Consider the following 72,089-nt stretch of genomic DNA (forward strand, 5'->3'; position numbering starts at 1 on the left):
TTATAGTTATGATCCACTAATTAGAAACAATAACATGATTTAAAAGATATGGTAATTTTATATAAGAGTTGTTGTGAGATCAATTTACTTTGATGGATAATTGTCATAGCAAATAAGGGTTATAAACTGTGTTACATAATGTGGGACACTTTAAGTCACTATGATTAAGACAGAACAAAGCAGACAATAGATACTAGATAATGACTTAATGAATATGCCGAATATTGCAAATCAACTAAAACAGTATTATTTATGCTCTGTCCTAAATAAAATAATGTACATTTTATTAATGTCATAAAGTTTATTAAGTTTAAGAAGCTGCTTTAGTCTTTCATAACGTCTAAAAATATTAAGTAAACCGTAAAAGAAATGTACTTTAGGTGCTTTTTGGGCCAATCTGGCTTGATAAATAATTGAACTTTATCCTATCTAAAAGAGAATGTGGATTTATTTAAAGTTATTATTATTTGAACCTAGTTTATTATAACTTATTATCATTTTAACTATTCAAACATAACCTTGTAGGAAAAAATCAAAATCACAATATAGTTTCACATAAAAAAATCATATCATAGGAACCACACTCGTGCCATTTTCATTGTGTTGTTGAGATAATAAAATGAGATAATGTTTTTCCTAGTATCTGACACATCTTATTCATAATGTGGGTACTAATATAAACCAATATTTGGCTGCCTGGACATTTCCTTGGTATTTTTCACCAATATTGGGCAGTGTCAATCAGAAAAATTGGATTAAATATTTTTAACACACATGAATGAAAATTCTTTTTCAAATGAGTGAGAGAATGAGAAGCAAAACTCTGAGAACATCTTGTAAAGGTGGAGTTACAGGAGGTAAGACTGATGTTTGTTTTCCAGGTTATGATTTTATCCATAGGAAATATAGCTTTTTAAATTTACAGTTGTAATTACATGTTATACAATATTAAAGAATATAGAATCTTTGTCACTGACATATCAGTTTTTTTCCTGATGGGCCTGAGAAAGGCAAGTTTTATTAGACATCTGAAATGTTATAATTTACATTCACTTTCCCCTCTACCAAGAGTACTATTGGTGACATTTCCCTTAAGTATGTTTTTCTCATAAACATTTCATCCTTCACCTATGATCTTAACAACCCATACCCATATAAATCATCCATCTTTATCTACTAGTTATCTACTAGTGCAAAAATGTCTAGGGCAAATCATTTCACTTAGGGGCCTCAGATTAAGAAATACATACAATGTTCATTAGTGTTTTTTAAATTACAGGTCATGACCACACTAGTGTGTCACCCTAGTATTTTTAGAAAGTAAAACAGAATTGACTCTATTTGAATAAAAATATAAAGGACAAGACACATAATAAGGCTAGTTTGTAAATTTTCAGTTTTTAATATGTTTGCATACTGTGTGATGATGTAAAATGTTGTCCTTAGTATGAACTGCACGCAAAAAAGAGCATGAAAAATATGGTTCTAAAGAATCATAAGTCCGTTTTAACTCTAAAAGAAAATTACTCTATTTTCCAGCTTAAAAATTCTGAAAATGACTATTTTAATCTAGTATCATATGGCTTATTGCCTAAAACAATAGTAGCTAGTTACGAGGACATTTAATTAAAGTGATTAGAAAATATTTACTCCATAAAATAGTCGTAAGATCCATTGAAGGTCTTTAAAAGACACCTCCTTGATCTTTTCTAGGTGTTTTAGCCTCCTCAAAAAAACCAACAAAATGTTAAATACTAAAAATTTAGTGCAAATATCAAGTATTTCCTACATGTAACATACTGTGGTAAGGGACTGGGAGATGTAAAAATGAACTGTCATGGTCCCTGCATTCATTCAATTTATAATTTTTAGGAAAGCATCGGCTATAAAAAGAAAATATCCTTAACCAAATAATTGAGTTCATATGTGTATTACTATAAAATGTCATCCTTAATAATCTCTAATCCCGAAGCTGTCATTTTTTAAATCTACTTCATTCATTCATTCATTCATTCATTCAACAAACATTTACTGTGTGCCAGGTATTTTTCTAGGCTGGATGTTCCAAGGTTAAAATGACAAAGTCTGTACTCTCAAGAAGCTTATATAGTAGTGGAAAGTACAGAAAGCAAATAAACAAAGAAAAAAGAAAAAATATCAAATAGTGATAACTGTCATGATGATGTGATAGACATTAACTAGAGGCTATTTTTTATTGGATTGTCAAGAAAGGCCTCTCTATGAGTAGATACATTTAAAACTGAGATATGAAAGAAAAAAGGGGAAGACAGTCAAAGATTTGGAGAGAGGTATTCTTGAAAAAGGGAACAACTGGGCAAATGCCAGGCCCAAGGCAGACAGAAGCTTGGCATGTCTGAAGAATAGAAAGTAGGTGAGAATGATCGTGGTCTAGTGAAGAGAGATGAATAGCAGGAGGTAAGGTAAGAGAGAGAGATGGAAGCTAGATTGAACACAGTCCTGTAAACCATGGCTAAGTATGAGGAATATATTTTTATTGCCATAGGAAGCCAATTGAGGGCTTTAAGCGAGGGACTTCTGTGGTCTGAATTTTTTAAAGAGCAGTAGGGCTGTTGTATATAAAACAGATTTTACACAGCATGAATGAAACAAAGGCGGTTAAGAGACTATCAGTCATTCAGGCAAGGGATGGTTGTGGCTTAGATTAAGGCAGCAACAGTGGAGATAAAAAGTAGGTAGATTTTAGGAATGTTGTGGAAGTGCAATATAAAATTTGCTGATAGATGGGGGGTTGGCAAAGAAGGTAATCAAGGATACTTCATATAATTTTAGCTTGTGCAAGCAGGTGGATAGTTTCATCAACTAAGATGAAGAAAAGCAAGGTGAGAGTGGGGGAGGTGGTGGCAGGAATCCAGAGCTCTGTTCCGGATTTGTTAAATTTGAGATGCATATTAGCTAGCAATCTAAGTGAATACATCAAGCAAGTAGAACTGGGTTTTGTAAATATTTACCATTTTGAGAGTCATCAGCATGTAAATAATAATATTTATAGACACAAGACTGGTACCTCCATGAGAGTGCCATGTAGGCACTTTAGCTTCCGTATCTCTTTCAATCTTGATAATCTTTTTATATAGACATTATTAGCTTTTTATATATGAGCATCTCTGATGCTCAGAGAGATACACATGCTGAAAGTCACCCAGTTACTAAGTGGTGGAATCTGGATTCAAATCTGAGAGTTCTTGTTCTTCCCGTTACACCACGTTGTTTTACTGGGGCATTCGGAAAATTTCCGAGTGCAGCATTTTTTTTTTTTCTTTTTTTCTTCTTCAATGAAGGACTTTTAAAAAGTCTGTTTAGGCTGGAGAGAATAAAGGTCACTTAGAATCTAATCCTAGTCTATAAATCCACTGGCTTTTTCTGTCCCTTACATGACTTCTCTGTGGCAGACGGCATTGATGATTATTTTTGTAAACAAAAAAAAAAAAAAAAAAAAATTATCAATGTGGTTGCCAGGGGCTGTGATGTGGGGAACAGGGAGATGTTGGTTAAAGAGTTCAAACTTTCTGTTTTAAGATGAATTTGTTCTGAGGATCTAATGTACAGCACGTCGACTATATTGTACACTTGAAATTTGCTAAGAGTACATCTTAAGTGTTCTCACCATACGCACATGCACACACACACACAAATGTTAATTATGTGAGGTGATAGATGTGTTAATTAGTTTGGCTGTGGTAATCACTTCACAATGTATAGTTACATCAAATCATCAATCTGTACACTTAAAATATACACAATTTTTATTTGTCAATTATACGCACAATAACATTGAAAAAACAAACAAACTCTACTTTCTTGGCTTGTGTAATATGACTTTTTTCTCCTTTCTCAAATCTTTACTGCGTCTTCTTTACTGAACCTTAGCTATGGCTGTTTTGCAGAAATTTTTAGCCTTCTTTCCTCACACTACATATCCTCCCTCTACAATTTCACATTCTCATTGCTTCAAATACTAAATTTATGCTCATGACCCTCAAATTTTTGCTTGCATTCCAGATATCTCTCCTTCGCTCTAGGAGAGGTCCAAAGGTTCCTGAAAGGAATTAGTCTGGTGGGAAAGGAGCGCCTCCCGCCCCACCCCACGCCACAGGAAGACAGAAGTTTAGGGGCTGTGAAAGTCTCATATACATCGGCTGCTCTTCCGCAGTTTCAAATCGACATTGGCAGACAGACGGAGATAAAGTAATTACACGCACGATGAGCATGTAACTAAGTGTACAGTTTGGCACCAAAGCACTCGTGTTATCATTAAGAAGTCCTCGGCCACGGGAACGGAAAGCGCAAGGGCAGAATCCTACTTAGACCCTCAAAGAGATTTAATACAAATTTTGGAGTTTATCAGTTTATCCGAACATTACGACGTAAACCGAAAGCGAATCTCATTAGAAGAGGAAGTTGGGGATAAATAAGAGATTCGGGCAGAACACTGTGTTGTGGCAGGCCGTTAGGAGAAAAAGGTAATGACTCGGGAGTGTGAAGAGAAAGAAGGACCTATGTAGCGAAAAATAAAAAATCGGGATGGGCAGCGATTAAAAACTCAGCATTTGTTAAACCTTCACAGTAAACCTCACCCCAAGCCGGCTCCGCCGCTCCACGGGCTGCCAGCGCATCCTCGGACTGCAGGAACGCCGCGAACCGCCCACTTCGCTCAGCCCCTTCCGCGACAGCCCCTCGGGAGAGCCGCGCCCATGTGCGCGGCAGACACCGCCCCCTCCGCCCTCTCGACCAATGAGAAATGGCTTCGTAATCCGCCACCGCCCGGTCGCCGGTCACGTGACCACACCTCCCCGCCCTCTCACCCCGCTGCCTCTAGGTTCTGGGAAGATGGCGAAGGTCTCAGAGCTTTATGATGTCACTTGGGAAGGTAACTTCGGGTGGGGCGCGTGCGGAAAGACCAAAAGCCCTGGGAAGCAGTTTGGGAGAAACGGCTGCCCACGGAGAGCTGGGTTCTCCGGTCTCTCTTCGGTACCGGAGCTCCAACTGGACGGGCCAAGTTGAAGTGAAGGTTGACGCTGACCCCTTCCTTGGCCCAACCACGGACTCGCGGCGTCTCCTCTTCGATAGATTGACTGACTTACCTCTGCGCCAATCCAACCGCTGAGAGCAGCTTTCCGTTGTGAGGTGGGAGGGACCTGGGTCTGGGGCTGTCAACACTTTCTGTGGTTGCTGGGCGGTGCGGAGGACGCGGGATAGATGGTTGCTGAAGCTTCTTTGGAGCCAAGAAATACAAGGCCTCTAAGGCCTTGTAGTAAGTGCTGTGTAAGGGTTACAGCTCTGTGCAGAAACGGTGTGTAGAAGATACGTGAACAGATCTGATTCTCCTACGTGCCACTTTACGTTTCCTTCTCTCGTCAAAACCGGGTTTCTAATTTCTCCCCATTTTGTCTATTCTCTTTGTTAGTAATCCTTTTTCTGAAAGGGAATATAACTGGTTAACTCTGGGGCACCTGTCCATGTATGACGGATTTCATTTCCCATCCTTGGTTGATCTAGATTGGAGTGTGTTCCAAATCTTGGACCAATTCTGTAAGAGTTTTCCCTTCTCCAAAACTTAAGTGAGAGGCGTGCTTAAGAGAAGAAACTTGATTCATTAAGGCAAATAATTTGTCTAATCGAAATTCATATTCCCAGCATTTATCGAAGTACACTAGACTCCAGTAGCTAATTTGTTCAATAAGTGCCTTCGTGGGATGTTTAAATAATGACTTGATAACATGTGGACTGAAAATTATTTTTATTGTTTGTGAATAAATCTCTCAAGCAGTATAAAGCTGCAGACATGTAAGGGAGGACGCTAAGTCCTTTATACTTGAATTGAGTTTAATGATTTAGTGGCTTTGTATCCTCTAGCACACTGTGAACCTACCTCTATTGGGGGAATCCACTATATTAAACAGAAGTGTTAAGTACTTAGTGCTGGATCTTGCATATATCAAGTTAAGTGACACACAGCCCTACCCTCAAGGAGTTCACAGTCTAGTGGAGAAGACAAACCTTAAATACATAGTTTTAAAAGGCTTGTGTCCGTATATTTCTTAAGCTGGACTGTAGATAATGTGGCTGCTATTTTTAATGCTTTTAAAAAATGTTTTAAAGTTTTGTTATTTTTAGAAAGTGCTATTATGAGGGTATGTTCAGTATAGCTTTCTTAGATGATAGTATTGAATATAGAATCAGTTGGTGTGTAACTACCAGCAGACAGGGTGATTTAACTGCACAATTTGGACCTTACTCTGTGGGCGTTTTAAAGAGGAGTGATGTAATTGGATTTGGAATAATAAATAATAACTACTTCCCCACTTTGTTGAGGAACGAAGTATGTTAAAGTGCATTGTAAACTAAGTACTGTAAAAAGGATGTGCCATTATTAGTTAATATGATTATGTCCCTCCCCTCATAACCTGGCTCTTGCTCATGTCTCCAGCTTTATTGTGAGCCATTCTGCCCGTCATTCAATGAACTGACAATGCGTTTGTTTAATTTCCTAAATTGCCATGCTCTTTCTTGTGCTAGGGCTGGACACATGTTATTCTTTACGTTAGGAGTGTTCTTCCCTCCTTGCCTCACTCTTGCCCGCGTTAAACTTTATCATTTCTCAGAATTCACATCAAAGGTCACATACTACAGAGAGCCTTCTTTGACCATTTTACTCACCCACCTTCCTTTCCCCATCCCTCCACCAAAATTAAAAAAAAAAAAAGAAAAAGTAAAACCCCAACAGCAAAATCAGACAAGCAGCAAAACTTATTACCCCTGATCCTTCAATTATGTGTTCTCATACTTTTGAAGCATTTACTCAATTGTGTTATGTTTTAAAATTTTGTCTCTCCTAGAATGAAAGGGCCCAGGCCTATTCTGTTCTCTGTCACATCACTTCACATGGGAGGAACTCAGTAATTATTTGTTGACTGAATGAATTGTTAATGGAATTAATAATAAACACTAACAAATTGTCAGAAAAGATTAACTATAAATCATTTTTCTAGTATTGGAATAATTTCTTTAGTGTCTTAAATGAACTTAGGCAACTCACTTAACTAATAGGATACAGTTTGCTCATTTGTAAAATGAAGATTTATAGTTTTCCAGAATTAAAATTCTGTTTTAAGGTATTTCTAAGGAAAGAGTATTCTAGATTTTTATTTTAGATGTTAGATTTTTAGGATGTAGAAGGTGATGGGACCACTCTCAGAGACAGTGTTTTGTGTAGATTTTGGCGGGGGGGATATCAGAGCTGTGTCCTTAGGAATTCCATTGAATAACGTCATGAATTGGGTTTAAAGAGTACTGTACTTCTTGTGATAGGAAAATTTATTGCTTGTTTGTAAAAGACCTATGTAGTAAGTTTAGCACTGTCCAAGTGTCTCTTAAGCTCTATGAAAAAATAGAATATATGATTTATTTATTCAGCTGGTTGATGTTTATTGCATAGAAGAATTACTACTTAGGCATGCGGAGGTGGGAAAGAGAATTTAGAGTTGCAAGGACAGTAGTCAAGTTTCTTGAGAATATGGTGTTTGGGCAGTACATGAATAGGATGCCTAACAACACCTGGCCTATAATAGGCACTAAGTAAGTATTTGTTGAAAAAAATTTATTGGAAATGTTTTTGTTCATTTCTCACTGTTCCTACTATTTCTCTTTGTTCAGTCCTTCAAGCAACCACAATTTGGTTTCCATGCACAACCATTCCACTAAGGTCTGTAGGGGCACCTAATGACACTTTTGATGTATGTGTTTTATACATCTGCACCACATTAGCAATTGTAGATCACTTCCTCTATGAAAAGTTCTTTCCATGATTTCTTGATAACGTTCTTCCAGATTCTCTTCTTAATTTTTAGACCTTTGCTGAGTTTTCTATATTCATTTAGTCCTTTTTGGGGGTGGGGAGGGTGTCCCCAATGGTTCATTCCTATACCCTCTTCTTTACTTAATCCGTTATCAGTGGTATTAAACTCGAGATCAATAGACTCCTGACAGATGCAGACATAAGTGTTATGTGGTCTGTGAACTCCATGAAATGTGCAAAATTGAGTGTTTATATAAACGTGCATATTTCTGGGAAAAAATAGTTCGAAGATCTCATCAGTTTCTAAGAGATCTGAAAAAGGTTATCTCATCCACACCCAGCTTTAACTATCAGGCTGTGTGCTAAACAACATGTTAATTAAACATGTATTTGAGAACTTTGCACCAGGCACTGTTCTAGTTCTTGAGGATACAATGCTGAACAAGACAGTCAAGGTCCCAAATTTCATGGAACATACTCAGAGATTTCACTTCTAAACTGAAGGTCTATATTTCCAGTTATCTACAGGGCACATCTACTGAATGTTCTGCAATTAATAAACTCGAGACTAAACTCATCATCTTTCTTCTGCCTACTGTCTCCAACACTACCACTGTCACCTCTTATGCTTTTCTGCATAAGACAACTCCTGCTCATCCTTTAAGATATAGGTCTTTGAGACTTTGAAGTCTGCAAGGTACTGATACAGATATGTATGGGAAATAATAATCAGGTTTCAGTGAGGTATGTATTTTATGAAGGTCGTTTTCGAAAAGTAAGAGCTAGAAAGATAGGTTGTTGCATTGAATGTTAGACTAAGGAGTTTGGGACTTCATTTCGTGGATAGTTGGGAACCATTCTCTTAATTAAAAAAAAGAAGTTGATGGCTTCTTTCATTAAGCTTAAAATTTATAAATGTACATGTTGATACAAGACAGGGCCTTTTCTTGGATAGGGATCCCTTTATCTTCCTCATAATATTTTCAATTCAGTCACCATGTCTAACGTGACAGCAAGTTTCGAAGCTATTTACCTTTATGTAGTCTTTTCAAAGCATCTAGCTTTGTTTTGTAGAAATAAGTCTATCTTTTTGCACTCAAGTTTTCTTTGGCTTATAATATTTAACTATGGTATAGTTAATTGTGTAGTATACAATTACATTAAGTTTAACTGGCACGAACTGATTTGGATATAAATATAGCTGACTTTTTAAAATAACAGCTGGTGGAAATATTAAACCAAGAGCTAACTGATGAGGCCTATTAGTGAAGAGCTTCTAAAATGTTGTGGGCATGATTAGTATGTTTTGCAGAAAGAAATTCTTTGAGTTGATTCTAACCAGAGAAGGGTTAAGAGAATTTTTAGTGAACCTTATTAATCTTGCCCATCATATTTTAATTACTTGTTTACATTCCTTATACACACAGATCTTCTCAACCCTTCCATTGACCAGAATAGCATTGAGTCAGAAAACAAACTCTCAGTGAATGCTTGTTTGTTTAATGAGTGAATGCTAGAATATGAAGTTTGTTTTTGAAGTTCGATCGAGTAGTATCTGTAGTAATTATAATAATGATGAAAATAGTTTACTGAAAATTTGTGTACATCATCTCATTTAATCCTAATGTGTATCCTATGAGATAGGTTTTACTTGCGTTTTATAGTTGCAGAAGCAGACTAGAAAGTTGAAGTGGCTCATCCAATATCCAACAGCTAGTAAAAGGGAGTGCCATAATTTGAGCTACTCTTATACTGCTCTCCCCAACTCAGTTATTAACTAGTCAAGTTCATCCATGTAGGCTATCATTCTGTTATTCTTGAAACATGCCAAGTTAGTTTCTGTGTTAAGGACTTGGATTTATAGGGCTGGCAAGTTAGTTCACTTGGAAAGTGTGGTGCTGTTAACTCACCATCAAAGTTGGGATCCTTATACCAGCCAGCTGCAAAAAAAATAAAAAATAAAAACAAGTTAGATTTGCCGTTTTATGGCTGGCTCCTTCTCATTCTTCCCTCAGCTTAAAAACTCCTTTTCACATAAGCCTTCTCTGATTACCCTTTCTAAAGATTCCTCCTTCCCCCCCAATCTCCTGACTATCACATGGTCCTTTAATTTCCTTCATAGAAATTATAAATATATATATATTTTTTTTATTAAGTTTTATTTTGTCGATATACATTGTGGCTGATTATTGCTCCCCATCACCAAAACCTCCCTCCCTTCTCCCTCCCCCCCTCCCCCCCAACAATGTCCTTTCTGTTTGCTTGTCTTATCAACTTCAAGTAGTTGTGGTTGTTATATCTTCTTCCCCGCCCCCCCCCCCCCCAGTTTGTGTGTGTGTGAATTTATATATTAATTTTTAGCTCCCACCAATAAGTGAGAACATGTGGTATTTCTCTTTCTGTGCCTGACTTGTTTCACTTAATATAATTCTCTCAAGGTCCATCCATGTTGTTGCAAATGGCAGTATTTCATTCGTTTTTATAGCTGAGTAGTATTCCATTGTGTAGATGTACCACATTTTCCGTATCCACTCATCTGATGATGGACATTTGGGCTGGTTCCAACTCTTGGCTATTGTAAAGAGTGCTGCGATGAACATTGGGGAACAGGTATACCTTCGACTTGATGATTTCCATTCCTCTGGGTATATTCCCAACAGTGGGATAGCTGGGTCGTATGGTAGATCTATCTGCAATTGTTTGAGGAACCTCCATACCATTTTCCATAGAGGCTGCACCATTTTGCAGTCCCACCAACAATGTATGAGAGTTCCTTTTTCTCCGCAACCTCGCCAGCATTTATCGTTCAGAGTCTTTTGGATTTTAGCCATTCTAACTGGGGTTAGATGGTATCTCAGTGTGGTTTTGATTTGCATTTCCCGGATGCTGAGTGATGTTGAGCATTTTTTCATATGTCTGTTGGCCATTTGTATATCTTCCTTAGAGAAATGCCTACTTAGCTCTTTTGCCCATTTTTTAATTGGGTTGCTTGTTTTCTTCTTGTAAAGTTGTTTGAGTTCCTTATATATTCTGGATATTAATCCTTTGTCAGATGTATATTTTGCAAATATTTTCTCCCACTCTGTTGGTTGTCTTTTAACTCTGTTAATTGTTTCTTTTGCTGTGCAGAAGATTTTTAGTTTGATATAATCCCATTTGTTTATTTTTCCTTTGGTTGCCCATGCTTTTGGGGTCGTATTCATGAAGTCTGTGCCCAGTCCTATTTCCTGAAGTGTTTCTCCTATGTTTTCCTTAAGAAGCTTTATTGTTTCAGGGTGTATATTTAAATCCTTAATCCATTTTGAGTTGATTTTAGTATACGGTGAGAGGTATGGATCTAGTTTCATTCTCCTGCATATGGATATCCAGTTATCCCAGCACCATTTGCTGAAGAGGCAGTCCCTTCCCCAGTGAATAGGCTTGGTGCCTTTGTCAAAGATCAGATGGCAGTAAGTGTGTGGGTTGATTTCTGGATTCTCTATTCTATTCCATTGGTCAGTGTGTCTGTTTTTATGCCAGTACCATACTGTTTTGGTTATTATAGCTTTGTAGTATAGCTTAAAGTCAGGTAGTGTTATGCCTCTAGCTTTATTTTTTTTGCTCAGCATTGCTTTGGCTATGCATGGTCTTTTATTGTTCCATATAAATGTCTGGATAGTTTTTTCCATTTCTGAGAAAAATGTCTTTGGAATTTTGATGGGGATTGCATTGAATTTGTATATCACTTTGGGTAGTATGGACATTTTCACTATGTTGATTCTTCCAATCCAAGAGCATGGGATATCTTTCCATCTTCTTGTATCCTCTTTAATTTTTCTCAGCAGTGGTTTGTAGTTCTCATTATAGAGATTTTTCACCTCCTTGGTTAACTCAATTCCTAAGTATTTTATTTTTTTGGTGGCTATTGTAAATGGGCAGGCTTTCTTGATTTCTCATTCTGCATGTTCACTATTGGAGAAAAGAAATGCTACTGATTTTTGTGTGTTGATTTTGTATCCTGCTACTGTGCTGAAATCATTTATCAATTCCAAGAGTTTTTTTGTAGAGGTTTTAGGCTGTTCGATATATAGGATCATGTCATCTGCAAACAGGGACAGTTTGACTTCCTCTTTTCCAATCTGGATGCCCTTTATTTCCTTCTCTTCTCTGATTGCTCTGGCTAGTACTTCCAACACTATGTTGAATAGGAGTGGTGAGAGTGGGCATCCTTGTCTAGTTCCTGTTCTTAAAGGAAAAGCTTTCAGCCTTTGCCCATTCAGGATGATATTGGCAGTGGGTTTGGCATATATGGCTTTAATTATGTTGAGATACTTTCCCTCTATACCTAACTTATAGAGGGTCTTTGTCATGAATGAGTGCTGAACTTTATCAAAGGCTTTTTCAGCATCTATAGAGATGATCATATGGTCCTTGTGTTTGAGTTTATTAATATGGTGTATCACATTTATTGATTTGCGTATGTTGAACCAACCTTGCATCCCTGGGATGAATCCCACTTGATCGTGATGAATAATTTTTCGTATGTGTTGCTGTGTTCTGTTTGCTAGTATTTTAGTGAGGATTTTTGCATCTATATTCATCAAGGATATCGGCCTGTAGTTTTCTTTTTTGGTTATATCTTTACCTGGTTTTGGTATCAGGATGATGTTTGCTTCATAGAATGAGTTTGGGAGATTTGCGTCCGTTTCAATCTTTTGGAATAGTTTGTAAAGAATGGGTGTCAATTCCTCTTTGAATGTTTGGTAAAATTCTGCTGTGAATCCATCTGGTCCTGGGCTTTTCTTTGTTGGGAGCCTTCTGATAACAGCTTCAATCTCCTTTATTGTTATTGGTCTGTTCAAATTTTCTACGTCTTCATGGTTCAGTTTTGGGAGCTTGTGTGTGTCCAGAAATTTATCCATTTCCTCCAGATTTTCAAATTTGTTGGCGTATAGTTGTTTATAGTAGTCTCGAATGATTCCTTGTATTTCAGATGAATCAGTTGTAATATCGCCTTTTTCATTTCTAATTTTGGTTATTTGAGTCTTTCTTCTTTTTTTTGTTAGCCATGCTAATGGTTTGTCAATTTTATTTATCTTTTCAAAAAACCAACTTTTTGATTCGTTGATCTTTTGAATTGTTTTTTGGTTTTCAATTTCATTCAGTTCTGCTCTGATCTTAATGATTTCTTTCCGTCTGCTAACTTTAGGTTTGGATTGTTCTTGTTTTTCTAGTTCTTTAAGGTGAAGTGTTAGGTTGTTCACTTGCCATCTTTCCATTCTTCTGAAGTGAGCGTTTAATGCAATAAATTTTCCCCTCAATACTGCTTTTGCAGTATCCCACAGGTTTTGGTATGATGTATCATTGTTTCCATCAGTTTCAATAAATTTTTTGATTTCCTGCTTGATTTCTTCTTGGACCCATGTGTCATTAAGTAGAATGCTGTTTAATTTCCATGTGTTTGTATAGTTTCCAGAGTTTCATTTGTTATTAATTTCCAGTTTTAATCCATTGTGGTCTGAGAAGATATGTGGGATAATTCCAATTTTTTTGAATTTATTAAGACTTGATTTGTGACCTAATATGTGATCTATACTGGAGAATGATCCATGTGCTGCTGAGAAGAATGAATATTCTGAGGTTGTTGGGTGGAATGTTCTGTAGATATCTGCCAATTCCAATTGGTCTAGAGTCTTGTTTAGATCTTGTGTTTCTCTACTGATTCTTTGCCTAGATGATCTGTCTAATATTGACAGTGGGGTGTTCAGGTCCCCTGCTATTATGGTATTAGTGTCTATTTCCTTCTTTAGGTCTAATAGAATTTGTTTTATAAATCTGGCTGCTCCAACATTGGGTGCGTACATATTTATGATTGTTATGTCTTCTTGATGGATCAGTCCTTTTATCATTAAGTAGTGTCCCTCATTGTCTCTTTTTATGGTTTTTAGTTTAAAGTCTATTTTGTCAGATATAAGAATAGCTACTCCAGCTTGTTTTTCTTTTCTGTTTGCATGGTAAATCTTTTTCCATCCTTTCACTCTTAGTCTGTGTGAATCTTTATGGGTGAGGTGGGTCTCTTGTAGGCCGCATATAGTCGGGTCCTGCTTTTTGATCCAGTCAGCCAGTCTGTGTCTTTTGATTGGGGAATTTAAGCCTTTAACATTAAGAGTTGTTATTGAAAGGTGTTGATTTATTCCTAGCATTTTATTGGTTGTTTGGTTGTCTTAGGTGTCTTTTGTTCCTTGCTTTCTGATTTACTGTTTGGTTTCTGTGTTTGTTGGTCCCTTAGGTTGTAGATAGTGTTTTTGTTTGCTTGTTTTCTCTTCATGGATGCCATTTTTATTATACTAGTGGGTATTGATTTTTCTTAGGTTTTTATGGCAGTGGTAGTTATTTTTGAGGAACCAAACCCAGTACTCCCTTGAGGATTTCTTGTAAGGGTGGTCGTGTGGTAGTGAACTCCTGCAGTTTTTGTTTGTCTGAGAAATATACTGTTTGCCCTTCATTTCAGAAGGATAGCCTTGCAGGGTAGAGTATTCTTGGCTGACAATCTGTCTTTTAGTATTTTGAATATATCATCCCATTCCTTTCTAGCTTTTAGGGTTTGTGATGAGAAGTCTGATGTTAGCCTGATTGGGGCTCCCTTATAGGTGATTTGACGCTTCTGTCTTGCAGCTTTTAAGATTCTCTCTTTGTCTCTGAGTTTTGCCAATTTGACTATGACATGTGCTGGAGAAGGTCTTTTTGGGTTGAATACGTTTGGAGATCGTTGAGCTTCCTGGATCTGAAGATCTGTGATTTTTCCTATACCTGGGAAGTTTTCTGCCACTATTTTGTTGAATATGTTTTCAATGGAATCTCCATTTTCCTCCCCTTCTGGAATACCCATGACTCGGATATTTGAGCGCTTGAGGTTGTCTGATATCTCTCTCAGATTTTCTTCAATGTCCTTGATTCTTTTTTCTTTCTTTTTTTCTGCTTGTGTTATTTCAAACAGCCCATCTTCAAGTTCAGAGGTTCTCTCTTCAACTTCGACAAGCCTGCTGGTTAAACTCTCCGTTGTGTTTTTTATTTCACTGAATAACTTCTTTAGTTCAGCAAGTTCTGCTACAGTTTTTTTCAGGACATTGATTTTCTTGTACATTTCCTCTTTCAGATCCTGTATACTTTTCCTCATTTCATCATGATGTCTAGCTGAGTTTTCTTGTATCTCATTCAGTTTCCTTAGAATTATCACTCGAAATTCCTTGTCAGTTATTTCAGTGGCTTCTTGTTCTATAGGATCTAGAGTTTGAAATTTATTAACTTTTCGTGGTGTACTTTCTTGATTTTTTGTATTTCTGGTATCTTTTTTTGGTGTTTATTCATTGTGGCAGGGGGTTTCACAGACCACCGGTTTGAGACTAATGACTAACTAGGATGTTGCTGTGGTTGCCAATTTCGTATGGCTCCCGCCGTGACTGCTCAGTTGGCCTCTAGTGCCTTGTGTGTGTGGTTGCCTCTGGTTTTGGGCTTCTCCAGGGAGCCACCTTTCTGGTCAGCTTGGACTCTGCTGGGGTGGAGGATCACGTACCACAGGGTGTGTGATCTCTGTTGAGCTTTCACTTCCTGTGCAGGACTTCTCCCTGTTCCGTGTGCTCTGGCCCAGGCTGTTGGATCGTGCAGTGGCGACCCCACTGGGTGTGTGGTTTCTGTCGAGTCTCTGCCTCCCAGGTCGCACGTCTCCCCACTCTGTGCACACTGTGCTGGGCTGGGGCGTGTCTTCTGCGCCCCTCTTCTCTCAGCTGGGCCTTCAAGACCCTGCTCGGCACCGCCTCGCCCAGGAAGTCTACCAGGTTTCTGCTAGGCACAGACGACCGGTCTCTCTGGGTGCCTTTGTAGCACTGTGTAGATCTTTCTCGGGTCTTGTTCACCTTTGTATCCCCCCGGCATAGACCGAATCTAGCACCCACCTGCAGCCTGCTCTCCGGCAGGTTCAAGCAGACCTGGGAACTCTCCTACCACACTATTCCCAACCAGAAATTGGTTAGGCTTTTTTCCGAACTGGTGGCTGCAGAGATGGTATCTGCCTCCCAGTAACAGGAAGTTTACTGGGGGCCGGAGTCCAGGGTGTGGTGGAGTGACAGTCAGCCCGCCCGTACTTCCTTGCCCTCCCGACACTGGCCGGGGACGCCCCCCGCCACCAGCCCCGCCAGAGAACCGCGGAGGGAGTGGGAGGGGAGGCCGGCCCGCAGGCTCCGGATAGCCCCGCGCCAGGCCAAGCAAGTGGGAAGGCTCAGTGACGGCCGAGCCGGGTGGAGCTGCCCGCACCTGGGAAAATGGAGGCAGCCTCGGGGTGGTGAGTGGCCTGGTGATGCAGTCGGGAGCCGGGTGGGCGTAATCCTCCCAAACAGACCTGGGCCAGGGGTCACTCACAGGGTTTTGCCACGTCGGGTGTTCACTCTCTGTCTCTGGTTTGTCGCCTTCCCCGTTCTCGACTACTGCCGCCTCAGGCTGTTCAGTTGCGGCGCAGCTCGGGCACTCCAGGAATCTTCTTTAATGCCGGCCTGAAACCTCAAATCCTGAATAGGGCAGCTGGCCGCCTTCAGCGTGGCCCCTGCCTCCGGGATCCTGGCTGCATCCACAGCCGCCCTGGCGCCATGTTCCCTGTTTCCTGACTCGCTTTTGCAGCTAAGAAACAGTTCTTTTCCTGCTCCACACTTCAAAGCTGTTGCCTGTAAATGAGGCAGCCTCTCCTGCCGGGGACAAAGTGGCGGTCACCCCCCACGACCGGCCACCAGCAGCGGTCCTCCCTTAAGAGATGGCAAGAGGAAGGTCCACAAGTTTCCCGGCTGCCTGAGGCCCAGTGGCCGCCTTTTCCACCTCAGCTACTCCGCGCCAACCGCTGCAGCCACCGCCATCTTGAAACCCTAGAAATTATAAATATTTGAAGTTACGTTTTTTGTCATCTTTCTAACTTACTTGAATGTAAGCACCATGAGTATAGAGACTTTTTATCTCGTTTCTTGCTTCATTCCCAATGCCCAGATCAAGTCTGGCACGAAGTAGGCATTCAGTAAATATTAGCTGAATGATGAATAACTCCAAAGGCTATGGTTTCAGTCATTACACTGTACTAACTAAAAGGTAATAGGAATCATTGGATATCTTAAGAATTTAAATTGTCTAATGAAGCAAAATTTTTTTAGAAATATCTGGTAGTGGTTTGCAGGTTGAATTTGGGTAGAGCAACCATTTTGCAAGCTATCCTAGCAATTTTAGCATGGGGTGATGAGATCCTGGGCTTGGATAAAATCAATGGAAATAGCGTGGAAGGTATAAATCTTAGAAATATTTCAAAAGAGTCCTTAGGACTTATATACCAAAGGAGGACTCAGAACAAACAGTTGAAATTGGAATCTAAGATAATGTGAACAGAAGGTGGATTTAATGGAAATGTGAACATTGGAAAGGGAAGCCACCTTTGTAGGAAAAGAAGATGACTTTGGTTTCACATCTTGTGAGTCTGGGTAATGTGCTGTCAAAGGTGAAATCATGTTCTTTTCAAGAGATAATTTTATTTTTATTAAAAAAAAATTTTAATGCATATGTTTAGGACATTTTTGAAAATGTGACAAGTAATTTTACGTTGTATTCATTATAACAGCATCCAGAGTGGGGCAGGGTCAGCTGTGTAAGTATAGCTTTAGGGTGTTTACAGTTAAATGTTGCTTATTTTACAAGCTACATTTTCATGCATAAGCAATGTACCTTGTTTTGTGTTTAGTTATTATATTTTTGTATAATAATGTTTGTGACTGTGTGTTAGACTGTTATTCTTAGAAGTTATGTTTTTAAAAAGTGAGTCCTCTGTTCTACAATGGTGTTTTTCCTTAATCCACAAGAAGAAATACCTTTTACAAATTAACTCTTACTCAATTGGATATACTTATACATATATATGAATGTTTCTTGAATGTGTGTGTAAACTAAAACCAAAGTTTCATTTAAAAAGTATTCTTAGTGTGAGCAGTGCATTCTGTTCCATTCATATTGTTCCATTTTTTCCCCTCAAATGATGGAAGAAATCCACTAAATTGGTTTCACACCCCACTGATAGATTGCTATACTGTTTGAAAAACACTTCTGCTGGAATTCTCTTAAAATAAATTAAGTATTTTTTCAAATTAAGTTGCCTTCTCTTTTAGAATGGCTGCTTTCAACATCCTGCAATCCATATGACTAGACAAATTTGTGGGATTATGAATAATTTAAAATTTATTGTCCCACAGGTATCAACCTTTTAAAGGAGTATGTTGATTCATGTAAATGAATCTTTAAATGGTATTTCAGGATATATAATAAAGTGAAGTGGAGAAAATATAGCATGGGAGGAAGAAGCTTTGGGTAAAGGAATCAGCAGAATAATTACCAGGCATGTTTTTCCACCTTTCAGAGGTCAGCTGTCTCACCATAGGGATATGTCGTCTTCATGAAAGGAATAAGACTAATCATAGCCACTGACTTAACCTTTGACCTTTAGCTGATCCTATAGGGCTTGCACAGTAGTTAATACAATGTATAAGCAAGCAGTGAGCAACTCACTTACACAGTATACCATAAAATAACCTTGGCTTTGAGGAACATACCTCTTCCGGGGGATTTAGGGTAAAATGAAAAGTTTTAGGCCACTTTTGAGAAAGGAGTGAGGGAAGAACCTTTATGTCTTGCCAGAGACTGAAACAGTTATCTGTTATTTTCCTTAAAATAAAAGTAATTAAAATATTTGTAGTGCTTTACATCTCACAAGTGCTTTACATAAACTATCTAATATTAGGTGTCCTATACTTGGGCCAAGTAGATGAGGAAAATGTGTAAAGTTTGGGGAAAGACAGTAGTGGTGTGTATGAAGAACTGGTGAGTGTATGTGCTACTTAATGGTAATCAAAATCAGCTTAAAAACTAAGAGCCCGTAACTGTTATACCGTCCAAGCAACATCTGAGGGGTCCAGATTTTGCTTTATATAATTTTCAGCAGAGATCTGTAAAACAGGCTTGTGACCTTCTATATTTTATAGCTGAGGTTAGAAATGTTAAGTGACAGGTCCAAGATCACCATGCTGATTAGTGGCAGTGTTGGACTTTAAACTCTAGTCCTGTAACTCTAGATCCTATGCCCTTTCTGCTACTTTATGCTCTAAGTCAGGGGTTGGCATATTTTTTTTTTATAAAGGACCGGTAGTAAGTAAATATTGTGTGCCATATGGATTGTCTCAAGTGTTCCTTTGTCAGTGTTGCTCAAAAGCAGCCATAGACATTACCTTAATGAAAAGGGGTGGATGTGTTCTGATAAAACTTTATCAAAACAGGGGGCTGTAGAATTTGGCCCTGGGGCTATAATTTAGTGACTCTACTTTCAATCTCTTTTAAATGGAATGTGAAGAGCAAAGCCAGAGAAGGAGGGATTAGAAAAAGGCGAATAGCCTTTGCTTTTATAGTATGTACCATTGACTTGGGAAGAAGCTTCAAAACCTCTTGGTTCAGAAACCAAGAGAATTAATTGCCTATGAAAACTGAGAAGAAAATAGAGGGTAGAATGTTAATAATAGCTAACATTTTATGAGTACGTGTTGTGCCAGGTACTATTCTAAACACATAAATTAACTAGTAATGCTTACCACAACACTGTGATACAGGGTTTATTATTTTCATCTTCATCTTTTAGATGAGAACATTAATGTTCAACATGATTAACTCAGCCAACATCACACAGCTAGAAAGTGGCAGAGCTGGAATTTGAACTCAGGCAGTTTGAGTTTGGCACCTCCACTCTTAATCACTGCACACTACTACTGCCTCTACGTGGGTAGAAGAGAAAACTGAAGAAAGTAAAAATGTAAAACATGGAAATTCTGAAACAGGAAAAATCTTTGGATAATGATAAGAGTTGTGGGGAAAATTTGAAGAATATGTAACACTTAAAAAATATCTTTGATTTTTGTTTTGTTTGGTGGCTTGCTGGTAAGGGGATCTGAAACTGACCTTGGTGTTACCGTCACCACTGTCTCCCAAGTGAACTAACCAGTCAGCCCCTAAAATACCTTTGAAAGAGGCATAAGAATATATAGATAATATTTTTACTTTTATTTTATACCTTATTAAAAATACCTTAAAGTACATATTATACTAAATTTTATTTTCTTTTAAAATTTAAAGCAGGGATAAATAGGGTAATATTTGTGTGAAAGAGCTCTTTGCTTCCCCAATTTGGTCTTTACAAAAAGTGCTTTCTTCTCATTTTCCCTCTTCTGGTGGGTAATCCTTCAGGCTTTTATTTTGGATTTCTGGGACTATTCTTTGATATGTGTTTCTCACCTCTTTTTTGGGTTGCAATCAATGACGTATTAACCTGTGTTCCATTGTGCAGTGGCCTATGGAACTGCTTTGCCTTCTTTTCCTCCCATATGTTATAGAAATAATGTATTAGTATATGAATATTTTTGATTGAGTAAAAATCATAGGGTTGTATCAATAGATTAAAGAGGAATGTCTTAAACATGAGATTGTCTAATAATATATTTTGACTATGAGTAAGTAGGAGAGGACTGATGGAAAATCCAAGACTGTTGGTGAGATATTTCACAAAAAAGGAGATGGGAACCAGTTTTTCTCTTTTGCTTTCTATCTTTAGTTTATGGGCAGAGATTCTACTGCTTTTTAAAGGACATTGCAGAAAATTCCCATTCTTAAGCTTAAGTTAAGAATTTATAATAGATTAAATGATTATTCTTGATAATTCAAGTAGCATTAATTTGTTTGGTCTAGCACTTGTTAATTTGGGTGTCAGGATATGGGCAAGGGATGCAATATAGTGGAACAGGTCTGTAAAACACTCAACAATTCATATTCTCAAGGCTGTTTTTCCTCTTTTAAAATAATTTCCAAGGGCTGGCCCTGTGGCTCATTCGGGAGAGTGCGGCGCTGGGAGCGCCGAGGCCGCGGGTTCAGATCCTATATGGGGATGGCCGGTGTGCTCGATGGCTGAGCATGGTGCAGACCACACCGTGCTGAGGGTTGCGATCCCCTTACCGGTCAAAAAAAAAAAAAAAAATAATAATAATTTGTGAGATTGAAAGAGAATGTGGACTTCAGATAGGGCAAGTGAACTGTGTTATAGGGTGTGAATGAATCTGAGAATCAAAGTTGTCTATCTGAACATATACATTTCTTGTAAAAATTTATTTGCTGAACTTTGGATAAAAATCTGAATTACATATAAAGCCACTAGGCTTTACACGGTAAGCCCAACAGTTTTACAGGTAGATAGTATACTGCTACATTGTTTTAATCCTATTTAGCCAACCTCAGTTTTAAGAGAATATTATTTTAGTCAGATATTTATCACTGAATTTGAATACAATAGCACTATTTTTTTTTTCCAATTTTTGTTTTCTATCTAAACGAATAGAATTTTTTTTTCAACATTGGTCTTGTATCAGTGATTAAATGAGTGACAGTGTTATTATTGTTTTAATAGTTAAAACTGTGCAAGCTGTAAAATTTTATGAGTTGATGGGATAAACATTGGAGTTCTTTGGTTTATTTTGTATTTTTAAGCTGTCTTAGTCTGAAAAGTAATAATGTTTTTGCAGTGTAACTTTATTTTGGGGGATCTTCATGTCAGGAACCATGTGTTTTCAGCTAGTCATAGGAAATATATCCCCATAGTGGTTTTGGTTGACTTTCAGATTTTTCATAATATTGCACGGTAACAATTTTATGATAGATTTGAGATCATTTCCAGCAAATATAAGCTCTGTATTTTAAAATTGTTTAGTTATTGAACTTCTGTGTCAGAATTTCAAGGAAATATATTGTTATTTAACCTAAATATTTTTCGAACCTCCCGGTATTTTACTTTGTAAATGACAGCATTTTTTTTTTACCATCTATACTTTAAAGGATTTTCCCCCCTTGTTTCTTTCCTTTTTTTTTTAAGTATCTTTTTATTATAAAATAAAATGGAAAGAGAAAACCACACGAAACAAATTTACAGCTTAATTATTTACTACAAAGTGAACATGCTTGAAACTACCACCCACGTCAAGAAATAGACTTTGCCATCCTTCTCAGAAGTCCCTTCCAGGTAGGTACCCCACCCCAGTCATAACTCCCTCTCTTCCCGCATCAATAAACATTATCCTGCCTTTTCTAATAATCACCTCCTTGCAGTTTTTAAAATAGTTACATTATCTAAGTGTGTATCCTTAGACACTATACTTTATTTTTGCCAATTTTTAAAATGTTTGATACATCTTTTAAGTCTCTTGATCTATGGATTCTCATTCCATTCCTTATTTTTTCCTTTATACTTTATTGTTATGCATTGCTGTGGAAAAGTTCAATAATCATCTAATTTTCTTTCCCTTGTAAATTAAATTCTCCTTTTTCCTATAATGCTCAAAAGGGTTTTTTCTCCTTATGTTTTGCTAGCTTATGCCTTGGTTTTGGTCTTTCAGAGTTAATATTCTTAGGCACATGGAATGTTCTTTTAATATGTAGATTTATATCTTTCCCTAATCAGTGAAGTTTTTTTGAATTATAGTTTTTAGTATTTATTCTGTGTCTTTGCTTGCATTTTCTTCTTCAGAAACTCCTTTTAACTGTATAGTGGATATTCTTTGCTTATCTTCAATATTTATCATATTTTTTCAAATCCTTATTTATCTTTTCATTTCTTCTACATTAAAAAAATTTTTTTCACACTGTTTATTTGTGCTTATGTTCCTTCTAGATTAGTTTTAATTTCTGAAATTATTTTTCCTTTATTTCCAGTTCTGTAAAGAGTTTTTCCAGCTCATTTCTGAGTTCTTCTAGTTCAGATTCATGTTGTTATTTTAAGTCCTGTATAATTTTTTTTTAATGTCTTTTAGCTCGTCTTGAAATAGTGTGTTACAGTTTTAATCTGTTTTATGGGCTTCTACATGCTCTCAGTGTATGTAGCAATAAATTCTGTTTTTTATTCTATTTTTTCTTTTGATAACATGACCTTGATACTTTTTTGTTGCTCATTTTCATGTGAAATTAGTTTTTCTGAAATTTTAAAATTAGATGTGGCGTTCAGTAAAGTTTTTAACTTTAGAGAGCTCCCTCTTTTGTTGTTTTTATATAGCATTCTTGCTTCCTGGTATGTCTTGGCTATATTATACTCCTTCCTGTTGTCTTCAGGCTTGTAAATTTTAATTTCACTCTACTCAGTTTGGAGTCTTGTCCTAAAATGAGCCTTGGCTGGTCAACTTTGAGACTTCAGAGACTCAGCTGCTTCAGCTCATTTAGTCCTTCTTACCACTGGCTGCTTGTACTTACCTGGAATTCTAGGGAGCAGAGCCCTTCCTTGTTTCAGATGCTCTTCACATACTGGCTCATGGTGCTTTCCAATAAATACTTACTGGCTCTTTGGGGTTCTCCTGTTGCGGATTCATCAGATACCACTTGTTGCTTCCTTTAGCTTTCTTCTGAGTAGCTGGTGGTATCATGTAGGTCCTGTAGCTGTAGATTATGCTATTGCAGCTCTCACCATCCTTCCAGAGTCTCTCCCATCTGTTTTTTTAAAAAATAAAATAGCTCATACATATTTTTTTTTACCTAACTATCTCTTTCATTCTCAATATCTATTCCTATTGCTTGATTCATGTATTTCACTTAGACTGTTTCATCAGTATGGGGGGAAGTAATGTGTACTGAATCCCCATTGTGTGCTAGACATTCTGCTGAGAACTTTATATCTATTTTAGTTAATTATTTCTAACTACACATCCCTGAGCATTAGATATCCCCATTCATAGGTGTGGAAAATTAAGCACCGATTTGGTAAGTTGTTTGAGGTTATGCAAAAGATAGAGTTAGATTCAAACCAATTCTATAAGATTCGTGTTCTTTCCACTAGTTCTTTTCTTTTAACTTCTTACTCCTTTCCAGTTTGTCTTCTGGGGTTTTGCTTTTTTGCTTTTTGTGGGTTTTTTTGGTGGTGGTTGTTTGTTTTGCACCAGAATGATTTTTCTAGCATACTATCTGATGATGTTGCTGGTTTTTTTTGTTTGTTTAATGTTTTTTAGTTTTCTCCTTTACCTTTAAAAACAAACTTCAAGTTTTTTAGTATTAAAAAAAAAAAAAAACTTCTAAGAAACACACTCTTCTTACTTCCTACCCACTCAATTCCTGATTCCCACTGTATTTCTTTATTCCGAACTACCAGGACTTCCTTCTGTGTGGAATAACTTAAATTTTTGTTTGTGTGCTGAACTCATCTTGAAGGAGTTAGACTTAGTTCAAAGTTACTTAGTTCAAGGTTACTTTCTGTGCAAAGTGAGAGGCAAGTTGATTTCTAGGTTTCAGTAAAATGAAAGCTATGTTAATTTATAATGATTTCCTAGGACCATTTTTTAGATTAAATTTAATTAGGCTCCATTTTCATTCTATGACTTTTGTTTTATTTTGTAGACTTCACATTGTAGGGACTCAGATAGTGCTTATAAAAGTAGTGAAAATCCTATGTGCTTCTCTTATATTTATTCCCTAGGGGTCTAGTATATTGTTCATTTAACTCATCTGTTTAACTAACATTTAATTCAGCTGTTTAAATCTAGTCAACACTTATGTCTATACCAGGAAGAAGATGCTACTTTTATACGAATATGAATGCAAGATTTTCAGACAGATTAGAGTAAGAAAGCATGTATACGACTGGTGAATTGTATAGTTTATTCTACCTTTACCTATCTTAGTCATTTTAGGCTGTTGTAACAAATACACCATAGATTGGGTGTCTTAAACAACAAATATTGATTCCACACAGTTCTGGAGGTTAGGAAATCCTAGAACCAGGTGCTGGCAGATCTGGTGTCTGGTGAAGGTAACTCTTCCAGGTTGCCCACAGCTACTACTTCTCACATGGTGGAGAGCAGAGATAAAAAGCAAGCTCTCTTGTGTTTTTTTATAAGAGCACCAATTCTATTTATGAGGATTCCATTCTCATGACCTAATTATCTCCCAAAGGCCCCACTTCCTAATACCATCACATTGGGGGTTAGGATTTCAACATGAATTTGGGGTGGGAGCACAAACAAGTCTGTAATACTATGTGAAAAAGGGACTGGATTAGATATTTTTCCCCCAGTTATTATTTCTGTTATTGTCAATGCTGTTCTTTAAAACTTCTAGAATTTCCTCTTCTGTTATAATATGTAAACTTGTTCTTTTCACTTTTATTTTTTATCAGTGCTTTTAACTCTTTTTTACATTATTCATATTATTCTTTATTTTAATATAATCAAAAGTTTTCCTTTGTTCTAATTATTTTTGCTGTTTATTTCCTTGCATAGTGGTGTATCTTTATTCATTATATATGCCTTTGTAGTAATGTTGTTATTAAGGAAGTTTTGTGATGAATATTTTTTGGTGCTGATGGCCTAATATGATACTCTGATTATGAAAATATATTTTTGGGTCAATCAGTGAACTTCAGGAGCACGTTAAATATGTTGAGATTTCTATATGTAACTTTATGCATTTTTCTGGGAAAATAATTCCTAGCTTTTATCAAACTCTAAAAGTAGTCTATGACCGCCCCAAAGTTAAGACCCACTCCTCCATAGTAGCTTAAAGGTATAGAGGATCTTTGTGGCAGACCCATGCCATTCATTACTTTTAAAGATAGTTGTAATATTGGTTATAATGCTGTTTTGGTCTTCTAAAGAATCTGTTGCTTTTGTTCATGTTCTGTACTTTATCAACTTTGAGATACCATAGACTCCTACATTAGTATGCGTTTATTTTCTTAAATATTGATTTCATCATGTCATTTAAAAAAAATCTATCGGATATATGTATGTGTATGTATATATGTATGTACACATATGTATATAAAATAATATACTTTCTTTTTAGAAATGAGAGATAAAATGAGAAAATGGAGAGAAGAAAACTCACGAAATAGTGAGCAAATTGTGGAAGTTGGAGAAGAACTAATTAATGAATATGCTTCTAAACTTGGAGACGATAGTAAGTTCTTCCATTAATTTATTACATTCAGGTGCTCAGCACATGTCTCATTTATAGTTCTACATAATTTTTTTTTTAAGCTGTGTTTTATGTTTTTTCTACTGGTCACATCAGTTTCATCTGTGACTTTTTGTCTCAAGAAGTTTGATACTTTATTTTGAGAAGAATTTTTAATTTCTGGTAGTAGTGAAGCTATCAAATAAGCATTTTTGTTTTAAAGATCACTGGGCAGCCAAATGTCTGGCCAAAATGTATATCATAAAGAAATTCTGGTCTGGCCAAAATATATTTCATAAGGAATCTTTTAGAACAGTAAAGATATTAAATAATTGGAGATTTTTACCTTATAAGATATTAAAATATTTTCCAAAGAAAGCGTATAAAGGATGCTTTCTTTCCTTAATTCCAGAAATAATACATTAAATCAATTTTCAGTTATAAGTAATGTTCTTTAAAATATCAAACTAGAAGAGTTCATTACTCTAATTTCCATGGGGGGGGATTTTTATATCAAATTCAATTTTTTTTCCCTCTTTATATATCTAGTTTGGATCATATATGAACAGGTGATGATTGCGGCCCTAGACTATGGTCGGGATGACTTGGCATTGGTAGGTATTTAAACTAATTATATTTCATCTTGTATTTAATTTGCACCATGAATTATATATAAGTAGTTAAGAGAGTGTATGACTTGTATTAAATGCTTTCTATAGCTGGTTTTGAATGCTACTCTTAATGTTAAGTGTAACTACATACTTTGGGACACAGTGTCTTCTTAAATCTTTTTAATAATTCTGAGAAGTAGATAGTATTCCAGTTTTACTGAAGAGGATATCCACTTAATAGGTGAATTATGCTATATTATAGAGTTTAAATAAGAAACATATAGTTTAAAAGAAGTTTGTCTTTTGAATTGTTGAATGACTTTCATAGTATATAGTGTTAAATACTGTTATGCAATATTATAAATGTATATTTGAAATTGTTGGAAAATCATAACATGTACAACACATGACTTAAAATACTAATACTGATTTAAAAATAAACAATAGCTATGTTTTTGGACTCTTATGTACTTGGCACTATGCTAAATGCTTTACATCATGCTTTTATTTAGTCTTCATAGTTATTTCTTAATTTGAAAGGAAATACACAAAAACTAAATATAGAACTGCCAGGAAAACATACATGTTTGACTTAGCATTGTCCTTTTCAAGGCAATTACCTTGGATTGGCTATATACATAATTTCAGTGGAGCTGCCAGTGGTAAAAACATTCCACAAAAGCTTTTTGGATTATCATCAGAACCTCTGAGACATAATCTTTTGTGTATATCCACAGAGTTGGCAGTTTTTTATCTTAAGAGAAATTTTGAATTTTTTCTGAAATAGCCCAACGCCATTTGATAAAGTAGGAGGTCAAATTAGATAATATTGATAAAGGTGGAGATCAAATTGGACTTTCTTTTTTTGTAGCATAGTGTTTTTTTTTTTTAAATGGTTCGGAATTTTTACATAGCTTGCTTGACCAAGTAATACGAATTTTGCATGATGTCAAAGAAATAAATGAACAATCTTCACTTTTGATGATCTTGAGTATTTTTCTTAGTGTGGCATTTTTTCAGCCACAGACTTTGAAGCTATTATTTCTAGGTCATATTAAAATTTATTTTATTTCTGGTTAATAGTTTCATTGCTAGTTTAAGTCAATTTTTTTGGCTGCTCATGAATAGACACTTGAATAGACTATTTGTATAATGTTTGACATTTTTAGTACTTTCCAAAAACTCTTATAATTCCTCATATGTTGCTGAGAACATAGGTACGCAATAAATATTTGATTATTTATTTAGTTGAGTTAATGAGTGAATTATGGATGCCTGTCCAAAGGAAATTGATACTCTTTTGAGTTTGTGTCTATATTTCCTGACCACAAATCAGGATATATGGACTGAAAGGATGATTGATTAATATATGATTTCAACAGAACAAATTAAACAGTTTTAATATTACTTGCTTGAAATTTAGGATGACTATCAAGAAGTTAATTCTTACAAGGAGAATGTTTATGCTATTATTAGGAAGAAAAGGCCAGGAAACTTGTTGGCGTTTAACTAGGGGCCTGACACATTATGGAAGCAATTTTTATAAGGAGGAGTAATATGATTATAGTATTTGAAGAGTTATTAGTGGCTCTCCTGATCCCAGTTAAGAGCACGATTGTTGCTTTTACTGTAATTTCATAGTTCTTCCATCACACCATTATTTGTTAACTGATAATATCACTTTATTTTATTAGATGGCACTAACGAAATTATTCAAGAAGATAAATTGAAGACTGTTTAGGCCATATAGCTCATTTAGTATATTTAATGTAATTACTGCTCTTCAAGTCTTTTTTATTTTTTCAGTTTTGTCTTCAGGAGTTGAGAAGACAATTCCCTGGCAGTCACAGAGTCAAGCGATTAACGGGCATGAGATTTGAAGCCATGGAAAGGTAATCAAATCTTGTGAACAGTGCCATCCCATTTAAAAATGGCAGTCATGAAGTCTGTGTTTAGGTCCTTCTACACACATGACACATCATCAATTATGCAAGATCTTTTGCTGCTGAGATCTAGAATAGTGTCACAATGCTTCTTAGCATATATCCTCCCAGTTACTTCCAGTAAATAGGATTTGACATAAGAGTGTAATGTGTTTACCATCTCTGGCCTAGTGAAATGGGATCATATTTTGGAGTGAGAACTAGCTTCAAATCCTGGTTCTAGCATTGACTAGCTTTTGACCTGACAAATTATTTAACTTTTTAAAAAGCCTTCTTAACTTTATTCTTCTATAAAATATATGGATATTGCCAACCTCTCAGGATTGTTTTGCATATATATGTGTGTATATGAATGTGTATGTATATGTATATATTCAAAACAAAGCAAATGGAAGCCATCTTAATCATAAAGCCCCAACAGTTTTCAACTGGACCCCTTTTCAAGTTTACTATTAACCCAGAAATTGAAAAGAGAGAAAAGATGGTCTGCTCTAATTGAAGCATGGGTAAGGACCTACTTGGCCTGTTCCTCATTCTTCCATGATAACTTCTGAAGCACATCTGTGGGGAGTTCAGGAGTTCATTATGGCTGGCTAGAATGTAAGGTTTTTTAGAGTTTTGGGTTAGGGTTGAAGCTGGATATACAGGCAGGTACCAGATTGTGGAGGACTTTGTATGCCCTGCTAAGGAGTTTCAACTGAAGGTATGGGGAAACCATTATGGGAATTTAAGAAAGAGAATAATACTGATTTGTCTGTAAGATCAGTCTAATATGTGTGTGGAGTCAGTAGTCTCAAAAAGAAAACGGTGTTTGAACTATTGTGCTAGCCCATGAAAAAGGAAATTGTGTCTTAAACTGTGGCACAGAATGAGGAGAAATTAGGATGGATGTGAGAAATTAAGAGAGGTAAAAAATGGGTCACTGATTGCATTTTAGGGCTGAGAGAAGAAGATGACTTTTGGGTTTCTGTCTTGAATGCATAAGTGTCTTCAGCCAAACAGGGAAGAATATAGAATGAGGAAGGGAGGAGGTTTGGGTGGAAGAAATGTTGAGTTTGTTGTATTGTCATGTAATATCTGGCTGGAAAAAATAAGTAGGAAGTTGAATATGTATTCTGAGGAGGGTGTGAATTGGGAACAAAATAGAGAATAGAATCTCCCCATCAAAGGAAAGGTGATGGAAAAAAGCGATGGAAAGGTCACTCATCCCAAATGGTGAGAATGTCATTCAGTACAACCTGTCTATCAAGAGTCTCGAATATATTGTTGCTGTTTGGCGTTTCTAATAATCTGAGGCTTTTCTAATAATCAGAAATATCATAGAAAGAAATGTGGGCGCAAAGATGTGTTCTGCAGTGTTAGATGCAACAGCAAAAATAGAAATAGTTCTTCTAGCCAGGCTTTTCTTGTCTACCTGATTTTCTTCTTATTTGCCTGACCTATTTCCTAATTTCTTTCTTCAGTAGATATCTTTGCAGTGAAATCTGTGCATATCCAGGATGATTTCCTTAGAACAAGTTCCTGGAAACATAGTTATTGGATTGAACGATTTGCTCACATTTAAGGTTGTTGATACACAATGTTAGATTGCCTACCAGAAGATCCTACCAGTTTATTCTCTCACCAGAAGAATTCCTAATACCTTCTCATACTTAAAACAGTGCATGTGGCTACTTTTTTATCTTTATCTCTTTTCATAGGTAAAAAATAATTTTGTTTTATTTTTAATATCTTTCACCTTTTTTTCAAATGCTAGTCTTTCATTTCATTTGTAGTTTGTCTATTCATAACCATTTGCCATTAAAAAAAAAATGATTTTATGGAGATTTTGTGTGCAAAAATGCACCCATTTTAAATGCACAGTTCAGTGAATTTTAATAAATGTGTACACACATGTCACTACCACTCCAGTCAAGATACAGAACATTTGTATCACCACAAAAAGTTCCTCTGTATATCTTTGCAGTCAGTTCCTTACACCTGAGGCAACCACTGCTTTGGTTTCTATCATTATAGATAAGTTTTGCCTATTTCAAAATTATATGAAAGTATTTTGCTGAGCATAATGTTTTTGAGATTTGTGCCTGTTGTGTGTATGACTCATTTGTTCCTTTTTATGCTAAGTAGTAATCCATTGTATGAATATTCCACAATCTATTTTGATTTATTCTTTTATTGATGGGCATTTGCTTTATTTGTAGTTTGGGGCTATTATGAATAAAGCTGCTATACACTTCATGTACAAATTCTTTTGTGGATATAATGTTTTCACTTCTTGTCTCAATCTTTTTGGGCTGCTATGACAGAAATACTTTAAATTTAATTTATGAACGATGGAAATTTATTGCTCACAGTTCTAAAGGCTAGGAAGTCCAAGATCAAGTCGCCCATGTATTCAGTGTCTGGTGAGGGCTTGCTGTTTGCTTCCAAGATGGTGCCTTTTTTGCTGCATCCTCACATTGAGGAAGGATGGGAAGCCTTTCTCAAGCTTCTTTTACAAGGGCACTAATCTCATTCATGAGGGCAGAGACTTCATGACTGAATCACCTTTTGAAAGCCCCACTTCTTAGTACTACCACACTAGGGATTAGATTCATCATGAATGTTTGAGGAACACAAACATTAACACTGTAGCGCTTCTTTTGGGTAAGTACTTAGAAATAGAATTGCTGGGTCATGTGACAAATATAAGTTTTACTTTTATAAGAAACTGCCAAACTGTTTCCCAAATTAGTTGTGCCATATTTCCTGCTCATCAGCATCATGTGTGGGTGCTTATTGCTCCACATTTATCTCAATATTTAGTATTGTCAGGTTTTTTATTTTACTCTTCTGGTAGGTATAGTAGTGGCATTACATTGTCATTTTAATTTGCACTTCCCTAATGACTAATGATTTGGAAAATCTTTTCATGTGTTTATTGGCGTTTGTCATTTTGTGAAATATTTACTTAGATTTTTTGCCTGTTTCTTAATAGGTTAGTTTTGTTTTTTTTTTTAAAGACATATGTTTTTATTTCTTTTATGTAAATACCTAGGCTTGGAATTTCTGGTTTATAGGGTTGATGTATGTTTAGTTATATAAGAAACTGCCAAGCAATTGTCTAGTAATTTCAGAGTCTTTATACTCACTAGCAAGTACGGTGAATTCTGTTTGCTCTACATCTTCCTCATCATTATGTGGTATTAATCTTTTTTGATTCTGAGCATTAAAGTGTGCATGAAATACTATTTCTTTATGACTGACTGACTTTTCATTTCTTGATGACTGATGAAGTTGAGCACCTTTTCGTGGCTGATTGGATATTCAAATAGCATCTTTTTGAGTTATCTTTTTTAATCTTTGCCTGTTTTTAACACTGGGTTGGTTCTACCTTTTTATTGATAATTTGTAGGAGTTCTTAGTATATTCTGGATAAAAGAACTTTGTCAGGTATATGTGCTGTAAATATATACCCCTCTTTGGCTCGAGTATTTATTTCCATATGATGCTTTTGTAAGCACAGAAGTAATTTTGATGAAGTTTATTTTGTCAGCTTTTCTTTTATGGTTAGTGATTTTTGTGTACTGTTTAAGAATTCTTTTCCTTTTTCAACATGTCAGGGATATTTTGTATTTTTTTCTAGAAGCTAGGGCCATTTTAAGTTAATTATTATTATTGTTTGATTTATAAGAGTGCTTTGAGAATATTTTTCTCTTTGCCATCTACTTTTTAAATTTTGTTTTCAGTACTTCTAGATGATCAATTGTGCTGTTTGGTTCAACTATTCCTTATTCATTTTCTGCCTGTTATGTCTGTCAGTTGCTTGATAAAGGAGTATTGACGTCTCCAACTCTGATAGTGGATTCACTGATTTCTCCTTGAAGTTCTATTAGTTTTTGCCTCACATATTTTGATGCTTTGTTATTAGGCACATACACATTAAGGATGGTTATGTTTTCTTAGGAATGACTCCTTTATAGTGTCTAATGCCCCTCATTATCTTTGATCATTTTTCTTGCTCTCATGTCTGCTTTGTTTGAAATTAGTATAGATACTCCAGATTTCTTTTAATTAGTGTTATTGTAGCCTATTTTTCTCCATCCCTTTGCTTTTAACCCATGTCTTTATATTTAGAGTGGGTTTTGTACAGACAGCATTTAGTTGGGTCATGGTTTTAAATCCACTCTGATAGTCTGTGTCTTTTAATTGGCATATTTAAATCATTCACATTTAAAGTGATTATTGCTATAGTTGGTTTAATATCTACCATATTTGTAACTGTTTTTTATTGCTTCCTTGTTGCTTGCTTCCTTCCTTCACTCCTCCCTCCCTCCTTTAAGTATTTTACTCCACTCTCTTCTTGCTTACAAGGTTTCTGAAGAGAAATTTGATGTAATTCTTATTTTGGCACGTGTATAAGTAAGATATATTTTTTTTCAAGAGTTTCTCTTTGTGTTTGATTTTCTACAGTTTGAATATGGTTTGTGTAAGTGTGGATTTTTTGGTATTTATTCCACTTGATTTTCCTCAAGGTTCCTGGATCCATAGTTTTGTGTCTGACAAGTTTGGAAATTTCTCAGCCATTATTACTTCAAACATTTCTTATGTTCCTTTCTCTCTTACTTTTTTCTTTCCAGTATTTCCATTACACATATGTTATGCCTTTTGTAATTGTTGACATTTTTGTATATTCTGTTCCATTGTTTTATTCTCTTTGCATTTTAGTTTTGGAAATTTTTATTATTTCTTCCACCTCACTGATTCTTTCTTCGGTCATATACAGTCTATTGTTAAACCCATAAACACATTCTTCATTTATTTTACAGTGTTTTTTATTTCTGGCATTTTCTTTTGATTCTTTCTTAGAGTTTTCATCTCTCTTTACATTATCCATCTGTTTTTGCATCTTGTCCACTTTTTCCATTAGAGCCAGTAATGTATATGCAGTCGTTTAAACTCCCAAATTGTTGATGCCAACATTTCTGCTGTATCTAAGTCTGGTACTGATGCTTGCTCTGTCTCTTTAACCTGTGTTGCTCATTTTTAACTTTGTATGTAGGCCAAACTGAATCAGTGTGTTTTTGGTTTTGTTTTGTTTTGTTTTGTTTTGTTTTTTGGCATTGGCCAGTATGGGGATCAGTATATTTTTGAAGTAAGTTTTCCTGTAAGCACTTTATACATGATTTGTTTTCCTTAAAAAATAAGACAGTAATAAACTTTTACTGTTAAATGAAGATGGGAAGACTTTAAAGCCCTGCCAGTTTAATCTTTCCCTGTATTTTCTATTTATCATTATATTTTTAAGGTAATGATTCTTTTTCCTTCTAAATAGATATGATGATGCTATACAGCTATATGACCGCATTTTACAAGAAGATCCAACTAACACTGTAAGTTTGGAGATTGTCCTGAAGATGATCTAAAGTTTAATTTAAGAGGTGAAATTAATTCATTGAGGAAATAATGGAAAGATACATATGGAACTAGGTTTTATTTTTATTATTTTAAAAGTTTATTATGAGCCACACTTTATTTTAAATAGATTTAAGATTGTCCAGTAAAATTCAACTTCCCATTTTACCACCTACCCCAAAGAAAAACTTGAAAACTTCTTTTCTAATCACCTTATTCTTTCTTCTCTTAGCAGGCCTTATACTTTAATGCTAAATAAAGGCTTACTGAAGTCATTCATTTGTGATATGATATCTTTCCCCAGAACATTGTCTTTGTTTCATTTAAGCCACAGTCATCCTTCAAGGCTGTATAATGCTCCAAACTAATGCAACAAGTCTCCAAAGACTCAGAATTTAATAAATCTGTTTTAAAGTTCACAACATGTTTGTTCCATTATGCTCTCCCCCTAAAAGCAAAGGCAAGATGGTGTCTAATTCATCCTTCTGATCCCAGCACCAAGCGCATTGCAAGCACTCAACAGATGTTTTCTGAAAAAATAATGAATGCATGTGAGTGGGAAGGAGAGCTTTTTGAACTTTTTCTTCTATAATTTCTTCCATATCATAATGAGTAGCTTTAAAAGTACTTTTGACATTTCATATTTTATAATAGAAATTTTAACTACAAATAGTAAGATCACTTATAAAATGTAGAACAGTTTTCATTTTTAAGACTTAAATTGACTTTTGTGAAGATTGATCCAAACAAGATATTTAGAAAAATTAAGAACATTGGCATATTTTATAGGGAAAAAAGTATAAGAAAGAAATGAAAAATGAAAGTTGATAAATACTCAAGTCTTAACATTTACTTAATGCTGTTTTATAATTGTTTTAACATACAATTGACGGAATAAACTACACATATTTAAGGTGTTCAATTTGATAAGTTTTGACATTTGTGTACCCCTGTCAAACTATCACCACAATGAAGATAGTGAACAAAACCATCATCCTCAAAAGTTTTCTTTTACTCTGTTTTATTTTTGTATTCCTATAAATAGTCTTGAATTTTCTTCTGGGATACAGTTAAGTTACTTGCAAACAGTTTGATCCTTTTGGGTCTTTGTTAGGATCAGGACAGTGTTCAGACGAGGGCTAAATGTTTCCCTTTTCTAAGGCAAGATCCTTCTGGATACTCTGTCCAGTGCCCCATGAATCATGACAACTCAGGAGTCTGCTGGTTCAACCTAGTTTTCCCCTCTCTGCACAGCACCCTTGAAATTCAAGGCAGTGAGCCCAGGGAATAAAAAAGGGATTTGGTTTGTATCCCACCTCTCATGGATCACTGTCCCTCATTATCTGATGTCCTTTACCTTAAAAATAGTTGTTTCATATATTTATACTGGTTCTTTTGTTGTTTTAGGCAAGTGGGTAAATCTGGTACCTGTTACTCCATTTTGGCTGGAAATAAAGTCCCTGCTTAATACCAACTTAAAACAATCATGATAAATAAAGATTAGTTCTTATGCTGCAATGTGATACTATTTTTCTTTTAAAAAAATAACCTGGAAAGGGCTGTTGGTTTGTAAAGAAGTATATGACTTTAATAGTATACCTTTGCCCATGTGATAATGATTGCCTAGTAGGTTTTTCTTTAAGTATATTTTCATTAAGAAGAGTGGCTTCATGTAGCTGAATAGTTGCCACTTAAAAATTTGTTTTAAACTTTTGAGTGTTAGGAGATAAAATGCTGTATCTTAGGTTTTACATGATCAAGTAATGTATTGCTCATATAGTAGAGATTTGGGGGCATGCTTCCCAAATCGAATAAAGCCTTGAATTTAAAATAATTTCTTATACCTCACTGAAGTGCTTGTTAAGTGGAAAGACTTGTTTTTTAAATTGGCTATTACAAAGTTAATACTAAATTTCTCTGTTACATGATTCTTATATAATTATGGCATTCTACGCACCACAAATACACATAATTCAAAATAATAGTAACAAATTATTTAATTTATAATATTTCAGATTCTTCCTTTCAGGAAGTCTCATAGAAGAATCTAGGATGGAAATCATAAATTTCAGATCCTACTTCTAAGTCTACCTCTTTTGATGTAGTTAAGTTGTTTACACCTATCTATTTTCCATCATTTACAAAAGGATTGTCTTTTAAAAGTCATTTCTAAAGATTAATTATGATCTTTGAAACACACTAGAGCAGTGTTTTACAAGCTGTATTCTGCAGAATGCCACTGACCTAAAAATGTTAATATGTGTTCAACAGTAGAGGAATGGTACTATGGTCAAATAACTAAAAAAATTAGTTAAAGTTAGATGTTTTCAGTACACCCTTCACAAAACTGATTTGTGCATCACAGTGTCCATTACAGTGTTCATACCACACTTCTTGCTATAGATGTGTTCGTTGTTATTCATATTTACACTTTGACTTTTTGTCTCCTTTGTGGCATTTGAATCTAATATCTTCAGCAAGTTTACACTGCATGTTTCCAGTATCTCATCTTAGCTGGTGCAAATCCTATAAGGATTGGGGAAAGATTTAAATATCAAAGCAAGTCTGTGCCCGTCCTTTAAAGATCTCATAGAGCTTTGTGACAAGGCTTAACATGTAAATGTTAAGCATAGACCAATGGTTAAAAAAAAAAAAAAGTTGACTTATTTGATACCGTGATATGCTAGGTACTGTGTTAGTTGCTTTATGTTGATACTTGCAGGTAGGTGGTATTATGGAGCTGGAGAGGTTACGAAAGCTAAGTGACTAGAGTTGGGATTCAGTTCTTGTCTCTTTTAATTTCAAAACTTAGACTCTTTTTGCTCTACCATGTTGCCTGTGGAACAGGTAATGTCATGAAAAATGAAAGGAATAAACTAAATTATGTTTGAAGTGATGCTGGAATGGTGAAATCAGATAGTAAATGTCCAAAGAAATCAGTTTTTTGATTATGTTAATTTATCCCTCACATATTTTCAGAAGGACTGGGATGATGCTCCCATTTTAAGTCTAATTTTCTTTTTAATGGCTTTAGGATTTGAGTTATTTTCAGAGCTTTACTTTTCTTGAGACTTTTTAAACTTTACATTTATTATGGCACTTCTGTTTTGCATAGTGAAATTATTCTGAGTATATTTTAGTGTACCTACTGTGTGGCAGGTATTATGCTAGGCCTTTGGCATGACCTGAATATTCAAGGATATGTATTCTTAAAACATGTTATTTTTTACTACCAAAATATTGGCCTTACTTACTGGGGAGTCTCTTGATTTCTCTGATTTTTTCACTTTTAATTCTTCATAGCCAAACCTTTCACACACCCCCACCCCACAATGTGAAGCTCTTTTTACTCTAAAGAGGTCCCATTCATTTTACTACTTCTATCTGCATCTTATAAAGTATGTTTTATATAAAACAACAAGAAATCATGTTCAAAATTAATAAGTTTAACTTGGCCCTGGTTATAGTGTGTTTTATTGTTTATCCTTCTGTGTTTGAATTAAACAGAGATAGAGGGGATATAAATTTAATAATTCATACAGTGGCCTCCAGTCCCTGACTGTTCACTTCAACTTCACTTAACTATCCTGATTAGGCACAATGCTGCCTTCTCCTACACCTTTGCTCATGTGTTCCTCCTATTATGCAGTGTCCCCCACATAACTTCCTGTTTTGCTTTCTTAATGACTACTTAACCTTTCTGTTTCAGTACAGGTATCACATCTGGGACCCTCTTTGCTTCCTGTTGTTCTGCTTTCTTTACTCTGCAAAAGCCTGTGTTAAGATCTCCTACTTATTGTCATGACACCCTAGATCTTTCTATCATTTTCCTTACTGCATTAAATTTTATGTGATGTGTCTTTCTCATGAGACTAAGCTTTTGAAAGGAATTATGTATTCCTTTTTTACTTTTATGTTTTTATTATCTGGCATAGTACCAAGCAAACAATAGATGTCCTATACTTTGATGAATGCATAAATAACTGTCATTGATTTTTATGTTCATCATTTAAAAAACTTTAAAATGCAAATTTTAAATGTTTCATTATAAAATGCTTCTTTCAGGATTATTCTTTTGAAAGACTCATAGGCAGATTTTTCTCTTAAAAATTGTTAAAAAAAAAGAAAGTTGTCAGAAGCCATATTATTATAATGACATTCAAGTGGCCATGGTGAGATTTTTTTTCCCCTAATCTCCACTATCCCTCTACCTCTTAAGATACAGATCTTGTGAATGAGACAGAGTAAAGGACTTCTGGTTGGGTAAAGATTAGGATTCCCTGCTGGCTTGTAATTATCAGAATCTGGATGGTTATTTATTTGGGTGAAATGATGCATACATTGTGTGCATCGAAAGTAAAGCATATGTCATTGTTAGAGGAATGTTTGAATTCCCCAGTGGGATGTCATGGGGTATGTTTATAAACTCCCACTAAGCAGTAGTTCTACAATGGAATTTCACTGGCATTGAGATAATAATTTGCACAGTCAAATTACCTTCTTTACAAAAACCAAGAGAATCATGAGGACCTAATCCTTTATTAATGTCAACCCACAGGCTGCAAGAAAGCGTAAGATTGCCATTCGAAAAGCCCAGGGGAAAAATGTGGAGGCCATTCGGGAACTGAATGAGTATCTGGAACAGTGAGTATTCTACAAGAGGATTGTGTTTGTTATTCTGATAAATCTTTTTTAATTAAAATGGAATTTACATTTCATTTTCCTGTCTGCCTCCATGCTGTTCATTTACCGAATATCTACACACTTACATTTTTACCCATTTCCTTCCACCAGATTTGTTGGAGACCAAGAAGCCTGGCATGAACTTGCAGAACTTTATATCAATGAACATGAGTAAGTTGTAACACACACATAAAATTTTGTCAAATGCACTTTTTGTCAGTATAAGCTCAGAAGGCGTAGTGGTTTCCAAAGGATTGGTGAAAAAGTATAAATGAGAAACAAAATAAATCAACAATTAAATGAAAAATAACAAATCAACAATGTTCTGGTCATTATATGTGAATAGCTTTAACTGGGTCATTTGTGTTTTGCCAAATTATTTTTGTTTGGGAAATAAGTGTTTCTTTCAAATGTAGATGGTATTTTTTGAAATTAGAAGGACCTGCATTTGCTAAGCTAAGGTTATTTTTGGTGAATTAAAATTTTTATAGTTCAAATTGTTCTTGTATACAAAGAGTATTATACTCCCTGCTGTTTAAAAATTCTGTCAGTTGTGTGCATTTATTAGCCTTAGTGCTAAGAGAATCAACTCTTCCAAAGTAGAAGCATTCTGTTGCCTGGGTAAAAAACCAAGAATAATCAAGAATGTTGAATGCTGTAGGAACTTGCTTATTGGATATTTAATGTTTTTGTTAGCTTTTTTATTGCTGTAGTGACAGGAGGAAATCCCAGTGTGAGAGGATTAGTCCAGAGTCTTAGTGCAAGTTTTCTAATATCACAGCATTAAGGCTAACCTCCATCTAGAGGCATAATTTTTTTTTCTTTTTTCCCTTAGTTCTGCTGAATCTGAAGTATATCACATTGTTTCTTTCCTTCTTTTTGAGAGAATAGAATCAGATTCTCATGCACATTTTCTCATTGTATATGAATAGTTAACTTTATTCTCATACTACAATTAGCTGACACAGGAAATAAAACAGAATGAAGATACTTGTCTGTTGCCTTTCCCGAGGCCTATGTATATAAATTGAAATAGAGAATTGAGGTAGTTATTTGCATAATTCTGATAAAAATGGAAGCTAAAATAAAAAGCAATAGCTGTCATTTAATGAATGTGTGCTATATTCTGGCAACAGTTCTTCATTTTTCTACTATACTCTGGCTGTCAGATTCTCTGTTTTGGTTAGGAAACTATTTCCTGAATGATGTTCAGTATAGGTGTACGTGTGCTTGTATGTACTCATATGTAAACATATTCATGATTCTCTTATGGATGAGAGATAGTATATAATGCTTATGTTTAAATAACATGAAACTGAATTTTCAGAGTACAATTAAAAAACTAACTTTAGTTTAATTTTGCTCCTAAAATAAGTGACAGTCATTTAAAAATTTTTTGTACTTTTTGAAAATTTTGTGACTAAAAGCCTTTTTAAAACATTTCAAGTTATTAAGGAAATCTTTTGTTTTTCAAGTTAAAGAAATACTTAATGCAGAAAATTTCGAAAATCCTATAAAGCGTATATACCGAGACAAAAATTACACACAATTCCATCATTCTGTGTTAACTACACTTTATATTTGATTTTTGTTCTTCCATACCTCTTAAACAAAAACCCAAAATAAAATTATCTTTTGTAGCCTATACTTTCCCTTAGTTATATTTTGTCAAAGATTTCTTATCACTGTAAACATTCTACAGTGTAGTTTCAGTGGCTTTATATTGTTTCATCTTATCTATGTACCCCAGTATTTTTAACCAGGGGGACATAAAGGTTGTTTTACATTTTTGCTATAATGATGTAGTGATCATCTGTATTTTAATTGTTTCCATATGCTAAATTCTTAGAATTGCTTGATTAATATGCACATTTTCTGTGGTTTTGTTAAATAGTTTCTGATTGTTTCACACTAGCAATTATTAGAGTACTTCTTTAACAATATTGGGTGCTATGATTCTTTTTAATCTCTGCAAATTTGATAAGTGAAAATTGGTTGTGCTTTTTTTTTATTTTGAAAAGAGCTATTTTTTTTAAAAGAGCTTTTTATATAAAGAATAGCAATCATTTGTCAGAAATATATTCTTATTGTATGCCTTTTTAATATTGATTTTTTTGACTTGTAGAAACCTTACATTTTTAGGAAATCAGATATATCAACTATTATTACTTTTATGTCTTATGTCCTCTAAGAACTATATAAATACAAGTATAGAACCGCTGTTTTTTTAATATTTCATTTGCAATTTTATTGTTTCTCAAAATATTTGTTTTGTGTTTCTTATATTTCTATATCTAGTCATCAAATTTAGGTTTATACTTTTAACCTATCATTAAATTTATTTATTTATTGCTTCACCTTGTAGAGCCACGTTCAATTTTGCTTTGTTTTGAGTTTCTAAATAGTTTATTAGAATAGAATTGAATGTACACTTAAGAGAACTGAAAAATCCAAAGAAATCAAGAAATACAAAGATACAAAAGTGCCTGAAAAATAATTTCTTTTTAGAGGAAATGATAGTTGTAGTTAGCCTAACCTGTTATCTAGTATCACAAAACTCTTTTTGATCTTAAAGCTAGTTAGTTCAGAAATGACCATTTAGTTTTTTTAATCGAACACTTAAAGGGATATTTAGATTTAGGGTGAGTTGAAATAAATATCTCTAGATTTTTCAAAACTATGAAAATTAGAATCAGTTCACTTGATTCATTTGACTTGTTTGGGCAAGTCATTGTAGTAGGTAGGAATTTTTTGGTGGAGTGTTAAATTATTGTGAGATGTCACTGTAGCACCAGTGATGTCAGCTTAGTATCAGTTTTGTGGATTCATTGGCAAAAATATAGCAGTTTAGAAAATGCTAATTATATTTAACATCCAACATTCTTTTCTGCATATGAATAATTACAAATTCCTTTAAGTATAATAGATCACAAGCAGCATTGGTGGCTTAGAGCTAGAATTTTGACTCCAAATAAATTTCCATTGTAGAATGTTTATATAAGCCTATTTAGTATTTTTATATAGAGAAAAAGAGATACAGAATTCTGTCACATAATTTTCTTATATCTTTAAGTTACTTTTATTTAATTTTGGTCTGATTTACAAATCCTAGGTTGTCTTCAGTTATCCCAGTAGTGTATGTCACATCCACTGATCATCCTGAGATACTTTACTTGGTCTAAATATAAAAAAAAAAAATGTTACAATTTATGTGTTAATACGACCAGTTCATATTATGAGCAAAAATACATTTACATTATCAAAAAATACTCAATTTTTATGTGATTTGTAATCAAAACTAGATATTATATCAGCAAGGAACAGCTAGAATTATACATTAATTATGACTGTGATCATGGTTCCTTTTGTAATTCCAGTATTATGAAATTCTATATCAAAGGGAATTATCAGAATTCTATAAGGAAAAGTCGTAATGTTGATAAAGCAATATAGAAAGAAATACTATAAATAGTTATATATACTTTTGTGAGGAATAGGAGAAAACATTAGTTTTGGTACTAAGTCTGACATAGTAATAATGGTTTGTTATTCTATTTAAATAAATTCAAGTTACTTTTACTTCTAAATCTTAGTCTCATTGAGTCATTGTATATAATGAATGAACTTCTCTCTGCATCTAGAATGGTATTGGATATGTACTATTCTTGGCAGAATTGAGAAAGTAGTCACTTTCTGTGTGGCCTAATATTTTTGGGCAATCCCAGCTGAGAAAGTCTGGACTATACCATCTCTTGAGGTCTTTCCAGCTCTAAATTTATTTGATTTTGTATTTTTTCTACAAAATTAGCTAGATTTTGTACTTTGTAAAGTTAGGGGAAAGGATCACCTTCTTAGATGTGATGCTAATTAATTTTTGAGAAAAATATCTTGGTATTCATTTTGCAGTAGAAATTCCTACCTGCCTATTTTATCTTGCTCTGTAAGAACCAGAGTCATAGTTGTGCTCAACCCATTTAAATCTCTAAGAATATTTATTCTTAGCCTTAATATGAATTTTTGGCATTGTTCTAGATAAAGGAACACATTTCGAAGAGAACTGTCTTTTGTTAAAGTTGGGTGTTTAAGGATAAAGACAACTTTCCCCTTTTAGAGTGATAAATAAGTATTAGATAGGCAGTCGTAATACTTTTGTTCTAGGTATTCATTCATTTGTTCAGTCATTTATTAAATACCTATCAGGTGTCAAGAACCAATGCCAGGTTTTGGATATAAAAATGGAGAGGGCTAAATAGCTAGATGATCTTGGATGAGACTGTTTATATAGGGTCTTTTGTAAATCTAAAAATGCTATAATTCTTAGGTAGTCTGCAGGCTGTATTTTGTTCCTCAAGCCCTTTGGTTTTGACTCCCCATACCCATTTTTTGTATTACTACTGGCATCTTTATTGCTCTCATGACCACTACAATTTTTCATTGTGGTGTGTAACGCATATGGTTAAGAGTGGGCTTTGTGGAGTGGCACAGACTGGGGTTTAGTTTACATCTTTGTCTCAGTGTTCTTTCTCACATATAAATGGTGATAATAATTTCCTACTTCCTAGGTTTTTAGTAGGATTAAATGAATACATGTAACACACCTAAAGACTTTTTTTTTTTGTATAGTGTCATCACCTTTTCACTGAGAGTAAGTCTTGCAACATCTGTCTTCTTTTTAGGGTGTACTGTAAATAATGAGGATATTCACATGCATTTAAACATAAAATATATTAAGGTGAATTATAGTCACGTAGTTTTAAAGCTGTTTTTACAGAGGCCTTTCTGGCAGTTCTCTACTTTGATTTTGAGCAAGATTTTTATTTCTCTACCACATGATTTAATAGTAGTAGAGTGTGTATCAAAACTAGCTTGATCTGCTTTAGTAGGCTTAAAGATTAATAACTATTATAATTTGATATTTGACTGTAAACTTAAGTAATGAGAAGTCTTTGTAATAGGACTGTTGGTAAATATGTTTGTGAAGAAGTATTTTTAGTAAATAGAGAATATTTAATAAAATGTTTATTTTCTCTTTATATTTTAGCTATTTGGACATTTTATTAAATGGTCAATGGACTTCCAGAAGTTATTTTATACATAACCTGATCCAAGGTCTTCTAGCATATGTTATTAATAATGTTTGGATGTCACAGTAGTGACCTGATTTTTAAAATGTAATATCTAGTGATTGCTCATAGGCTGTTTTAGGATTTAAGCCTATGTTAGTTTATTTGTTTCATTAAAAAATTTAGTGTTGTTGGTATACAAGTACTGTATTAATCAAGCTATTAAATTGTTTTGGGAATAAAATGTTTAACATCACTAAATTGTTTTTAAATTATTTTAAGGTATAAATAAGATAAAATTTGTGACTTTTAAAAATTTTCTCTGCCTCAAAGAAGAATTTCAATGAAAAAATAAAATTAATTTCTCTTTTTGATATTTTTTAGCTATGCAAAAGCAGCTTTTTGTTTAGAGGAGCTTATGATGACTAATCCACACAACCATTTATACAGTCAACAATATGCTGAGGTAAGTGTTTTCAGAAACAACAATTGTGTATGATTTTATTTCTGTTGCTGTTGGGTATTATTCTTATTATTAAGAATATTTTCTTCATGACAGTTATATAAATATTTAAAACATATGATGAACATTGAGTTGTGGGAATAAAAGTTTAAAATTTTTAATATTGTAATGGAAATACTGACTTTTAAATTAAAAGTTCTATTTAAAACAGTGATATTCTTTATAGTTTTATATTTGTATACTATTTTCTTTCCTAATTAATCAGTTATGTCACAAGTGTCACCATTTAATGGCTTCTGAGACATTTACAATGATTATGATTTTTTTAAGCCCATGTTCTAGGAAATTCATATTAAGGCCAATATTTTGGGATGTGAGAAGTAATTATTTAATTTGCTTACTATTAAGAGTAGCAGTGCAATTGAATGCTGTAGGATAGGAAGGACTTTATAAGAGGACAGTTCAAGTATCCTAGATTTATAATTCTGGTAATAGAAAATATAATGTTGTAAGCATTTGCAATGCAGTTGAAATAGAAATTGTACTAGCTTTTTTATTGTGGCAGGATTTGATCTTAATGTTCATAGAATAGAATAGTTTTTTGGGGGAGGTTATGTTTTCAGTTTTAAATTAGTTTTAACAACCTGAAAGTGAATTCTTTTAGCATCTTGCATTTGCTTACAGAATATTTGTTTTGATTACTTAATGCCCATGGTATATTTCATGGCATGCTATATTTCAAAGTAGTAAAATAAACAGGTTTCAACACTCTGCAATTTTTAACAGGTTAAATATACCCAAGGTGGACTTGAAAACCTCGAACTTTCAAGAAAGTATTTTGCACAGGCATTGAAACTGAACAACAGAAATATGAGAGCTTTGTTTGGGCTTTACATGGTGAGTTGTGGTGCATGTTTAATGTTATTTTACAAAACCTGTCACTTAAAATCTGTTTAAATTTAACTATCCCCTCCAATCACTTTCCTGTTGTTTTTTGTATTTTATTCATGAGTAGGTATTTTTTTTCCTCTAGTTAATTATGAGCAATAGGTTGTAAAGCAGTTTATTTTTGAATGTTAGTACATCCTGTTTGACATTTCATTGTAAAGTATCTTCTGTCATATCAGAATTGAAATCTGTCCTTTTAAAATTAAATAGTAACAGATACAAAACTATATTATATATTTCTTAATTGTTTTGATATTCTTGGATTTGTGCCCAGCATTATTGTATTTCTTACCTAAATTATACTATATGAGATATTTTTAAACTATGCCAATAAAGGACATACTAGAAATAAAATCTCTAATATGTCAAATCTATTGTTTATATATGCCAAATGAAGAGCTTAGGAAAGTCAATTAACAAGAGCTATGGGAAATAGAGTAATAATTTGCTGTGTTTTAAAATATATATAAAGTACGCACCTCTCTCCAATCAGAAAGGCTGGGAAAATAAACTTTAATAGGTCAGTGCTTTGAAATTGTGATTTATCCTTGTCTTTCTATGGACTTTGATGAGTGTCTTGTTGGGGCTCAGTGAAAAAGAATTGATTGAAGAAATGGAGATAGGAAGGAACATAAATAAAATAATTTTTAGGAAGGAATGGCAAAATATAGTTAGAAAATGGTTTAAAGGGATTTCAAGAAAATTTTCCTGGACTTGACCAGAGCCAATTGTAGTGGCTTAGTGATACAGGATAGTAGCAGCATCTCTTTACCAAATAAATTAAATACTAATTTTTAAAGCTGTATGACAGCAAATTATTAGTAATAATAGTTTATACATAGCACTTTATGTGTCAGGCATAGTTCTGAGCTCAGTTTTTTGCCTTAAATCATTAAGTTCTGATATCAACTATTTAGGTAAGTACAATTATTACTGCCATTTCTCAGATGAGACACAGACAAAGAGACACAGGAAGACATAACATATGATCTTGGGGGTTTACAGATTCTGTTTTGGGGGTTTGTCAGATCCCAGTTTAAGAATCTCTCATTTAAATACATTTTTAGAATGGCGTGGGTTGATCAAATTGCAGTGACTAATCGATTCTATGGAACATAGTCTGAAAACTCTTGATATAGTGAAAAGAGAAATGGTTTAGAGATAAGTATCTCCTTTATTTCAAAGACTTTCATTAACTTGCTTTGGTCATGTCAAATCACTCCTGCTGGACTTAAGTTTTTTTCACCTGTTAATGCAGGAAGTTGGAATAAATTATTTTTGAAGTTTCTTCTTCTGTTAGTATTAAAAAATTCTAAAATTTTGACATTGGAAAGCTGATGTAATTCAGTAACAAGAAATAACAACAGTAATGTCCTACAGTGATAAAGTGCTTTTTGGTTTTTAAAGTTCTCTTCCATGGCTTTTTTACTTTAAATGATATGCGATTTTACCTTTAAGAGCTGTGGCCAATACATAATTAAATAATTTTAGACATTATTTAAAATATCCTTTCTCTTTTCATTACTTTGGATTATATTTTAAAATGCATTTTTATTTTTAAGCATTAATTCTATTTAACTTCATTTTTATTTTAAAAATTGTTTTGGTACAGATTTTTAAAATTTTGTTATCATTCCCAGTGCATCCATGATCCTTATGTTTTTGATTATCTTGACTAAAAAAAGGAATTCTGGTTTTGATATTTCTGTTTTGTTTTTAGTCAGCAAGTCATATTGCTTCTAACCCAAAAGCAAGTGCAAAAACGAAAAAGGACAACATGAAATATGCTAGTTGGGCAGCTAGTCAAATAAACAGAGCTTATCAGGTTAGTATTGATAATTTTATCATGTAGGTCAGTCAATATATTTCTTAGTTTTTTTGTCCCTACAAACTGCAAACTCATATGTTTATTGGCCATTTGGATATCCTCTTTCATGAAGTTTGTCGTCTTCTCATTGGTTTGTATGGTTTCTTATTTTTTTAGTTTTCTGGTTAGGAGCTCTTTTTTGGTTCTATATGTAGCAAATATCTCTCACACCTTACTTGCTTTTGCTCTCACATGATTTTGATGAATAGAAATTCTGAAGTTAAATGTGTTTAATTTTATTGAACATTTCCTTTATGGTTTATACTTTTTGTGTTCTATTTAAGAAATCTTTTGCTAGTCCATGGTTATAGTCTTGTGTGTCTTCAGAATTTCTGTTCTTTTACTTTTCACATTTATATACACAGTCCACTTGGAAATGAATTTTGTTTATCCTGTGAAGAGTCAGTTTCTCCCCATGTGGATATCCAGTGTTTCTGTCCATCTCTGTATTCTATCATGAGTCCCGTTTCCTGGAAGCTAGTTCCATGTAGTAGTTAAAAGAAGATCACAGATGTTGGATCCATATTGTCTGGGTTCAAAATTTGGCTCCGATATTGACTGACTATGCAACATTGGATAAATTACATTAACATCTCTGGGCCTAGCTTTTTTTCTGCAAGATGGATTAATAAAAGTATTCTGAAGATTAAAGGAGTTCAAACAATTTTCACGAAATCACATTAATATACTTTACATTGTGTTTATTAACCACATACTTTGAATTTACTTTATAATCTGCTCTGATTGTTGCAATAATAATAACAATAACTAATTATAGTAGCAAACATTTATAAATAACCTATTATGAGTTAGGCACTTTCTCTGTTTTACAAATGAGGAAAGTAAAGCATGGAAAGATGATATAACTTTCCCAAAATGACACAGCTGGTTAAGGACAAAGCTGTTTTTAAACCCAGGCAGTCTAACTCCAGAGCTGGTGCTCTTAAGGGTCACAATATACCACCTCTATTAAAAAAAGTCTGTTAGAAATGTATCTAAAGCTGTCATTATAGTCTTCAGCTCTCTCCACAATTATTTTCTCACAATCGATATCCCACTCCCGCTTGTTTCTTTCATTTCAGACCTAAAGCTTTCAATAGTAACTTAACTCAAGAATTTCATTTTTTTTTTCTTTCTCCCTTTTTCTTCAGTAATACAAGCCCCTTTTGATTAGATCTCTAGGCAAACATGCCCTTCCCTGCCTTCTGATATGCACTTTACCACTAGATATATATCTAATATTTCAGTATTTTAAGCCATTGTTCATAGAACCAAACCCTGTTCTTTGGTAATATTTGCTCTCGTTTCTCTCTCTCTCTCTCTCTCTCTCTTTCTTTCTCTCTCTCTTTAATAGCATATTATTAGATTCATTTTTTTATATTTCATAAGGTCTTATTGTATAAAGTCTCAGTGTTCTTTGGAAAGAACTCAGAGCATCACTTGTGCTCTTCAGTCTTTGAGTTTTGCACTGTAAACTCCATACTACCCAAAGATGTTTTGCACGTCTTTACTGAAGGTGTGATTTGCCTTTTCTTTCCCTGAAAGGATAATACAGGAATTTTTCTCATCAATTTCTCATTCATTTTGAACACTACCCTGGGAAGATAACACACCTCTCAATTGGTCATGTCAGGTTCTCTTATAGCAGCTTTCAGTATTCCTCAACTGGAAATCACCTATCATGCAAAACTTATTTTTACTTCTTGACACCAGTCACGGGTTTTAAATAAAATCTATTGGTGCTTTTGAAGTTTTCATATTTTATGATATCTATATAGAGATTCTGTGTTTTCTTTATGTGAATCATATTCCATAAATATTTGTATTCATTACCTTTTACTAATTGATTTGCTTATGATTCAGTAGGTAGGCAGTTTGGCTTGATTGAGATCAGTTAAGTAATTCTGCTAGTCTCTCTGGGCTCATTCACATTTTTGCAGTAGGCTGGTGGTCAGTGGCCTTATTTAAACGGCTGACAGGTGGCTCTCTGACAGCTGGCAGTGCCGGGCCTTGTGTCTCTCATTCAGCAGATAAACTTGGGCTTATTCACCTGGTGGTCTCAGGGTTCCAAGCACAGCAAAAAGGCAAACTCCAGTGGGCACACTTTTTAAACCACTGGTTGTACCACAGTTTCCTAATACTCCATTGGTCAAAGCAAGTCACATGGTCAGCCCTGGTTCAAGGGATGCAAGACTTCATCTCTCAATGAAAAGAGAAACGTGATCATGGGCAACTTGTCATACTATTGTATAACTCCATAAGTCCCATCCTGTTGCTTTAGTTTATTTTGCCTTTTTCTTCCACTTTATTGAGGTATAGTTTATGCACAATAAAGTACACACATTTTAAGTGTACAGTTTGAGTTTTGACAACAGTATACACCACTCTCATCACCACTCCAGTCAAGAGATACAGCATTTCTATCACCCCAGAAAGTTCCCTTTGGTCAATTTGCAGTCTGCCCCACCCCCCACAGCAGGCAAGCACTAATTTAATTTTTTATCACCAAAAATTAGTTTTGCCTGTGCTAGAACTCTATCTAAATAAGATCATTGGTTATATGCTCTTTTGTGTCTGGCTTCTTTCACTAAGCACGTTTCTGAGAATCATCCATCTACTGTTTTATTTCATTTATCCTATTGCTTTGTCTACCCATATTATTTTCCACAAATTGTGTAAAGGTAAATTTTAGCCCAGTGTATTCCAGTTATTACAATCGATGAATCACTAACCTCTGAATTTAATGAGGAAGCTTTTATTGTGTGGTTGTTTTTGTGCTTTGTGAGTTTTCTTACAGCTCCATCAGAAAATTATGAAAGAATTTACTTAAGCAAAATATTAACTGTATGAAAACAAAAGTACAGAATTTGTCAGTAATGTGGAAAAATATAACTCTCAGCGTTTGACACTTTCATAGATGAATTTCTGGGATCTAATTAAGAAGTTCATGATTGATATCTAGTCATGTATATAAACCAGTGTAAAGAATATAACAAATATTTCTTATTGTAATGTTTTTCTCAATATTTATAAATAAGAGAAAAATGAGGTTTTTAAGAACTGCTTTTCTTTGTTTTTATCTAATAATGAAACAGAGTATGGCTACTACTTACTCTTCAATTAGTTAATTGGTTTAGCATGTTTAGTAGAAGCAGGCACGTTTGATTAATGCTCATGAAAAACTTGAATGAGAACCTACCAACAATAATTTCCGGATAAATGCTTCTTCAGTGCACTGTTAAATTTGTCTGTGCTAGTGATCCATATGTTATTTATGATTGCAGAGGTGAGTCTGTTACTATTCCTTTGGGAAATAGAAAATTAGATTATGATTTGTGGAAAAAATACGATTCCAGCTTAATCAGTTAAATTGCCATATAATTCTGGAATGGACAAAATAATTGCATGTCAGGCAAAATTCAAAGTGATAGATTTATATTTCCAACTTTCTTTTTATTTGTTCTGACACAAATAAGTTAGTTTTATTCTAAATCGCACTGGTTGTCAGTAGTGTTGACACCATCTTAGGTGTTTTTTTTATTAAATTGACTAATTTTAAAAAATCACACTTCCTATTATTTTTATTATATTTAAGTACAAATCAAGAAAATGCTGTATTTTTAAATACATGTTATGACTTTAGCTCCACAAAATTTTATAATTTTTACTTACCTGTTTAAAAAAATTAAATGTTACTATGTAGTATCCTATTTTGTACCCCTCCCCCAACCCATCAAAGCTTTTTCTCAGAGTTAGACCTTTAAGTATCTGATTAGGACCATTCCTGTTTATATTGGGTAGTCAGTGATGAAAGAAAAGGCTTTCTGTTCGTGGTAAATCCTTGTGAGAGTGAGTTTATCAACTGGATAATAGAAGAAATGAGCATGCCCCACATCCTTTATTCACCAAGAGAAATCATGAAAAGACAAAGTTACCATATTTTGTAAGTCTGACTTGTTTTTTTAACATTTGAATTCCCTAAATTAGTGATACTTTATGAAAGGCAAAGTGATTTTGAATTTTATGAGAAGCTTTTCTCTTTTCCTGGTATTTCCTCTAGAAACCTTATTTACTTTTATCAAATCAAGATTTAACCACAGAAGCTGATGGTTTAGGAAGTAGGAGTATCATAATGTTAAGCTGTAACCAGAGGGGTCAGAGGCAGGTTACCAATTCCTGAAGCCTGTTGCTTCTATGATGTTACCTGTGCTTGATCACTTAATCTTTCTGAACAGGTCATGAGAAGTTTGGCAAATTAAGGTAACTACAAAAGAGAAAAAACACATCGTAAATCAAGTACTAGGTACTTAAGACAGCATTGCTATTTGAAGGAATGATCAGTAACTTGAAAATGTATTGAGAGGTTAGATGTTAACTTCAATATACTAGATGTTGCTAATACCACATTTTAATCAATACTTTAACTAGGGGGAAAACATTTAGTATAGATATAATAAACTTTCCCCCAGTCATGCAAGGAAAGCTTATTTATCTAGTAAATCTGTTGCATTAAATAAGACTGCTAAATGATGGGAATTATCAGTCCAGTTAGAAAACTCATTTTGAAATCAGCATGGGGTATTCAGTGGTGTTTTTCCCAGATTATGTGTACTGTATTGACTTTAATATGCCATGAATTTGCTTTTAAATATACAAAGTTAGTACTTGAGGCATTATATTTTATTTTCATTATAAAATTCAATCCTAGTTTAGTTTTATAAAGTAAATTACAACTTAATAAATTAGAAATGCATATTTTAAAATGTGTTTACATTATTTTAATATGTAGAATAGAGTTTTACTTGACAGCTCTTTGCTGCAAAAATATATCATTTAGTCAACTAATAAATCAAAAAATTTTTTAAAAACTATGGCCTACTTTAAATAATTTAGTGATTACTTGCAAGTTTAAAATGTTTAAAAGAAAGTACTTTCATTTACATTGTATCTTTGTTTGAAATTGTAAAAATCTATGTAGAAATTAGATAAGCAGAAATGGTCCACATTCCCACATAAATATAAGCTAAATTTTATTTAAAATTATACTTTTTATTTCATAAGTGTTTGGGGATCTGAGTAGAATAGTTTAAAATCAAATCCATGATTTTTATAGGTTATCAGACTAAAATTCTTAGACTGGCCAAGTACATAGTGAAATCTTTGTACACTTCAGCTGAAGAGGAAACCTTAATGAAAATGTCCTTAAAACCCAAATTTTATTCTTACTGAAGAAAAAGAACATATTTGATTTAATGCTAGTGATAAAATAGTTAATGTTAAGTTTCATTAACAATGTGAAGGTAAAATTGTGATTCTGAAACTGCCAAAATTGACCCTAATTGAACTTTTTTTTTTTTTTTTTTTTTTTAATAATTAGTTTGCAGGTCGAAGTAAGAAGGAAACCAAATACTCTCTTAAGGCAGTCGAAGACATGTTGGAAACATTGCAGATCACCCAGTCTTAAGGTTTCAAAAACTCTTTGACATTAGATTTCACAACTGCGCAATTGAACTTATTGGCATGTGACTTATTTACTAAATGCCCAGTCCTATTTATATACTAATTTTCTGTTAAGAAGGCAGTTGTAAAGAATGTGTTTATATAAACCTAAAAATGCCTTTTTATTGCTAAGCAGGAAGATGGGGGAAATCCATGAAAGAGATATTTAAGACTTATTGATTGTACATCAGTCTCTTCATATCACATATATATATATAATAACTGCTTTTAAACCACAATCCGATGTAGAAATAACCTTGTTAAATAAACCATGATGATTTATTAAACTTGCTTATGAAGATTCTAGATTCTTTTTGTTATACTCATAGTGAATATATTGTTTGAGAATTGAGTTTCTAGTTAACTCCTTCTCACTAGTGATAAAAAATGCGTAGCACACATCACTGACAGGAGCATATTATTTTAACTTCGTTTATAGTGTCAGGTTGGATTTTACTGTGCATTCCAGTAGGCTATTTGAATTGTTTGATTTGCTGTAATGTTATCCTGATAAATCTTGCTTAAAATATGTCACTCTCCAAAGTTTACCAATCTCTCTTTGTAAAATTTTTGTTTTAACATAGGACATAATTGAGATTTTTACATATAAAATGTCTTAAAGTTAATGTGTGCTAAAACACTTAAATTTAATCTTAACACGTTATATTTATTGAGCCTTTTAACTAAGTTATGTGAAAGAATATTTAAGGATCATAGAGAATAGGGATTAAAGGGGTTGCAGTGGCTAAGTTATTTTTAGTTTTAGAGAAAATGAGAAAATCTAAACTATCTTTAAAATAAATTTATTACAATTCTTGTATTCTATAACCTTCATTATGCTACCTTCAACAATATTTTGCATGTTTCAGTAGAATAGAAAGGACTTTGAAAGTTAAACACTTTATTTAGACACAAACAAGTTTTTAAAATAGGCAATTGTTCATTCAGAGCAAATATTTTTTGTTAGTATTCGTTTGTAATTTTTACATATATTTAAATTTAGTGTAATTAAATTTTTGTAATAATATACCAAATCTTCTACAGACTTGCCATTGCTGGATTTGGGCAAGTGAGGATTGTGGAGGCATTGACAACCTGGAAGCCTTTAGGAAGAAAACTATTGGTATTATCAACTTCTTTTAAACTTCTGAATAATTTTTACTTTCAGTAAATTATTCTCAATATCTAGTCTAATTTTTCATGTTACGTTCTTTTTCATTTTATTTTGCCATGACTAATGAACAGCTGATTAATCTGTGAAGGGACTCTTCCCATATGAAGAGACTTCTTCTCCACTAATCTTTGTTATCACAAAGATATATATTTTTGCACATATAATTAGTAACTGCATTTTCAACATTTCAGATTTATGTTTGCTATAAAGAAACTAGTGCCTGCACATTGTCCCACTGCCTTTTTTCTCTCTAACCTCTTCCCCATTAGTTATTAGATTAGTGTTTACTTTAGCAGTTATACTTGTGTAATAAGTAATTGAGTGCCTTCTATAGCTGTCAGCCTTAATTTCACTTTTTTTCCTAATTTTTAATAAGTTCTTGCCAAGAACTTTTACTTATTAAGCACTTTGTCAATGTGTAATAATTTATAAACTTCAAGTTAAAAGTTCTGGTAATTCTATTATGGCAGACAATGACCTACTCTACGGCTATCTCTATTTCTTCTGTGTTAATAGTACCCTATTTTGTTCAGATAGTGGCAAAGATCCCTTTCTTTTAGCAAAATTAGGACCTTACCCCAACCCGAGAGGGTGCATCTTGATCTGAGATAGAAGTGGTGGTTTCTTTCCTTATGATCTGTGATTAGTTGAAGGCAGAATTTTTTGCAGTGAAGGAAATAAACTGTATCTGTGCTATCCAACATGGTAGCAACTAGCCGTATGTGGCTATTGATCACTTGAAATGTGGCTAATACAACTGAGAAATTGAAATTCTAATTTTTAAAAATTTATATAGCCACATGTGTCTTGTGGCTACAATATTGGACAACGTAGATCTAAGGTATGGGATGTGTCATAGGCTAATCAAATGAATGGAGAAGCCTACTGGGAAAGGCATTCCTTTAAAATTAAAAAGTCAAAGCTCTATAAGGTGACACTTTTTGACACTTTCTCCTCCTCTAGTCTTGAAAGCCAAGAAGATGCCTAGAGGTGCAACAGCCATCTTACAACCATGAAACAGCAAATGTGAGAATAATAGTTACATTTCAAAGATGGAGCTGAAGAAGGATTAGGAAGACCCTTGGGTCCCTGGTGGCATAGTTGGAATACATGAACCAACATGAGCAACTGCCATCCTCTGCACACATTATTGCATGAGAAAAATGAACTCCTGATCATTTAAGACACTGTATTTGGTTTTCTGTTACTTTAGCCAGGGTATGTTTCATTAATATTATATTCACCATTTATCTTTTTTTTTAAACATACAAAACTCTTATTTCAGACATGTCAGAAATGTTATTTCAGAACCTAATAATTTAAAGCAAGCCAATAATTTCATATAACAAAAGAAGTAATATCGTATTGCAGCTTAGCACCTAGCATTCTAAGCCAACAGTGGTGGGAAAAAGGCATATTTACATAGTTTTAACCATAAGATAAGAATAACATTGATTAAGGGGCAGAGGAGGATGTAGAAAAAAATAGAAATGGAAGACCAGTGTTTCAGTATGTTCCGGTTATACAGTTCAACTTTTTATTGGCAAATATTTCAAAGAATCGTTTTCCTCTAATGCCACAGCCCACTTAACTATCAAAGTAATTTCATCTTACTTTATTTCCTAGGACAATAGATTTTAGAAGGGACTTTGGAGATGATATAGTCGTACTTCATTTTAAGGTGAGGAATCTGAGATTCAGAGAAATTAACCTCTTCAATGACAGAGCAGGTACTAGGACCAGCATGTCGGGGGCTCCCGAAGTCAGTGCACTTTGTGGTATCCTCTCTTGATACATATATCTATCCTATGATAGGTTTTCTCTGCTTTAGAGTGGTGAAAGTGAGAGCCAATATCTGCAAGGGTCATAGCTTGCTAGCAGAGCAGGGATTATAATTCAGATTTTCTGACTTGTAAAACAATTTTTAATTAAATAATAAAGTCAAAAATTTTATTTTAATTTAAATTAAATTTAAACTAAATTACCTATATAAAATGTTATTTCATTTATAGCCAATATGAGAACTATTTCAACACATTTAGAACCATTTCAAAACTCTTTCACTTTGAACCTCCGATGTGCCTCGTCTACCTTCTTACTTTTGGCAGGTAACCTCTTGTTATGGGCTGAATTGCGTTCCTCCATTTTCATATGTTGAAATCCTAACCCCCAGTACCTGACAATGTGATCAGAGTCTTTAAAGAGGTAATTAAAGTAAAATGAGGTCTTCAGGATGGTTCCTAATCTAACTGGTTTCCTTATAAGAAGAGGAGATAAGGACACAGACACACAAAGCTCTTGTGAAGACAGAAAGTGTGTAAGCTGAGGAGAGGGTCCTCAGAAGAAACTGACCTGGCCAACAACTTGATCTTAACTTCTAGCCTCTAGAACTGTGAGGAAATAGATTTCTATTGTTTAAGACACCCAGTCTGTGGGGCTTTGTTATGGCAGCCCTATCAACTAATAATACACCACTCTTACTATTTCAGAGAAGAGAGATCATCAGATAAAAACATACCCAATATTGATATTCTATTCCTGTACTTATCTTCACCCCTTCTCTCCTCTTACAGTAGAAGAAAGTAGCCTACCCTTTTCTGATCACCTACCACTGTCCCCCTCATTTTCTTTTTAGCCATATTTCAGTTACATGAGCTTGCCACTACTCCGTTCTACCACAGAGCATCCTGCTTCCCCCAGAACTTCACACCCCTTTCTTCACACTTGTCCTTACACTATTGCTTCATGGTCTCTTCTCTCTCTTATTTCAATTAAATTCTATTAATACTAATATTCACTACCACTTTTTAAAACATCCTCCCTCATTTCCACAACCCTTCTTCCTCTACTAACTCATTTCTCTTTTTTTACTGATTTCTTTAGTTGTCTAAGCTTGTATTTATTCTTCCCATCCCATTCTTTAAATTGCTCCAGACTGGCAGTTTTTTGTCTCCCCTTTCTTTGAAGGACTTCAGTTCCATATCACAAATCTAATTCTGTCTTTTAAACCATGACCATGTTCCATCTATCTTATTGTTCTGTACATACTTTTCAAATCTGTCCATTTCTCTCCGTTGACACCACCCTAGTCTACCATCACCTGACTCCTGGACTACTACAGTAGCTTGATAGCTAGATTTCCTGTATCCTCACTTCACCCCATCCATTCATTCTCCACTGCAATCAGAATGTGACTAAACACCACTAATAATACCCTTTTGCTCCCCCTCCCTTGTTAAAATTCTTCCATTGTTTTCCATTTTTTGACTCTTAACATGGCCTTTGAGATTATGTATAGTATCAAAACTAAGAGGAGTATTCATTGGCTTGTAGCACTGGCAAAAAAAAAAAGGATTCAGATTTCCTTAACTGTAAACTGTCCCCTTTCATTTCCCCCTCTCTGAATTCAACATCACTTAAAATTCCATGAAGTTGTTATGCTTCCTTCTTCCATAAACTTTTTGTACCCATTCCCTCTGTATAGAACAAAGCATTTCTTGATTCCTCTTCCAGAATGCCAAGGTCAGACTCCTCTATCATACATATTTTTTTTGCCTACTTGTAATTTTTAAAAGAACATTTCATTTCAAAATACTTTGACTCACAAGAAGTTGCTAAAATATTACAGAGATTCTCCCTATTAAAATATAGATTCCCCCCATTATAATATTTTATGTAACCATGGTACATTATCAAATCAGGAAACTGACATTGCAACAATATTATTAACTCAGGTACAATCTTACTCAGATTTTCCAATTTTTATATACATCTTTTTTTCTGTTTATGAAATGTTATCATATGTGTAGGTTTGTTACCATCACCACAGGATGCAGAACTTCAACATCACTACAAAGAAACTCCCTCTAGCTACTCTCTCTCTAATAGGTACACCCTCATCTAACCCTAGTGCCTGGCATCCATGGATCTGTTCTCCATAACTATAATTTTGTCACTTTAAGAATGTTATATAAATGAAATCAAAGTATGTATCCCTTTGAGACTCACTTTTCACTCAGCATATTGCCCTTTAGATATCCTCAATGCCGTTTGTGTCAATAGTTTGTTCCATTTTATTGCTAAGTAGTATTCCATTGTATGAGTGTACCACAATCTGTTAATCCATTCACCATGGAAGGACATTTGAGTTGTTTCCAATTTTTGCTTACTGCAAATAAAGCTCCTGTGAACATTTATGTAGTGATTTGTATGAACGTAATTTTTTATTTTTCTGGAATAAATAACTGTGATTGTGGGGTTGTATGGTGAATGAATAGTTAACTTTATTAGAAACTGCCAAGCATTTAAAGAATAAATAACACCAGTTCACCATGATCTCTTCCAGAAAATACAAGCGGAGGGTACACTTCCCAACTCATTATATGAGGCCAGCATCACCCCGATACCAAAATAAGAAAACAACAAAAAGACAGTATAAGAAAAGAAAATTACAGACCAATACTTTCATGAACATAAACACAAAATATTAGCAGGTTGAATACCTGAAAAGAATAATATGCCAGAACCACTTTGTGTTTATTCCAGAAACATAAGTCTGATTCAGTATTTGAAAATTAATCAATGTAACCCATCATATTAGAAAGAAAATTTTTAAAACTACATGATTATATCAGTTGATACAGAAAAATCATTTGACAAAATTCAATACCTATTTATGATTCAAAATAAAACCTCAGCAATAAAAGGAAACTTCCTCAACTTCATGAAGAGCATCTATAAAAATTTAACACTTAATGATGGAAGACTGCATTCCCCTTAAGATTGGGAACAGGAAAGGATATGCATTCTCACCACTTCTATTCAACACAGAACTTCACATCCTAACCAGTGCAATAACATAAAAAAAGGGAATAAAAGGCATGCAGATTGCAAAGAAAGAAATAAAACTCTCCCTATTTGCAGGTGATACTATGTAGATAATTCTTCAAGAACTTACTGGAACTAGAGAGTTTAGCAAGGTCACAGAATGAAAGGTCAACACAAAGATTAAATTGTTTTTCTAAATGCTAGCAATATACACAACACCATTTGCAATTACTCAAAAAATGTGATATTAAGTATAAATCCAACAAAATGTACAGGGTCTGTTTGCTGAAAACTACAAGTGCTAATAAAGAAAATCTAAATAAATGGGGAAACACCATTTTTATGGAATGGAAGACTGAACATATTAACAATGTCAATTGCCCCAAGTTGATCTATAGGTTTTTAACACAATTTCTATCAAAATCTCAGAAGGATCTTTGTAGTTAGATAAACTGATGAAAAGGTAAAGGAACTAAAATTGCCTAAGCAATTTGTAAACATAGAATAAAGTTGGAGGAATCATACTACTGGATATTAAGACATATAGTACAATAAACAGGACAGTGTGGTATTGGTACTGATTCATGGTTTTGGTAGAGCAATAGACACAGATCAGTGGAACAGAATAGAGTCCAGAAGTACACCCACACCAGTATGGAAAACTACTGACAAAAGTGCATAAGCAATTCAAGGAGGAATTGTGTTGGAATAACTGAACATTCAACAGATGGTGTTTAATATTTGGACAATCATAGCCAGCAAAAAAACAAAAAAACCCTAAACCTAAACCTTCTCCTTGCAAACAACTCAACTCAAAATAGGTCATGGATCTTACTGTAATACGTAAAACCATAAAACTTTTAGAGAAAAACATAGGAGGAAATATTGAGCAAGGGTTTAGCCAAGATTCTTCAAGTAACAACAAAGTTCCTTTTAAAAAATCGATAAAATGAAATTTGTCAAAAATGAAAACTTTTGTTCTGTGAAAGACCCTGTTAAAAAAAATGAAAAAGCAAGCCATAAACAAAATATTTGCAAATACATAATCAACAAAAGATTTGTGTCCAGAGTAAAGAACTTTAAAAATTTATTAGACAGGAACAGTCTAATTAGAAAATGGGCAAAAGACTTGAGCAGACACTTCACCAAAGAGGCTGCAGAGATGGCAAGTAAGTACATGAAAAGTCATTCAGCCTTGTTAGCTATTAAAAAGGAGGTACAAATTAAAGCTATGATGAGATACCACTGAACACCTATTGGAATAGCTAAAATAAAACTGATAATTCCGTGTGCTGATGATTGTGCAGATCAATTGGCTTTCATATATGCTAATAGAAATATAAAATGTTTAGCTACTCTGGAAATCAGTTTGTCATACACTTTTATATTATCATGCACCTTTTGTTCGGAGTATTTATCACTTTAATCATATTTTCAGGTGAATATCAGTCCCTCACAGTAAATTCTTAAATTCCATGAAGACAGAGACTATTTGTTTTTGTTCATGATCATCTTTCCAGTTTCTAGCGTGATGTCTGCAAATAGTACCTATTTGCATGGATTAAAAAAAAAATACGATGCACATTAGCTATAATTAATTTAACAAACCTTATTTCCAAAAGTAGCTTAACTCCACTTCTTTACTTAGTTCTCTGGTAAAAGAAATTGTTATTAGGAAGTCACTTCAAAAACTTAATGTGCATATCATGAATAATACAGTAATACTGCCAAGGAGATAATATAAATAAATGATACACATAATGATAGAAAAATTAATAAGTACATGTGATAATGATATTTCATATTATTCATGAATTGTTAATTATTAATAAAATGATAATAGGACATACACATAATGATAGGAAAAATAGTACATGTAAGTGGTAGGAAAAAACAACATTTATTTATCAATTTGATTACTTTGAGAAAGGCAAGCTGGAACCATTCTTAGTAGCCCCAGAATTTTCCTCAACTCTGACGATATTGTGACTCCTGAGAGATTAATGGGTTACAGATTAATGGGCTACCACTACCATTAATGGGTTAGTGGTTCTAAAGGTGTGGTCACTTGGGGACTTGTTAGAAGGGCAAATTCTTGAGTCCCACTCCAGTTCTACTACATGAGAAACTCAGGATGGGGTCCACCAATTTGTTTTTTAACAAGCCCGTAGGTATTCCTGAGGCTCACTAAAATTTGAGAATCATTGGGGTAGAATAAAGTCAGTTATTTAAAAACAGTGAGTGGAAGAAGCAAATGATTTCGTGGAGATCTGCATGTTACTTTCTTTTTTTCTTATGTTGTGATTGTGTGTGGCATTCTTTGAGTTATCCCTTCTTATGTCTTTTTTCTCTTTTCCAATTCCATTTTTTTCTGCAATCATATTCCTTCTGTACACCATAATAAAGAACTAATAATTAAATATTAGTTCATAATAAATAAAGAGGTGTGTACATGTTTGCTTTGTATATTGAATGCAATATTTTTCTCTTTGTAATTTAAAAATTAGTCCACAGGTAGAATTATTACTATTTTTTTTCACAGAAACCAAGCTGAATTTATTTGATTTATATTATTTACCCTCAACAGCTTTTATTTTAACCTATATTTTTTAAGACAAGGGGGTGAAGATGGGTCAACCTCCTTTAAAAAGAGAAATTATATCTGTATCTGTATACACACACATGTATGTTTATATATACATCTCTCTCTATATGTGTGTATATAAATATATGAATATACAGTATATATATTTGTATTTATTTTTGCACCCAATTGTGATGACAATGGGGTATAGAAGGTGTAGTGGATTGACTTATGTCCCCCCAAAACTCATTGAAGCTTGAATTGTGTCCCCCAAATTTTATGTATTGGAAACTTAGCCCCTGCTGTGACTTAAGAGGGTGGAAAATCCTATTATGGTAATTGAAAGGTGGAGCCTTGAAGAGATGATTGGATTGTAGGAACATGCCATAGTGAATGAATTAAAAATGGTGGTCTGGGGTATGGTTCTGAAGGCGTTAAAAGAAGAGAAGAGTCTGTCTTTCTTTCTCTGCTCTCTCTTCTTCCACCATCTTGCAGTGTGAGACCCCTGGGCCACTGTCACCACCACCAACTGGACTTTGGACTTCCCAGCCTCAGAAACTGTAAGCAATAAATTTTTTTTTCTTTATTAATCAGCCAGTCTCAGTTATTCTGTTACAGCAACACAAAACAGACAAATACAGAAAGTATGTGCTTTGTATTATAGTAAGCATAATAGAAAGCAAGAATATTATCAAGAATTCTGTACTCATTGTTTCTTAATATAAAAAACCTGATTAATAATTAGAAAGATTTGGATGCCCCAAAATTTATTAGAATCATATTGCAGCACACCACTTTTAGCCACAAATGAGGAATTCCAATAGGGTCAGTTACATCCCTACTACTCAAAATAAGAAAAACATTATAAGAATGTACAATTATTTTTCAACCTTTAGATCGAAAAATTCTTCTACCTCAACAAGCTGCTGCCACCAACAGTATACTTGGTGAGAAATTAACCTTGCAGATTAGTCACTACTGGGGTAACTTCTTGCAGAAGTCCAAGTAATGATGAACCTTTCCAAATAGAGAATGGATTAGGAACTTTGAAGAAATCTGAGGTCATGCCCAACTAACTTGAGATATAATATTAAGAATTTCCTTTAATTGTGAATTTAATTTCTTTTTAGGTAACTTAAAAAATAGTACATGGAAACATGAGTAAGAAACATGTGAAAATGCGAGTGTATGACATCTTTTGAAAACCCTAGGTAACAATGTGTGCCATCAGTATCCCATCTTTTTAAAATCAAGTTGAAGGTCTCCAGGGTGGTAACTATAGCCAGTGGTTTCAAGAGCTGGGCTCAAATGACACTCATTTTTGGATCTAGTTTCACTATATTGGTCTACCTGTCATGCTCAGTATGAGAGAGAAGATTCGAGACAACACAGCCCCATTGGTTGGTAATTCTCCAATGGCCCACTTATTCTAACTAAAAGCAAGCTGCTGGGATAAATATGGCTGTGGTTCTTGTGAGAGGAATGTAAGTTGGATGGCTCCAAATAGAACAATTGAATAAAGACTATGCATAAAAATGTCTTACTAAAAAGAATTTCAAATAGCACCACATATATGATGATTTAGGAAGAGTAATAGCAGTTGGGAAATAAACATGGTGCTAAACGAACAGTTACATCCCGGTAGCACCCAAGAGTCAGAGGTGCCCTTAGTAACAGGCCTTGTTTTGTCAGCTGGCTCTGATTTGTGTATGTGATGGTCACCTGGCAGATTTAATATTGTTGTCTTTATATGTATGTGGAATTGTTTTCAAATACTAAGGGCAATGAAATACATATACACATTTGGAAATGACTGCACAAATGCAATTTTATGAATATTAGAAAAAAAAATTTTTAAACATGAAAGTTAAAGATGTAAAAGTAGTTGAATACAATATAGTTTCTTTTCATTTTGGGGTGGGTACTGCTAAATGTTTTATTGTTCTACATGAAAGTCTCTAAATAAAGTTTTTCTCACAAGGAAATATTTACTAGTCTAAAAAAGACCTATAATGGAGTATTTTGTGGTTTTATTATGTCCTAATTTAGCTTAATGGATTTAAATTTGTACTTAATTTTTCTATTAACAAACCTCAAATTTCAGTGAACTAGTTTTTCAGTTTATTATTTTAAGAGTCATTGATTAGAAATAATAAAAAAGCTTGATTTTCAATTGTATAATTTTCCTCCTACACACGCTTGTAGAAGCACGCCACCTAGAGTTTTAAAATGTTTAAAATTTAAAAACTGTGGGCTGGTTTGATTTTATTTTAAGCTACAAAAAGTAGGCATGTTTTGATCAAAATCAAATCAAATATAATTGTGGAATTTTTTAATATATGTATTCTTGGTTTTTACATGTAACTTTCTTAATATTGATGGGCTAGAATATTTTTGTCAATAGTTTCAGATTAAGCAATTCATCTAGTATGCCCACTTGAGATAAAAAATCAAGTTTAGAAACTTTAGTTTTTAAAGCCTGGTTCAATGACATTAGGGCTAATTTTAATATGTTCTTACCAATTTAAATATTTACAGAAATACTTGAAAGACATTGTAGTGTGTTGTGCATATATACATAAATACACACACAGTGCACATTAACATTGGTGTGTTCAATGGATTTTCAAAGTTTAATTGTAAATGACATAGGCATTGAGCAAGCTTTGATTCTAGAGATCTGAACATATCAGTAAGGGACATTTTTAAAATGCTGATAAAATGTAGGTAAAAAGAACCTTTTATTTGGTCTCTTAGGGTTTTTCAAGTGGACATAATACATGCATTTTTCTTGGAGGGGAAAAAAGCTAGAAAGAGCTGGTTTTAAAATTTATCCATAGACCTAAATATCTTTATTGAGAGATATAATGTATAAAATGTTGCAGTTTATAGGCTTCTTCTACTAGGCAGTGTTATATAGCATTGCTGTGTAATGATGATTGTGATAGGGAAAGAGTTTGTGAAAATCAGTGTGAACCTTTTTTGGATTTAAAACCAAAGCTATTAGTGTTAAGCTGATTAACATTTAAAAAAAAAAAAAAAACAAACAAAAAAAACTGTTTGCAGAGGTCGAGAGCCTCTATCTTATCTCTGCTTTTAAAGATCCTTTTCTCTTCTGGTTTTTATATCTGCTGATATGTAATGCTTTGAATTTTTTACTTGGGGATTTTTGGTTTTGGAGCAACTTAGGGCAAATGATGTTTCTTGTGAGATGGCCCACAGGTGATCAGATTCTCTAATGAAATACTGCTTTGATATATTAGTATCCTGTATTAGTGATTTCCAAAAACTAGAGGAAAAATTCCTGGAGAGTAGGGATCTTGTTTTCAATTTTCTTTCCCCTACAACATCTGACATACTGGTCCCACAGTGGATACTTATGTTTGTGGATTTCACATTTTGTCTCCAAGCCAACTGTTGGTGAGAGTGTCATTCAACTGCTAAACTTTAACACTTAAGTTATCAGAATATGAATTTGGTTAGTGAAGTTTGAAAGTTGTTTATCATTTTTATGAAAATTACATATACCAAATTTTATTTAAGGTTCAGCAGGAACTCCTTGATAGTGGTATGTAAAGTTCAGAAGAAAGATTTATAAAATTTCTCAATCCACTAAGAGTATGAACTAGGCAGAAAAATTATATATTGAGTAGAAGTAAATGTCAGTGTTAAAAACAACAAAATTTTAGTTATAAGTGATGCATACATTTTATTTATAATATTAGTCTCACAACTTTAAATATACTGCCCAGAATTTCTTCCAGTTGCTATGGGGAGTTGTTATTCGTCAATATAGGGTTTCCTACTTGGCAGCATTATATATTTATGATGGCATCTGTGTTTGCTGGTTGTTGCATTTGCAGTGGATGTGTTTTGGCCAATTGAAGAGAGAGGGGAAAAGAAAGCAAATTAAACTTGACTTCTTGGCAATGAAGTAGTAGCTTCTTGTTACTTGCATTCATATATTCCAAGAACACCAAATGCAACTGCACTTCTGTACTATAGTTAGTCTGCATATAATTGACTCCCCTTGCAGCATAATAAACTTGTATAACAATATGAAAACCCCAAACTTAAAGACTAAATAATATGCCTTGTCAGTTGACATGGCACTCTTCAAGTGGAATTTTAATATGGGAAGTTAGCCTATGTAGAATGATACTTGATTTTTTTTTTTTAGTCAAAGAAAAACTACCATTATCGTCAAGACTATTATGTAAGATTTCATTTACTTAAAACAGGTGAAAATCTAAATGAACTAATTAAAAATCACAGTTCCTTGAAGTGGTTAAGACAAATGAACAGATATGAGGTGGATGCGAGGGGGGGGGGAGGGAGGATTCTGTAAAGGGACACAAAAATCAACTACATTGTATATTGGTAAAATAAAATTAAATTTAAAACAATTTCTTCAATTTTTATGAGAAACAGAATAGAAAATAAAAGTAAACTCAGTATCTGGTATTTCATCTTGAAAACAATTTCCAACATATGGTTTAGATTTAAACATTTAGCTCAATCCAGTCTTCTAAACTCCTCCGCGTCTACTGCATCAACCTGTAATATTTGATCTTTATAAAGATTATCTTCAGGCATCCCAAGAAGAACCTTTTTAATATGAAGAACATAGAGGTACCTTCTTAATATTGATCCTTAATATAAAGATTCAAGAATTAACTCCTTAATGTTGACATATTAAATTAAATTATATTCATTGTAACTTGTAAATCTGTAGTTATGTTCATTGTAATTTGTGTATTTCTTATTATTTTTTGAACGCTGGTAATCTTGGAGACAAAGTTTAGTTAAATATCTACTAACTTTAACTGAGAATATTGTATATACCCCAACTATATTTCCTGATCTCTGGAAGCTTATAAAATGAGTGTACTGGTCATACTTGTACATACAAAACAGAAGGCAATGTAGAAACAAAGATCTAGTACTTAGATGTTGCCCTCAAGGAGTTTACAATTTAGTTTGAAAGACAAAGTATAAGTATGAAAGTTCTTTTTGTGTAGTCAACCAATAACTTTTCAGTAAGTGTATCTAAGAGTAATTCTTAATTGCCTAATGAATTAACACGTTTGTGATGTACATCTTCAGATAAAAACAGCACTGATGGTTGGAGGGTTCTGTAAAGACTTAAGGGAGTGGAAGAAGCTTTTTCTTGATATTGAAAGTTGGATAGTGTTAGATAGAAGATTGGCTTTCTAGGTAGGGGGAACAATTTACGTATCAGTCTTAAAGAGTAGAAAACAAAACACCTTTTAGAGGCACAGTGAATAGACCTTTTTCACTAAGATGCAGAATTTTAAAAAGTGATAGAGAAAAAGAAGGGTGGGAAGTATTAATATATTAGAAAAAAAATTTCTCTACTACTTTACAATATATGAGATTTCTATGTAATTCTCATTTAATCTAAATACCTATGGTACAGTATCTTTATTACTCCTATTTAAAAATAAACCTAGAACTAAAGCAACTAGGAATTATTATTACAAAATATAAATGAATAAAACGTTAATTTAAGCTTTGATGATCTAGAAAAATATAACATAAAATAGGGTTGGGAGAAGAGTAGGCACAAAGAATAATATGATAATTTATTTCATCTTTCATTGCAAAAAGAGGATTTAAATGTGAAACACGTGGTTTCAAAAGTCACAGTAAGGATTCTTGAAATTTTATTCTTACCTTAACAGAGATGTTTTATTTGGCAGCCATATTTTCTGTGGAGGTGAAAATTTATCTGAATTTTAATGTTGCTTTCCATTTATTTTTTAAAATTTTTATTTTAAAATAATGATTATTCAATTTAAAAAAATTATATCTGCCCATCCAAAGTATTCTTTTACAAACTGTACACATTCATAGAGATGTCCAATAAAAGTTGGCAATGGTTATTTGCAAGGGATGGGATATTGGTAGGTTTTTAGGTTTCTTCCTGGAAGTTTTTGGTATACTTTTTAAACAGAACTTGTACCATTTTTTTCCTAAAACAATAAAGGCAATATTCTTAAAATTAAAGAATTCCGTGCAACTACTGTTCTAAGGAATACACTTTGGGAACCACTGATGTTGATCATTATTTCCCACCCTTTTTGGATGAATGATCTATTTCACAATAACATATTATCTTGCCAACTCTCTCAGAAATTTTAAAAAGATATTTTCCAATTTTTTGATGGCATGTAACAAAGTGCTTTGGCAAAAAGTTTTCAGAAAAATTACATTTTATTCAAAAATGACAAAAAAGGTTGCTACTTATTAGTATTATCTTCACAAATAACACCTTGTAAATGTTAGTGGTTTTTATTCCCAGTTTAAATAAAGTCAAATTGGATATAATTGTCATTGTAGTTTATTTTATTGACATCGTTTTTGAGGTACTAGAAATACAGATGCACTTTTAAAGGATTATGATCAGACAAATTAAACTAATGGGTTTGAGGAAGATCATTTGAGGTAAATTCACATTTTTGTCATATTTGAACTCATTAACATGTATTTCAACATTTTCTTGTGATACCTTTCTTCAGCCATTGACTGATTATGGGTATAAATTAGGTATTAGGTGACCAAAAAAAGATGATTTAAAACTAAGTAATGATTAATACCATCGTAATGACCAGCAGTGCTCTTTTGTTATAAACTGATAGTGACTGCACCTGGAGCACCTCCCTCAGGTTTCTGACGGTCACTGTCATTCTTACTGCTTGTATTCCCAGGCTCTCCAAATGTTCCATTTTAGATGGATATTTTAAAAATAATTTTATTTAAATTAAAAAATAGATACTGAAACAGATAACATTATTCACATTAACATCATGATCCTCTAGAAGAACTTTGTGAACCTTTGAGAATTTTTGGGAAATGCCCAAATAGAAACTGATGCAGGTATAGGTTTCCATGTAATTCTTAAGGAAAAGTGAGAATGTGGAGAGGAGAACAGAAGTTTAGAGGCTGAAGTTTAAGGCTTATTAAAATTTTGGGTGTCAAAGAAGGAAAATATTGTAAAGGGAGAAGAACTAAGAAAATATAATAATTACAGAGCTCTGCATTAGATGTGGCAGGGAGAACAAGCAAAGTGATATCTCAGGAAAGATCACTGGAATTGGCAGAGGCCTTGAAGGGCAGGTTCCAGCATTCAGAGGAGGCAAAGCTACATTCTGTGGAGTTTAGAAGATGTGTTTATCTCTTTCACATTGGACACTTGTGCATTATGCTATAAGTGTTGTGGATCACTCCTCTATTCTTGTATCCCTAAGATTTAGCAGAGTTTTGCCTAGAGAAGGCACAGACTGATTTTGCTAGTGCATGGCTGATGTTGATGGCAGGTCAAAAGAGTCTTGAAATGATCAGTAGAAGGTCTTGATGCGTTTTGGAGATCCAAAGGGTGATGTGATGGCACTCTGAGTGGTGGATGATCCACAGAATGTGGCTTTGCTTCTTCTGAATGCTAGAACCTGCCCTTCAAGGCCTCTGCCAATTCCAGTGATCTTTCCTGAGATCTCATTTTGCTTGTTCTCCCTGCCACAGCTAATGCAGAGCTCTGTATTATTATATTTTGTTAGTTCTCCTTCCTTTACATTTTTTTCTTCTTCAACACCTGAAATTTTAATAAACCACAAACTTCAGCCCCTAAATTTCTGTTCTGCTCTCTACATTCCCTTTTCCTTAAGAATTGCATAGAAGCCTATGTATGCCTTAATCAGTTCCTATTGGGGCATTTCCCAATAATCCTCAAAGGTTCACAAAGTTCTTCTGGGGGATCATGATCCACAGAAAGACTGATGATTTGAAGATGGTGATGGATGAAGACAACGTGGATATTAAATGATAAAAAACAAATATGGGGGAAAAATAAATCATCTGGATCTGCCTCTGGAGTTTGAAGAGAAGATTGTGTCTCCCACCTCTCCCTTACTCTGGCTTTTCCTATTGAAGTTGCTGTGAGTCCATAGTACCACTGAAAAATACAATTTTACATTTAGTGGTGTCACAAAAAATTTGATCTATCTTAAATTGATGACAACTTAAAATTTTAAAGAATTTATTATGTAAAAATGTATTAAGTGTTCTTTCAGTAGATGAAGAAAAAAGCACTTAGTGTAATTTAATGCACATTTATGAATTTTTAAAAATCAATGAAAAATGGACAAAGTATATGAACACATAATTCATAGGATTTACTAAACTGTATTCTGCCAGATATCGGACAATATTTAGTAAATATTTGTTGAATAGAAAGCAGGCTGTGATAGAAATTTAAACAGAGAAAAAGAAAGTAGTAAGATTACCAATAGCCTTTTATGTCATACTATGGAGTTTGAACTTTATCCGGTAGATGATGCAAATCTACTAAAGTGCTGTCCACATTGAAGTAACTTTATCTTATTAGCATTGTAGTTGATGTATCTAAAATATACCTGAGTTGGTGGAGAAAGGAGGTAGGCAGACTAGCCTAGGTGAGAAAAAAATGAAATTATGGTAGGAATAAGAGAGAAAAGAAAATGGGCAGATCTAAGAAATATTAAAACTTGATGATGAACTGGATGTGGTAGGCGAGGAATAGCATGGAATCTAGTAAAAATTACATTTTTCTCGTTTGTCACTTGCCTCGATGTAATGTTTGATAGGAAATAAGAGATAGAGCGCATGCATGCATTTACTACAAATTTTGAAATTAATCTTGAAAAGCTACTTTAAAAAAATAAATTCTAAGTGTATTTGTTTTTTAAATTGGAGTTACAAGGAGTTATGAAAACTCATATTAGCCAATTAGCTATATATGAAATGCCATTCATCCCCCAAACTGAAATCATAAATACGATAAAATTTGAATAAATTTTTAAAAATAGCTTAAAAGAGTAAATGTTTAATAAAATTAATAAAATATATCTATATGAAAAATAGACATAAAAAAGTATTTCCCTCAAACGTGGTTGAAAAAACAGTTATTGTTAAGGTTCCAGCCATTAGATTCAGTTTTGGTTGTCATACCAAGAAATATAATTTTTGATTTAGGGATTCTGATAAAGAAGCTCATTTCAGATATATAGATGTTTTTCCATGTGAAATATTCTGACATTCAGTTTTTATGGCATATGGAAATGCTCTTTCAAAAAGGTCTGTAAAACATTTTGGAAAGTCTATTCAATAACATGAAAATACTTTCTGAAATATGATCGTTGTCTTCTACTTTGGCATTGCAAATACCGAGATTAAATAGAAAGGTAATTTGCAGAAATTTTATTTGTGAACATTCAAATTTGACTTCATTTAGAATACTATCAAATAGATTAGACTGAATAAAAGATAGAAAACAAAGAACAGCAATATGTGGCACATCTGTAAATAATGATACTCCGTTACAAGCTTAATAGACCATTTAATTTTTTAAAATTTTTTTGATGGCTGGACGATATGGGGATCCAGACCCTTGACTTTAGAGCTCTACCACCACCATGCTCTAACCAACTGAGCCAACTATCCAGACAAGTTTCATTTAATTTTAAGTTTTAATGCAATAACTAAAACATTGCTATGGCTCAAAGTAAATTATTGAATCTTGGTAACAAGGAAATGAATAAGATTATTAGCATTGCAACAAAGCCCAGAAATGAAATATCATTTGGAAAGTAGCAAGCTGATTATATGTGAGGGGAGGGAAAAAATTAGAAACATCAGAGCCTTGCTTTTGAAAATGAATAAAAGAAATCAATATATTACCATAGAATATGTTATACTTATTAGACCTTCATTTCTAAAGATCAAATGGTAAAATAAGATCTGGGTTTTTACGGAGTAGGAGTAGGAGGTAGTGCTTCGTTTCCGTTTTAAGTATATATGTCTTCTCTTGATACTTTAATCTAGGACTGTTTCTTTTTGCATTAAAAATTCAGGTAGACCAAATTAAAGCAACAAATTACCTCAAAGGTAATCTGAAGTACATAAATGTATTGTAGACTGACCTGAGTTATTATAGTATATGCTCAGAATACTAATGTTTTGCTTTTACATAGACCAAAAGCCTCATATTTTTCTCTCAAAAGCAGCAGAGCAGAAAACTTTTGTAGTTTAGGACAGCAGAAAACTAAGAGTGAAAAACTGAAATCACAGACAATCTCTCTTTTCCCATAAGACAAAATTAAGATATACTGTTCTGTAACAGAAATTACAATGCTTATAGAAAACATTTTATACCAGCACTATATTTTTAATGATTTTAATTCCCAGTGAACAAAGATATTAGTAGGTAAGGAATTCAGCAGTACCCAAATCCTTTGAACCTGTGTGAGAGGTAGAATCTGATTTGTACCTATGATGAAAGATGATCTTCTTAGCTTACCAAGTGTTTTAAATATCTTGATTATTTTCCTCTTTCTAAATCATGAAGCACATCTGATTTGCTGTGGTGTTTGCTGAATTCTTAGGATTACTCATCTTCTCTTTAATCAAGTGAAGAATTATAACAAATCCAGTTTTTTCTTTGACTTGAGTCAGTAACTAGTTCTTACATCATTAAAGACAGGAGTCCTTTTCTACTGCCATTTGCTTGCCTGGCAGTTTTACACTCAGTATGATTTAGATAGAAGTATGTTTAACATTGCGGCTGATTTAAATTGCATGAAATAAGATAGTCAGCTGGTGGCAGCCAGCTCAAGCCACACAAATTTAAGACTTAAATGCTGAACCTGCATGGTACATGTAGCTGTTCTGGAAGTTGCCAAACAGGAGTCACACAGCCTACGTGCAGCAGACTGGGTGTGGTCTAAAATGGCCCAAGCTTTCCAATTTTCCTGGCTTTTTTCCTCTTTGGATTACGCCAAAACAATTTCCTTCATTACTGAAGCTTCTGAGTAGCTCTATATTTTCTTTTTTCTTATGATTAACTAAGGGAGAAAAATTGATTTGGGGGGAAAAAAAGCCATGGCCCTATATTAGTTTTGTGTTGCTATTACAGAATACCTGAGACTGGGTAATTTATAAAGAAAAGAGGTTTATTTGGCTAAGGATTCTGGGACAGCTGCGGGCCTCAGGCTGATTCTACTCATGGTGGAAAGTGGCAGCCAGCAGGTACAAGGAGATCACATGGTGAAAGGAAGAAAGAGCGAGAGAGGGGAGGTGCCAGGGTCTTTTAAACAACCAGCTCTTCCGAGAACTAATAGAACAAGA

The 72,089-nt window shown here is 33.9% G+C and overlaps 1 protein-coding gene across 1 annotated transcript; it reads left to right on the forward strand.

The window, feature by feature from the left end:
* The first annotated feature begins 4,847 nt into the window (after positions 1-4,847).
* EMC2 (ER membrane protein complex subunit 2) lies at positions 4,848-52,610 on the forward strand. Its single transcript, XM_063079796.1, has 11 exons — positions 4,848-4,909; positions 25,742-25,855; positions 26,402-26,466; positions 28,270-28,355; positions 33,721-33,778; positions 38,359-38,444; positions 38,595-38,654; positions 43,931-44,012; positions 44,796-44,906; positions 46,678-46,782; positions 52,202-52,610. The coding sequence occupies exons 1-11, from the start codon at positions 4,870-4,872 to the stop codon at positions 52,286-52,288; spliced, it is 894 nt and encodes a 297-aa protein (XP_062935866.1). The 5' UTR covers positions 4,848-4,869; the 3' UTR covers positions 52,289-52,610.
* The last annotated feature ends 19,479 nt before the right edge of the window (positions 52,611-72,089 follow it).

This window comes from Cynocephalus volans, chromosome 15 (genome assembly GCF_027409185.1).
Source record: "Cynocephalus volans isolate mCynVol1 chromosome 15, mCynVol1.pri, whole genome shotgun sequence".
Lineage (NCBI taxonomy): Eukaryota > Metazoa > Chordata > Mammalia > Dermoptera > Cynocephalidae > Cynocephalus > Cynocephalus volans.

Excerpts from the sequence above, each read along its gene's own strand:
- EMC2 (XM_063079796.1), top strand. The coding sequence starts at position 4,870 with ATGGCGAAGGTCTCAGAGCTTTATGATGTCACTTGGGAAG. Across the intron at positions 25,856-26,401 it reads TTCTAAACTTGGAGACGATA|TTTGGATCATATATGAACAG; the intron begins GTAAGTTCTTCC and ends TTATATATCTAG. Across the intron at positions 28,356-33,720 it reads AGATTTGAAGCCATGGAAAG|ATATGATGATGCTATACAGC; the intron begins GTAATCAAATCT and ends CCTTCTAAATAG.